A 72,089-nucleotide genomic window follows, 5' to 3' on the forward strand; every position below is an offset into this window, starting at 1 on the left:
ATTATTCGAGGCAATAAGCTAAAGCTGTGCGAAACATGGAGAAATCAAGCAAATCAATCTTCTCTGCTGTAACTTTCTTTAATTCCTTGAAACCAATTATAAACTTTAGAATCGTCTGCAGTCCATTGGACCTATTATCATATCGTGTCATTACGGTTTGTCTCAACCCTCTTATGGAATATAACCATCGTCAATTTTCCAAAATCCTGTAGAATCTCTAAATGATATAAATAAAGCAGTAGGTAATGCATCAGTTATGGTTGTCGTTGCATAGCGACGTTGGCCACGTTTAGTGTTTGTAGCAGTTGGGCTAGTGAGAAAGCTGGCTGGTTTCGAAGATAGGGTCAATATCACGTGGCTGGAATATGAGAGATGGCTATTCCTAAAGTCAATAGGTTATTTTCATGAAAGGAGCGTAATCTCTCGGTGCACCATATGTATACTCTTATCTTTTGCTGTTTCTAAACCACTACATTCATAATTACGGGGCTAAAATTTGTAAAACTAATTGCTGGTTTGGTGCCAACCATTGAGAGGGGGATCTCAACCACCTCATTTTCATCCCCTCTTGCATCAGGATTTCTTAATGCCACAAAGAATGCAACTTCCCAACTCCTGCCAACAGCTTCCCAATGCCAACCTTTGTACTTGTAGGAAAGCAATCACCAGCTAGAGGCAGAGGTGATGCTTCCAACCAAGGATCGGCGAACTGGTATCGATAGATGTACTAGTCGGCTATCGGAGCGATTCGGCACCAGTTTGATACCGGCTGGTTCGACCTCTAAAAGTCTAAAAAAAAATTAGCTTAGCCCATACGGGCCAGGTCGGGTCGGCAAGCATTTTTTGCTTCCAGCCCAATTATACAACAAAGAAGACAATCCACAAAGGATAAATAACTGGACTTTGTTGAAGGTTTTTAAGCTACCAAACGTTCATCTTAAAGCAGAACATATCAAATATTCCAGAACAGATGCAACAAACAGCGAAAGAAATGAAGGGGGGGGGGGGGGGGGGGGGGGGGGGGGGGGCGGGGACACTCTAAATCAACTTATCAACAAAAAATATATTTATTTTATATTATCTAAGGTATTTTTGTAAAGAAAATTTATTTTATTTTATTTTTACTTGGAGATCATTGCTCGGTCATACTAGCTTATTGTTTCAGGCGTCAATCAAGGCGAGTGACTCCTCTGGAAGGTCTGGAGATTCAAACTCCAGGATACTGTGGGGAGGATCCCATGAGAGCATGGTACGCATCAAAGATTGATGTGGCAGAGAGAGAATTTTGTCCGCCCCTTTGTGCCGAATAGAGAATCAAACACCAGGTTACAATTGGTACGAACACCTGAGAGCATACTACCCATCAGAGATTGATGTGCCACAGAGAGAATTTTGCCCATTCTTTTGTGCCAGAGAGATTGATGCGCGAGACACGATACAATGGGACGATCAGGATGGATCTCCGGATATCCCTGAATCCAGCAAAACAGTTTTAAACAAAAAATAAATATTAAAAATAATTTTGATGATAATTTTAAAGATTAAAAATTATTCGATTTTGGATTTAATTTCGATTTTGGTGAATTTTTCGTACTTGACATTAAATCCGAAATCAAACCTAAAACCAAATGTGAAACTGGATCCGAAACCGAAAATACCTAATTGTTAATACTCTTAATACATTTTGTATACAATATGAAGTCAAATTCGGAACTTCATGAAAGAATCTGGATCATCTCTATTCTACTCAATAATCAATCCGGACCATATATTATTTTTAAATATATTTATTATAAAAAATAAATATATTATAAAGATATATTATAAAAAATATGGTATCCTTCACACGAGAGTCTAGCATCTATTAGAGACTGGGGACGTGCGGGAGAGAGAATTTTATCCTAGCCTTCATCGCTTGGACGCTTTGATGCAACTTGTTTGCTTGTGCTATCCGACTATTCAAAGTAATGTTACAAATTTTTATCCACAAAAAAAGATTAATGTTACAAACCGGTCTTGAATGAGTCCAATTAGGACTGCTTAATTGAAGCTCGGACTATCTATGATGCTGCCGGCCTGGGAAGTCAAAGGAAGAAACTATTCAATGGAAATATCAATGACAAGAAATGCTTTTGTATTCTAAACAAGAGATGACTTGGACGTCTAAATTTCATTAAAATTTATCAGCCAAAAAAGCGGAGCGACGAATAACGTGGTTACGAGACAATTAGCTGAAGGCATCCGAAACGTGGAAAAAGTAAACGAATCAATCTTCTCCGCTTTAACTTTTTTTAATGCCTTGAAACCAATTGTAATCTTTAGGCTCGTCTCCACTTCCTTGGACCTAGTAACATATCATGGCGTTGCCGTCTCTCTCGACCATCTTTTGCAACGTAACCATCATCCATTTTTCAAAATTTTGAAGAATCTCTCTAATTAAAATAGACAAAGGAATAGATAGTGCATAAATTATGGTTGTCGTTGGCTCGTTGCCCATTGGAAAGGGCCACCACCTTTGGTCATTTGTTTACGGCAATTGGGCTAGCCAATAAGCTGGATGGTTCGGAAGATAGGATCAGTGTCACGTGGTTCGAATTAGAGGTCACAAGTACAAAAGCATGCACATACGATGGAGCGCAAAATTGTTCATTTGTCAATTGAACCGTTTAGCTAAAAAATAAAAATAAAAATCCTAGTTCACGCTTCCTAACTAGATCATTGGACAGGTGTAATCTAAAGAATTTTTAGAACTCTACTCCATTGTTCCTGATTTGGCTTTGCTGGAGTGAACTAAACGGAAGCATAACGAAACGTAGCAGGAACTCAGAAATTTATTTCCATACCAGCTGCTTATTAAGTGCCAAATAGCCGGTTCAATCCCGAGAAACGATCTTCTATGCCAAAATAGAAGAAAAACCATATCGAACTTTGAGAACATCTCCTTACTTAGAGGTTCACATAGTTAGCAGCAATCAACAACTATAGAAAAAAATAGTCTTTTCCAGCGCTTTTTAGAGTCTTTACTGACACTTATAAGCGTCGATAATTTTTGCGCCAACGCTTCCAAAAGTGTCGGACAGGTGAGGATGGAAAATTTTTTTTCCGATGCTTTTTCAAAGCATTGGTATAAACCTATGCTATTTCGACGCTTATAAGCATCGACAGAAACCAGAGATAAGCAGACGCTTAGGCTTAGGCTGATGCTTATTAGCGTCAGCCCATTTTGGAGTCCACCGACGCTAATAAGCGTCGGCAGAAACTGAACGTAGGCGTGGCCTAGTTGGGCTTCCGCCGATGCTTATTAGCATCGGCCAATCTAGGGCCTTTGCCCATGCTTGTAAGCGTCGGCAAAGGCATCCTATGTAGTGCCAATTTTTGAAAGTTATTCCTTGGTTTTTCGGTGTTTAGCATGCTGAAATTTTTTTTTTTTTTTGAAAACCATGGCTGAACCTGATCGGGTTGCCTACGTACCCCTTCACAAGGGGAATCAAGCCATACATAGTTCTTTTAAAGCTTCAAAAATACAGCAAAAAAATGAATCAAACAATTTAATTCATGCATGCTTACAAGATCAAATTTAGAAATCAGCACATTAAGAACACATAGGATTATGCCGGAATCGTTTAAACAATTATGCTAAAACTTTTATGCATGATTAACTATCAGATCTTAAACTTAAGAACTCTATTCCAATTAATCTCTGAATATCCATCGAATGGATTCTGGAGATATCTCCGTGAGGAGCCCCAAAAGAGGGTAAAACCTCGGAGAATCGGACCTAGACCTTGACACCATAATAAATGATTAATGCTAGATTAATACCTTTTATGATGGATGAAAGTTGTGAATCTGATTCTTGACTTCGCAGCCACGCACACAAATGGCCTCTACGAGAAGTACACGCGAAGTCCTGAAGGATCTTCTTCCGCAACAGTGCTAGCAGCTGCAGAACACTTGAAAGCTAAAATATGCCCGCCGGGATTCAATCAACTCTTGATCAATCGTCTTGAAGCAGATAGAGATGAGGTTTGTAAGGGAAGTAGAGGACTCAGATCTGATCTTGAATCTTCTAGATATTCACCCTGAAAATCCTATCTAAAATGGAGAAGAAGAGGAGGAGGAGGCAGGTGAGGAAGAAGGCTGCAATGGATGTGTTTTCGGTGCCCATGTTTGACCCCTTTTAATGGCCTCTGAATTTTCATTCAAAATTCAAAATTTATTTTCAGAAAACCTCCTTTAGTTGGCACATGTAAAGGAATAGGAACAACCCAAATCAGATCTCAACTAAATCTGATTTAAATTCAAATTTTAAACACATGTGCAAGAGGGGAGAAATTTGAAATCCATGCAGCAGAATTTTTCTACCTCTTGTCGCATATATTTCATTTGAAATTCGAATTTAAATGATTCAGAGGTTCACACGCCAGCTAGGAAAGTTATTTGATGTATGAAATTATTTAATATATTGCTTAATGTTTGAATTCAAATTCAAACAACAAACAATATCGCCATGTGTCAAGCAATGGGTCCATGCGCCATGCAATAATTTTGGTTTATTTAAAATTCATGAAATCCAATTCCATGTCACCACTAATTGCCACATCATCTGAGCCTAATCCTCTTGGGTTGCACCTAATCAAATTTGGTCAAACCTGAATTAAAACAAAGCAATTTGGTTGAACCCAATCTAATCAGGTCAGACCCTGATTGAGCTCAAATTGAATCCAATTCAATTTTTGGCTCATCCAAACTCAATCAAATTGAATTAATTACTTTGTGTTGGACCTAATCCAATTAGGTCAATCCCCAATTAAGAACAAATTAATTTAAAATTAATTTGATCAGCTTAAGTCCTTTTTGGTTCTGACCTAATCCAATCAGGTCAAAATCCTGATTGAGCCCAAACTTGAATCCAATTCAATTTGGCTCATCCTTAGCACAATTACTCAATCAAATTGAGTTTATTAGTAATTTAATTACTAATTAATCCTTCAATAATTACTTTAATTATTTTATAAGATAATTTGCCAATCAAATTGACCAAATTACTCCTGAATAATTCTTAATCATTCATCAGCTTTCTTGATCAATCAGGAATCTTCTATGCGTGTAACCTCATAGGTTCGAACCTAAGCCGGTAGTATAGGAATAATTTCCTGCACTAATCGATGTGACCATCTAGCAATGGTATCCGACGTCCGGATAGGCCGAATATATGCGAAGCAAATATTCTAGAACCCTGAACTATGGTTACTGTATAATTCAATCTTTTTGACTCCTAATGCCAGGATGACTTAGAGCTCACTGTCAATCCTATAATTAGTACATCCATTATGTGATTAACTTTAGGTATCCCATGACTCCTCACTGGGATTACCCTGGCCAAGGTTTTGCTAAATTAATCACAAGACATTCTCTCCTATTTTTAGGAGGGGTCAATTCCATCTTGACTCACAACTGACTACGCAAGTACTTGACTGCACCCAGTGACCTTCCGTCACTGAATTAGAATTTCAGATAGTCCGGTACCAAAATACAGTGAGTTGCTTGCTAGTCACAGGTTGCGGTCTCAGGTCAGAGGGCCAAACTTATACCCATATCCACTCGGAACATCTCTCGACAGTAGAGCGTTCCGGAATTAGTCACGTTCAGTGAAATGTACTCCTACATTTCACCTGTGTGGCATACCAGTGTCTCCACACTCCTTGGTTAAGAGGACAACCAACGTATATGTCACACAACGATCTAATCTTGATAATGCTGTCATCCTAGTAACAACATATCATTTGGTCGCGAATAAGTTTAAGGACTCAAAGATAAATCCTCCTTTATCATAACATAAGTCCTAAGGACTTCATCATATAAGAGTTCATTTGAAGATGAAATGATGAATAATACCAAATAATACTTTATTAATTTATCAATTCATTTACAAAATTCAATCATCAATATGCTGACGATTGACATTTAGGATACAAATCCCAACAGTTTTGTTATTTAAAAAAAATTAGTATAAATAATTTCTAAATTATTTATACATTATTTACTAAAACGACAAATATATAACAAAAATCACATAGATAACAAAAGTCACGTCACAAACAAGAACTTTTCTTTCGAAATATTCATATTGTCATATATGATTATGTTTACAATGTGTTTTGAAAATATTAAACATATATATATTGAATTTTTAAATAAACAGTCTACGAGGTATCAGGGTCGATGGCTTATTGCCCAAAGAGACAACCCAAGAGGGAGGGTGAATTGGGTTTGGATTAATTCTTGACCAATTAAAAACTTGATTAGTGAATAATTGAATCTAATGCAAGCAAGTTAATTAAGCTTCTTGATGAGGAGATTGGAAGAGACAAATAGCCAATGCAAACACAAGGAGATTTTATAGTGGTTCGGAGCCAACCCTCGCTCCTACGTCCACTCCCCAAGCTTCACTTGGGAGTTCACTATAATTCCTTGGATTACAGTCGGTTGTTTTACAAGTTCACAACCCAACTTGTTGTTTTCGCGAGATCACAACGAACTCGGTCGGTTTTCACAGGCTTACCGACTAGAACCAGCCGTTTGTTTTTCCGGGATCACAATCAAACCCTTACACCGTTGGTTTTAACGTTGGCTCACCAACAAACCTTACAACCCTTGATTTAATCCCCTGATTGAATCGAGTAAGAAAAGTAGTGTTTGGGATTTCACAGAGAAAGCTTCTAAACAAGCAGATGTGAAAACAATAAATGCAAAGTAAAGGTTAGAAGCCCTCAAACAGATTTTGGAATGGGAAGTAGGGACTTCTCGATTTCTGGGTCTCCTCTGGAAAGTACTGAAGATTTGAGGATAGTAGAAGAGCCTTGAAAGCGAAGGAAGTGCTTGTCGGATGGGGTTGAATGCACCTCTTCCTTCTTTTACTTGTATTTACTCTTGAGAACTCTTGGTAGGTGGAAATGTCTTTTTACTTGAATGGAATAGCTCTCTTCTTTCTACTACTGTTTACTCTGGCTATTTAAACAGTTCCTTTTGAGAAATAGCCGTTAGACACTGATTTATGGCCGTTCTGCACAGTCTGCACCTCCTGACTATGTATCCGTTGGGGTCGGAGTCGACTCGCTCGATCTGGAGTCGACTCGGCTGTTGCTGGAGTCGACTCATGCTTTACTGGAGACGACTCACCTACTGTTTAGGATTTGAATTAAAGTGCTGTCCCATCCTCGAGTCGACTCGGACCAAACCTGGAGTCGACTCGCCAACATCTGGAGATGACTCGGCATTTTGGAGATGGCTCGTTCTCAGGATTCCAAAGATCTATTTTTCTGCATTTCTCTCTCGAGTCGACTCGGATCCTCTTGGAGTCGACTCGGCTCTCAGAGCTCGAAAAACCGATCCTCTGTCTGTTGATCTAAGCTGTCTCGGAGTCGACTCGCACTTTGTTGGGGTCGACTCGGCTAAGTTGGGGTCGACTCTGGAATTCTCGGAGTCGACTCGTTCACAGGGTCACTGAGTTTGGTTCTTTGCCTTTCAGTCCGCTTTCCTTTGAGAGTTGACTCTAGCATGACTAGGAGTCGACTCGCCAAACGTTGGAGTCGACTCGTATCCTTCTGAAGTCGACTCGGTAATAGGGTCTAGAAGACACTTCTCTATCTTTCTGTCTGTTACTTCTTGGAGTCGACTCGAAACCGTCGGGAGTTGACTCGGCAAGCATCGGAGTCAACTCGAGATCTTCGGAGTCGACTCGGTGACAAGGTCTAAAATTCATCTTTCTATCCTTCCGTCTGTTCTCAGTCGGAGTCGACTCGTAGTGTACCGGAGTCGACTCGAGCTTGTGCCAGAACCTCTGAAACACTTGGAGTCGACTCATAATTTTCCGGAGTCGACTCGAGAGTCAGCCCTTGGTTCAAATGGAGTTCAAAACTTGTCCAACTTATTTTGAACCAAAGCTTGAGGCACTTAATCATAAATTCACATATATTCACCTGAAACACTAGATTGAATTCATAAGTACCATATGAAATATACTCAAATACTTTGAGCTCATCAAAATCAAATTGGGGTATAATCAATCACTCCACAATCTCCCCTTTTTGATGATGACAAAACATTGAGTATTTGTAAAGTGAATTGCTCAACCAAGAGATGATTTTTGAAATAAATTCAAATGTCTAGTCATTTAATTTATCCAAAATTGAAAGGTATGAATCGGTAAATCCTGAAATTAAAGCTCCCGCTTTCATTTGGAATTATATAAGCCTTCAAATCATGCAATCAATTGTTTGGCTTATATGTATTTAATGAATTTGCTTTCTTAAGATTTCAGATCCTCCCCCTCAACATGTGCATTCAATTTTGTTTAAGTTTTCTGAATTTACTTTAAATGTTTTGAAACTTTTGAGCTTAATTTCTTACTTTCAGATGAAAAATCTGACAATTTATTCTTGAGTATGATTCAACTAATCTTCGAATATTCCTTGAATAGATTCTGGAGATTACTCCTTGAGGAGCCCCAACAGAGAGATAATGAGCCTCGAGGTATTGAATCCACTAAGAACAAATTACATTTTGTTTTAAGAATTTCTTTTGTTTAGTGATTCCCTTTACATTTCAATTCATCATATTTTCTCCCCCTTTTTGTCATCATAGCAAAAAGGCACATAACACAGAAAAAGATAAAAAGTCAAATTGCACAGTTTTGAAAGGAAATTTCTATTCATTGTATTAAAGTCAAATTGAGTACAAATGTGAATACATATCAGAAAAGTCCTCAAGGGACTGTACATCATAAAATCAAAAATACACTAGGGTCGTTTAGTAGTGGAGGATGTGGCTTCCGTACTCAATCTAGTGTGTTTCATGACCAAGCTTATCCCCTCAGATACGTTCCTTAGTTGTTCGATGATCTCTGAGGTGGCCTTTGATTGTATCTCAGTGAGTTGGGTCACACTTTTCTGAATAGTGTCAAGCTTGAGCATCAAGGCATTTGCAAGCCTTTCCGCTCCTTGACTCTGGCTACCCAGCTCTTCTTTGATGCTATGTCGCATCTTCCTCGTGTCATCCTTTATGTCGCTAATGCTCCAATATTGACCTTGGATTAGGCTCCTTATGTTGTACATTTCCTCCTTAAGATCTGCTACCATCTTGGACACGGCTGCTAAGGAGGGAACGACGTCAGTGGAGTGAGCACTCAGTGGACCTCGCAGCTCTCTCAATATATCATCTCTCAGCTCCCTTACTATCTCCTGTCTCATCTTCCGGAGCTGCTCAGTGTTGATCCGGACTTCTAGAGGTTGCTGAGGTGGTGGAGCTGTAGATGGTCCGGCTGAAGTATATGGGAATGAAGGACCAGAAGTGGAAGGAAAAGTGGGAGGAGCTGTGTAGTGGTCCTGGTCATGGTCAGGACTAGGTGAATGGTGAGTAGCAGGGTCAAATGGTGTGGATGAAGATGTTCTCCTAACCCAGACTCCCTCCATCTTGTGGAAACCCATTCGGTGGAGAGTCCCCTCACCCATGTGGTCAGTGTGTCTGAGGGAGCGAGAGGGTTCTTCCTCAGGGATAGGAACTTCTAGCTCCCTAAAAATGAGTGTGAAAAGCATACCATACGGGAGACTCAACCTAGATTTGTCTAGGGGTTCACAGATATATCTATAAATGAGTTTGGGGAAGTTTAGGGGGATGTCCTGTACAATGTGGAACATCAATCCTAGGTCTCTCTCAGAAATGAAGTCAAACCTCCCAGTCTTAGGAAAGAGAGTCCTAGAGATGATACTTAGGAGGAGTCACATTTCAGCTAAAAGCTGATTTGCAAACACCTCCTCTATGGGGGATTGAGGTGGACTCCCTAAGATGACCGTAAGGGCCTCAGTCCTATCGGATGGATGTGTGGGAGCAATCCCCTCTCGGGAGAGATGGAGGACTCGAGCAAAGTCCTCCGAAATGAAAATAGGGACTCCTGCCACAGTCCCTTGGATACCACCGCCACCCCGTGTGACGGTCCCGTAAAATTTCCTAACTAACCCTGGGTATGTAGGGAGGTCAAGGGAACAAAAGAACTCTAAGCCCTGGGCCCTAAGATGGTGCCCTAGGGTGAACCCTTTCCGGGAGAGAAAGTCAACGTTGACTTTCCTCCTGGTAGAGACAACCCTCCCGGCGCACGGACGTGAGGGAACCGGCTTAGGCGGGGAAGGAACCGGAGGTGGTGGCCTCACGGGTTCGTTCCGTGCCTTGGACCGTCGCTCGGCGCCGCTCGCGGAGAGAGGTCTCTTCCGGCTCGGGACAACGGTTTTCCTAGGCATTTTGACCTAAAAACCGAGGGATGGACAAGAAAAATGGAAGAAGACTCGAGGGAAAGAACCTAAAATGGGTCGGAGACGACTCTAGAATTTTGGAACAGTGTCGGCCGAAAATAGGAGTGAAGAGAAAAACATTCTGCTTAGGGTTAAAAGTTGGATTTCCGATCTCGAGTCGACTCCGGTAAGTCGCGAGTCGACTCGACCTCGAGTCGGCTCCTAAATATGCGTGAGTAGACTCGCCTATGAGCTGACTCTAAAATCTATTCGAGTCGACTCAAACTCTGGCACATAACCAAAAAACTCAGTTAATTCCGTGCCAAAGGAGAGAGATATAGAAATCTTTAGGACTTAAGGAATGATTTGATGACCATAGACGAGAAATCCATTATTCAATATAAGCTAATTATCAAAATCAATGAATTATAGGGGAGTATCACAAGAATGGATCAATCACTCCTAACCCTCTTCTAAGAATACAAAATCGATCTTCACTCAAGAGTTTTGTGAAGATATTGATAGTCAACTTTAAAGACCACGCAATAGCACGTATCTGGTATGATAGTGATTACGGGTATCGATCCACAGGGATTGGGGTATAGTTGTTTTCTTTAAAAATAAAAATATTTAAAAGAAAAAGTTTGTGAAGAAAATTAAGCTAAAAAATTTAATAAAAGAAAATGCAATTAAAAGGATATCAGTTTGGGGGAACCTAGGGCAAGGAATTCACCACTAACATCAGAACAAGGGTTATTTATAATTTATTTCGTTCTTGGATTAACATGCAAATTGGCTACAAGCCTAATAAGCATTCGAATAGAAATTCACAAAAGTAATTTAGGCATAATCCATCTTCAGTTGGCATGAAATGTCTACCCTAATCTAAGGTGGCAGCACATCGCATCTTCCCTAAGCATGGACTATCTTATATTTACCTAGTGATAATGAAGAACAGTTGTATAAACTTCACATTTAAAATCATAGAAATTAAACATGAAATAAAAGAAGATATTCATTAAAAATAATAAGTTCATACAACTCCAAGAATATAAAATAGAATATAAAACCCATGTCCTTGTGTTAGGGCTACATCCAGCCCTGGAGAGGAGATCAGCCTTCCATGGAGTGGTGGATGGCAGCAGCAGCGATGTAGAAGGCCTTCATCACGACTGGGTTCTCCTTCTTTTCTCCCGTCGGCTTCCTCTCCCTCTTGAACTTCATTATTTTTTTCTTTGGAAAATCATTCCCGAAATATCCAAACTACTATCTCTCCCTCTTATTTTCTTCTTCCCGTGGGATTTGGCCTCCCCGGGAATGCTTCATGGGGTCCGTCTCCTCCCCTTTTATAGCTTCACCAGCCCTCTCTCCTCTGTTTTCGTGGCTCTTCCGAATGGGCAGATAAGGCATGAGCTGATCCGGGCGTTGAGTTTAGAGCTTATCCATACTCTATTTTGAAGCAGGGAATGTTTGGATTTGCTGGTGACGTGGATGTAGTGGGAGAGAAGAAGCTGCTGGGATAAGGATGATCGCAAGCTAGGAGATGTGATCTAATCCGGAACGTGGAGGAGAAGCTGGATGAAGCTGAGAGGGAGAGTTTATCCGTGGGTGAAGATAAGGTGAACTGGGAGTTTGTTCCGAAGCAGGGGAAGATGTGGAGAGCGTTGGATGAACTGAAATGCTTCGGCTGAAAGGCTGAGATCCGTTCGTGATGCTCATCCCGGCTGGACACGAGATATCCGGATGCGAGAGAGGTTGGAGCTAGGGCGGAAAAATCCTTGAGACGCGTGGAGTGCATCGTGGAAAGCAGGAAATGTTGGGAGGAATCCCGATTGATCCTAGGATGCAGAAGATCCCGTCTTTGTTCCGAAACAGGGGAAGAGGATGAATCTTTGATTTGCGGTTGTGGATAAGCTCAATCCGGAACACTGACTGGTTCGGAGCTAGGATCTGGGGTGAATACGTGGATGAGGCTGAATACAAGCGGCTGTTGGCTTGGTTCGTGGACGTGGAAGGTGAACACGGGCGCGAGGGAAATCTGGGAAGGTTCACTGGTTTGATCCACGGGTGATGGAATTCCGTTCTGAATGGGATAAGATCTAGGAAGATGATGCGGATGCTGGGGAGTTTGGAAGTGCTGCCGTTGGCTGGATAAGGATGCAAGGCTTGGTTTTTGTTCATGGGATATGGGAAGAGATGGGATCTGTTTCAACAGAGGGGAAAACCGTGGTTATTGTGAACGGCTGATGCTCTGTCCCAAGGAAGAAGAGATCGGAAGCTGGGAGGAGTTGGTTGGGAGATTTGGGATGCTACGGGATGAGGATGATAGATTCGCTGGGAGCAGGGGATAAGGAGAAAGAGCTCTCCCGTGATGCTCGGGAAGACTGGCTTGGGTGTATGTGGAAGAAGTTGAAGGAGAGATAAGCTGTTGGGAGGAAATGACCCGTGGTAACTTGGATGCAAGATGAATGGCTGAGATGGGATGAGGCTTTGGGATCCGTGCAATTAAGATGGTATGCTTTGAGATCTGGGAGACAAATAATTGAAGGAATTTTATTGTTTTTGAGATTAAAATTGGATCATGTGGAGAAAGAGTTGGAACGAGTGGAAAGAAAATTAGGTGACTGAATCAGAGGGTCTTGATTTGCAGGGTGCATGTGATTTGGGTTCAGAGATCATCCTAAATCAATTCGACTTGACCTGCATCCATTAGACTCAACCATTAAATAATTAAATCAACTCGAATTACCTCTGATAATTATTAAAATGCAATGATGATGGTAACACATATTTTATGGTTAAATTTACGAAATATGCGAATTAAAATAATGATAAGTGCTATGTAAATTAGATAAATTTATTCATTATTTAGCACTTATCAGATATCAGCAAGTTGATTATCAGTACAAACAAATTCAAGCATCACATCACCATTTAACACATGATCTCTTAGGAAGTGATGTCTTATCTCAATATGTTTAGTTCTTGAGTGTTGAATTGGATTTTTAGTTAGATTTATGGCACTTGTATTATCACAATTTATGAGAATCTTATCTTGTTTAATGTCATAATTTTCAAGTTGTTGTTTGATCCATAAAATTTGAGCACAACAACTTCCGGCAGCAACATATTCGGCTTCGGCTGTAGATAGTGCAACCGAGTTTTTGTTTCTTGTATGGAAGTCAACCATTCGAATGTCAGTTTCAACAGCAACAACTGCAGCTAAACGCTCTAGAAAGTCGAACAACATTCAATTACTCCTTTCTTCAAATGAAGGTATTACAAATATGTGATCTTCACTGAAATATGTTTCAATTTCATAATCAGGCTTGGAACGACTGATTGATCGATAAAATCCGGGGCTGAGGACCTAACTTGTTGAGCAAAGCCCATCTTTTGAGACTACGTCTTTCATCTTGGTCTGCTCCTCGGAGAATGCGGTCCAAATCTGTTTTCAGATGTTTGAGAAGGCGACGCCTCCTCATTGTCAGCCTTAAGGTATATTCCTGCCTATGAAATTAAGTTTTCTCCTAAAAATTGATAAGACCCGCTGGTGCTTTTTCTATCAAGTTTACAACCAACGAAGTCTGAATCAGTGTACCATATTAAGTTTATGCTTGATTCTTTAGAGTATCATAGACCTATATTTTTTGTTCCTATGAGATATTTAAAAATTCTCTTAACTGCAATTAGGTGTGATTCCTTAGGATTAGATTGATATCTGGTATACATGCATACACTAAACATGATATCAGTTCTACTTGCTGTAAGATATAGTAAAGATCCTATCATACCTCTATATAGCTTTTGATCTACTGATTTACCTGATTCATCTTTGTCTAGTTTGCATGATGAGCTCATGGGAGTGCCAATTGACTTGTTTCCATCCATATCAAACTTCTTTAGTATTTTCTTGATGTATTTAGCTTGATTGATGAAAATTCCTTTCTTGGATTATTTGATTTGAAGTTCGAGGAAGTAGTTCAATTCTCCCATCATACTCATCTCAAATTCACTCTACATTAATTCAGCAAATTCTTCGCAAAGACGATTGTTAGTAGCACCGAAAATAATATCATCTACATAAATCTGCACTACCAACATATTTTTGTTTTTCTTTTTCAAAAATATTCATGGTCTAATAGAAATTTGCTAAGTCTTTCATACCATGCTCTAGGGGCTTGTTTTAGGCCATAAAGTGCTTTATTTAGTTTCTAAACATGATTGGGGTATTGATGATTCTGAAAACCAGGAGGTTGTTCTACATAAACCTCCTCATTAATATACCCATTCAAGAAGGAACTTTTTATATCCATTTGGAATAATTTGAAGTCTTTATTACATGCAAATGCTAGTAACAATCTAATTGTCTCAAGTCTAGCTACAGGAGCAAAAATCTCATCAAAGTCTATACCTTTTTCTTGATTATAGTCCTTTGCTACTAGTCTAGCCTTGTTTCTAACCACAACTCCATTTTCATCAAGTTTATTTTTGTATATCCATTTAGTTCCTATTATTGAGTATTCAGTGGGTCTTTCAACTAAATTCCATACTTTATTTCTTGTAAATTGGTTAAGTTCCTCTTGCATAGCATTTATCCAATTTACATCATTTTCAGCTTCTTCAATGTTTTTAGGTTCTAAATGTGAAACAAATGCAAGATAATTATTTAAGTTTCTAAGAGAGGCTCTAGTTCTAACAGGTTGAGATGGATCATCTAAGATTAATTCTTTAGGATGACCGTGAGCATACCTCCAAGCCTTTGTAAGCCCATGTTCGGCAATTACGTACATCTTGGCTTGTTGTAGTTTTTTCAACTTGCTTGGGTTCATCCTCTTGTAGAGTCGTGTGATCCATCTTTTCTTCAATTATTCCTGCTCATCATCAAATACTACTCTCTTGCTGGAGGAAGCATCATTAGAATCATCAAAAACAATATGGATGGATTCTTCAATTACAAGGGTTCTTTTGTTGAAGATTCTATAAGCCTTACTTGATGTAGAATATTCCAAAAAGATACCTTTATCAGATTTGGAATCAAATTTACCTAAGTTATCTTTGCCATTATTATGAATGAAATACCTACATCCAAACACATGAAAGTAGTTTACTTTGGGCTTTCTATCTCTCCAAAGTTCGTAAGGTGTTTTCTTTATAATTGGTCTTAATAGAACTCTATTTAATATATGACATGATGTGTTAATGGCTTCTTTCCAAAAATACTTTGGAAGGTTACTTTCATACAACATGGTTCTAGCCATTTTCTCTAGGGTTCTATTCTTTCTTTCCACAACTCCATTTTGTTGTGGTGTCCTAGGTGCAGAGAAATTATGAGTTATTCCCTTTTTACTACAGAATTCATCAAATAGATGATTTTCAAATTCCGTTCCATGATCACTCCTAATAGCTATAACTGAAGCATTTCTTGAGTTAGTTACTTCCTTATGAAATTTCTTAAATACTGAAAATACTTCATCTTTATGAGCTAAAAATATGACCCATGTGTATCTAGAAAAATCATCTACAATGACAAGGCCATACTTGTTTCCACCAAGGCTTGTGATTCTAGTTGGTCCAAAAAAATCCATGTGAAGTAGTTCAAGGGATCTAGTAGTAGAGACACAATTTATGGATTTAAAGGAGCTTTTAGATTGTTTGCCATATTGACATACTTCACAAATTTTATTTTTCTCATACTTTAGTTTTGGCAAATCAATCACAGAATCTCTTTTAACTAATTTTGATATTGTATCCATACTTGCATGACCCAATTTACAGTGCCATAACTAACTTGCATCATTGACTTTAGAATCACTAGCTACTAAGCAACGGCTATTTTTGGCGAGATCTTCAAGATCTACTATATAAACATTGCCACGTCTTATTCCTTTGAATACTAAGCTACTGTCAATTGAGTTGGTTATAATGCATAAGGATGGCTTAAACAGAACATCAAAACCTTTATCACATAATTGACTAACGCTAAGTAAGTTATGCTTAAGACCATCTACAAACCGTACATTATCAACGAAGGTTGAAGGGGTGATTTGTATTTTACCTATACCAATGATGTGACCTTGGTTGTTGTCTCCAAAAGTCACCGCACCTCCCTCTTTAGGCTCTAGGGTGAAGAATTGTTCCTTGTCACCCGTCATGTGTCTTGAGCAGCCACTATCCAAGTACCAACAGTGTTTGTTGACCTTGGCTGCAAGACACTGCTGCACAAGAAAATCATACAATTTTAGGTACCCAAGTTTTCTTAGGTCCTTCAAGGTTAGTAATGTTGGTTCCTTTTGGAACCCAAATCTTTTTAATCATTCTTTTAAATTCAGTTTTTTTGTGGTTACATACATTTGCTATATGTCCTACTTTTCCACAACAAAAATAAGTTATATTTTTGGTTTTACTTTCCTCGGCTTTTACAAAAAAGTTTTTAAGAAATTTTTGCTTGTTGTTAGGCTTATACCCTAAACCGGCTTTATTAAATACAGCTCTTTGACTATTAAAAATCATTTCTAGTTTTTCAGAACTAAAGGTAAACTTCTCAACTATAGGTTATATTTTTCAAGTTCTTTTGTTAAGTTCAGTTTTTCTATTTTTAGTAAATTTAGATCTTTTGTAAAGTTATCTTTTAGAGTTCGGTTACTGTTTTTAAGTTCTGAAACTTCCTTAGTTAGTCTTTCATTATCTTTAATTAAAGCATTAGTTTTTTGAGTTAGCAATTAGTCCGGTACCAAAGTACAGTGAGTTGCTTGCTAGTCACAGGTTGCTTGTTTTAAGTTCTAAGTTTTCTTTTATGATAGAGTCCTTGTCCTTAATTAATTTATTGATTAGTTAGTTTCAATTCTTTATTTTAAGGTTTATTGTCTTATATTCATCCATTAGTTCATTAAAAGCATCATACAATTCATCAAAGGTAAAATCTAAATGTGTTTCAGATATTACCTCATTTTCGTTCGCCATAAAACAAAAATTTGCTTTTTTCTTTTTGTTTCTCATCCGATGATGATGATGATTGATTGGAGTCTGTCAAAGTGGAGACAAGAGCTTTCTTCTTCTTGTATTTGCTGCCATTCTTCAGCAAAGGACAGTCGATTCTGAAATGTCTCGGCTTCTTGCATTCATAGCATCCGATTCCCTCACTTTTCCTGTTCTTACCTTTATGCTTGTTGTAGGAACTTGAGGAACCTCTCTTCTGATGAAAGGACTTCTTCCGTTTGATGAATCTTCTGAACTTTCGCATGAGAAGAGCCTCATCTTTATCTCCCTCATTGTCTTCTTCTTCACTGCTGCTACTGCAAGAGGGATCCTTGTTAGAAGAAGTGGACTTAAGGGCAATTACATTTTTTCTTGTGGGAGGACTCTTCTTCATTGTGAGCTCATGTGTCATCAAGGATCCAAGGAGCTCCTCGGGTGGCAGCTTGTTTAAGTCTTTAGCTTTTTGGATTGCCATTACTTTGGCTTCCCATGACTTTGGTAAAGATCGAAGATTTTTCTGACAAGGTCACTGTTAGTATAACTTTTGCCAAGGCTTTTTAGGCCGTTAACAATATCAGTAAATCGAGTAAACATGCAAGAAATGGTTTCATTAGTGTTCATTTTAAATAGTTCATATTTATGAATTAGCATGTTAATTTTAGTTTCTTTAACTTGATTTGTGCCCTCGTGGGTCACTTCAAGTCTATCCCATATATCTTTTGCAGAATTGTAAGTAGAGATTCTATTGAATTCATTATGGTCTAAGGCACAATAAAGAACATTCATTGCTTTAGCATTTAGTTGTGCCTTCCTTCTATCATTATCATCCCAATCTTTCGCAAACTTAGGTATAGCAATGTTATCAACATAGATAGAAGGAATATGTGGTCCATTCATTATGATGTCCCAAACATCATAATCTTGAGCTTGGACAAATATCCTGATCCTAGCCTTCCAATAGATGTAGTTAGTTCCATTGAAGAATGGAGGCCTATTGGTTGATTGCCCCTCACTAAGAGAAGATCCAAAAGGGGTTGTCATTTTAATCTTTTACTCTTTTAATATAAGAGCTCCGGCTCTGATACCACTTGTTGCCCAAAGAGACAACCCAAGAGGGGGGTGAATTGGGTTTCGATTAATTCTTGACCAATTAAAAACTTGATTAGTAAATAATTGAATCTAATGCAAGCAAGTTAATTAAGCTTCTTGATGAGGAGATTGGAAGAGACAAATAGCCAATGCAAACACAAGGAGATTTTATAGTGGTTCGGAGCCAACCCTCGCTCCTACATCCACTCCCTAAGCTTCACTTGGGAGTTCACTATAATTTCTTGGATTACAGTTGGTTATTTTACAAGTTCACAACCCAACTTGTTGTTTTCGCGAGATCACAACAAACTCGGTCGATTTTTACAGGCTCATCGACTAGAACCACCCGATTGTTTTTTCGGGATCACAATCAAACCCTTATACCATTGGTTTTAACCTTGGCTCACCAACAAACCTTACAACCTTTGATTCAATCTCCTGATTGAATCAAGTAAGAAAAGTAGTGTTTGGGATTTCATAGAGAAAGCTTCTAAACAAGCAGATGTGAAAACAATAAATGCAAAGTAAAGGTTAGAAGCCCTCAAACAGATTTTGGAATGGAAAGTAGGGACTTCTTGATTTCTGGGTCTCCTCTGAAAAGTACTGAAGATTTGAGAATAGTAGGAGAGCCTTGAAAGCGAAGGAAGTGCTTGTCGGATGGAGTTGAATGCACCTCTTCCTTCTTTTGCTTGTATTTACTCTTGAGAACTCTTGGTAGGTGGAAATGCATTTTTACTTGAATGGAATAGCTCTCTTCTTTCTACTACTGTTTACTCTAGCTATTTAAACAATCCCTTTTGAAAAATAGCTGTTAGACACTGATTTGTGGCTGTTTTGCACGGTCTGCACCTCCTGACAATGTATCCGTTGGGGTCGGAGTCGACTCGGCTGTTGCTGGAGTCGACTCCTGCTTTACTGGAGACGACTCGCCTACTGTTCAGGATTTGAATTAAAGTGCTGTTCCGTCCTCGAGTCGACTCGGACCAAACCTGGAGTCGACTGGCCAACATTTGGAGATGACTCGGCATTTTGGAGATGGCTCGTTCTCAGGATTTCAGAGATCTATTTTTCTGCATTTCTCTCTCGAGTCGACTCGGATCCTCTTGGAGTCGACTCGGCTCTCAGAGCCCGAAAAACCGATCCTCTGTTTGTTGATCTAAGCTGCCTCGAAGTCGACTCGCACTTTGTTGGGGTCGACTCGGCTAAGTTGGGATCGACTCTGTAATTCTTGGAGTCGATTTGTTCACAGGGTCACTGAGTTTGGTTCTCTGCCTTTCAGTCCGCTTTCCTCTAAGAGTCGACTCTGGCATGACTTGTCGACTCGCCAAACATTGGAGTCGACTCGGTAACAGGGTCTAGAAGACACTTCTCTGTCTTTCTGTCTGTTACTCCTTGGAGTCGACTCGGAACCGTCGGGAGTCGACTCGGCAAGCATCGGCGTTGACTCGAGATCTTCGGAGTCGACTCGGTGACAGGGTCTGAAATTCATCTTTCTGTCCTTCTGTCTGTTCTTAGTCGGAGTCGACTCGTAGTGTACCAGAGTCGACTCGAGCTTGTGCCAGAACCTCTAAAACACTTGGAGTTGACTCGTAATCTTCCGAAGTCAACTCGAGAGTCAGCCCTTGGTTCAAATGGAGTTCAAAACTTGTCCAACTTATTTTGAACCAAAGCTTGAGACACTTAATCATAAATTCACATATATTCACCTGAAACACTAGATTGAATTCATTAATACCACATGAAATATACTCAAATGCTTTGAGCTCATCAAAATTAAATAGGGGTATAATCAATCACTGCACATGGCTACATCATCATCATCTCTACGAGTAGATGAGTATCAGCAAGCTACAAGAAAAAATAAAAACTTTAGAAGTTAAGAATACGAAAGTCATTACACTCGTACAAAAATACGTTATAGTTATGTAAATCTCTACAATAAAGTTATTTACCCGAGGGGCAAATCTCTACAATAAAGTTGAAATCTGGTCAAGCTGAGCCGTCAAAGATTGTATCTTTATCTCACAGCTCGCTTCAACTCCACAATATCGGTCTTATGGCTCTGCCTTATCTGCTTTATATCTGTCTTATAACTCTGCCTTATCTCCTATGTCGCTACCTCCATCATTGCCTTCAGGCTAGCCCACCCAAGGTGTTTAACCCTAAAAATGTTTATTTGGATCTTTTAGAAGGTGGGCTTTGGAGGTTTAAAAAGACATAATACAGTTGTCAAGAGCTTAATCAATGACAATACCTAATATTTGTCATATATGCACAGATGTTATAAAGATTAAAGGGTTGAAGTTCCAGAATATGACCATTTCATTTGGATAATATTGCACATGAACGTAACTGTAAAGTAGAATAGTTGAATGAGGTTGCTTGGGTCACACTTGGCCTGTGGACAGGGATTGCATTATCGAAGGAGTTCGGAGTGCTTTGGGATTAATGCAGAGTGCAATCTAATGATTGAATTGATGAGTACATGGACTTAAAAAATAGCAACTCCATGTTTTGTTCTTTTCTGAGAAAAAAACGTAATTTATTTTTACTTTTGAGCATCTTATGCCAGATGTAACATATCCACTTGCGACCAATAGCAGCATCCCAGATGCTATACATATGTCGATAATAACTATCACTTCTTTCTCGTTCAAGTTGCCTCCAGTCGAGCCAGTGTCTGCATACTTTATAAGGGCATGAGACAATTTTTGACTCGGTTTAATCTATTTATAAGGGCATTAATCTTGAAAAACCAGCTCAGTTATTTTGTGACAACCAAGCTGCAATTCATATTGCATCTAATCTAATTTACCATGAAAGAACAAAGCATATAGAACTGGATTGTCATATCATTAAAAAATTCAAGAGGAATTATTGGAACCCTCTCATGTGGCTTCAAATTTACAAGTTGCAGATATTTTTACAAAACCACTGGGTGTTGTACAGTTTAACAAGTTGTTGGACAAGATAGGAGTTCGTTCTATTTACTCTTATCTTGAGGGGGAGTATTGAAAAGTACACGACAAGTCAACAACATATGTGGAAGCACCAAGTTGATTAAATGATGAAAAAATGTTGACTTGTATAATTGATGATACGTGCATATCTAGAATATGCTTTTCTGTATAGCTATAGAGTTAATTAGTTTGTTCTGCATTTATTCTTATCCTATGCTTGATGTATTGATTGTACTGGCTAGATTCTTTTATTCTTTTCATTATTTTTAGCATCTCAAGTTCATGTATATATAGAAGCTTTATAATCAATATACAAAATAGAGGAATATAGAAGGAATATCCTTTCATATCCAAAATTCTGCCTTCTTTTGATAATGACAAAACTACACAAAGAAATTTAGGTGAGGGAGAATACGGGTACTTTCGTGCATTGTCCACGACATGGCTCAATTTGAGAGCAAAAGTAGTTAGGTGTGACGTTACTTGTAAGTTGCAACTGTCATTAGCAAAAAAAAGCCTTTCACTCATAGGACCACTTACACTTCAGCGCAAAAAAAAAAAAGACCACTTACATGTTTCTTACCCGGTTTCAAGACTGGCTTCAGACTGCTCTTACCCAACAAGATGGGCAATGTTGCTTGAGGACTATATCCGATTACGCGGCATACTTGCTTCTATGTTTCTTAATGAAAGTAGTATGTCCTGCTCAGAATTTCCCAGGTGCTGGCATTCAATGAATATCCCGGTCCGATGACAGTATGCTACAAAGCAGTATTTGATTTATTACTGATTATGAGTATTTATGGTACATAAATTTCGTCAACTTTGCTATCAAAAATGTAAGTAGAAATTTAAACTCAAGTCCTAAAGGCTGTAACTGTGGTACCTCAAGACAGAAGTTTTTTACCTTCTTAACAGTCCAAATTGCACTTGGGCCAAGGGACTAACTTATACCATTACTCTCAGGACTACAACAACAAAGCGAAGGAAAAATTAAAAAAAACATTCTATAAAAAGGATTATGAAGCCATGTGAAGACCAAAAGTACTTGTTCAGCACTTTAGTGATTTATACCATAGTTAGCAGAGACACCAACACCGCAGAACCAAGGGAGAGAAATGTGACAGTGAGGGGTAAGCTGCCTTTATCCTTTCGTATGAAAAGAGCTTCATAAATGGGCAAATGGATGGCCACCACCAGCCCGCAGAGAAGAATTTGAATGAATAATGGCTCAAGACCCATAATTCCTCCATCTACCACCAGCCTTTGGAGTCCTCCCACCAAGCAAAGAAGATTCAGCATTGCGACTGCTCCTATGATAACAAACATTGAGGACGATGACCCAAATTCCAAGACATCCTGCTCGTATCTTTTAGAGGCATCGCCATCAGAAACCTTTGCTGTGATTGCGAACCCCATCTTAGAAATCCGCAGCAAATTTAAGATGGTAGAAGTGAAGCCATAGAGGAATGAGGTGGTCCTGCTCAATATCCACATCCTCTGAAAGTTCCACCACCCAGCCAATGTGTTACCACATTGCAGTGATTCGACGAGCCCATACACATGCTTCCCAATGGTGACATAGGCAAAGGACAGGAACCAAGGGCTCGTGATCTAATTTTGACATCAGTATATTTGTGTTAGGATTCGTTCAAACATGCATGCTTGATGGAAGGGAAAAAGAGAGGCATGTCCGTACCTTTGGAAATAAGGATATGCCTTTGAGGAGGCAAAGGGAAGGAATCACAAGGTAATAGAGTGTAGGGAGTGAGCTTGGAGCCCACAAGCCATAAACGCAATAGGCCATCTGAAGTCCAAGCTTGATTTTGCCACGACCAAGTATGAAGGGGCAGTACTTGGAAAGAAAGATTTGGAAATTCCCCTCGCTCCCTCTTTTCCACTGCACCAGCGATTGTGCCAGTGTCGTGGGAGCAACACCTAAAAAGGCTTTTCTTGAAGGACTGAAATAGACGGACTTCCACCCCCTACATTGAATTAATAGGCCTGTGATGACATCCTCCACAGGACAGTCATACTTCAGCCCAATCTGCATTAAATGATAGATAGATAGATAAATACATACACATTCAGACAGATAGATAGATACACAGATAGACAAAAAGAAGAACCTCCTGTCCCCATTGGGTGTTGTGCTCATAGGTGCAGGTAATAAGAGACTTTGCTCTCTCTTCCAGTATGCAAGCACTTTTAGCCGTTTTTCTCTCAATGCCTCTCTTCCAATCTTCCTTGTAATCCTTGCTATACTTCCTCCCGCAAAGGATCTCTCTTCTGTGGAAGCATCCAGTGCCGGCATACCATGGCCCTCCCCAATTATCAAAGCCAGGGAACACCACCTTACGAGACATTAAAAATGATTTTGTTATTAGCTCCTCGTATGATTTGATAACAAAATCCATAAAATTACTTGATTGGTCATATACTCCATACTGGATATAGCTGTGATCACAGCTAGTACAAGACTAGAGAAACATAACTGAAACCTCGATAGTGATGAGCCTTTGCTAGTACTAACCTTAGTGGCCACATTGAAGGAATAGCCATAAAGATCATTCTTGGTGACATTATCAAAGAGCTGGGGATATTGAACAAAGCCAATGTCCTGACCCTTCTCTTCATCTAGGAAGAAGCATAATGCATGTCTGATGGATTCCGAGTTATTCGAGTACATGTCGCAGTCCAAATTGAGGATGATAGGGCTGTTGCTTATCTCTGATGACGCCCTTATCTGTACAAGATCAGGTTGCATTGTTTAAAGGCATTTTTTTCATAAATTAAATTTTGAAATCATAATAGGGTTGGGTTATTTAAAATATCTTTTCATAAATATAATTTCAAAATACTAACAATACTAACAGTACCAAATACTTACAGGCTGCTCCGAAAGCAAAACCTTAAGATTTCAAGCATGATAAGTTAGGTCAGCTGGTCGAGTCTCAGACCATATGCAATATTCAATACTTGTTTATAGTCGATTCTAGATTTATCATGTTATTTCTCCTAAAATATGATTAATTGTGTTGTTAAATCTACTATAGAAGTCAGTTGTCTAGAAAGGATGCCAATTCCATATTGTGGACTACCTAAAGAGAGAATATTAATCGAACATCTGATTCTGCTACCTGCTTTCATTTAACCCTGCATCTGCAAACTAAGCCCAGGACTATTTACAGCGCTCAACTAACTACAACAGGTCTGAAAGCTCATACAAATGAGGAAAGAAAAAGGAAAGAAAGAAAAAAGAAAGCAAGCCTATCTCCCAAAAATTGCGAGAAAAATCTAACATAGTTATATTACCAATGCGTTCATAGCCCCTGCTTTGAAGTAATGATGATGTTGAGGTCTCTTCTCTCGTGCCATGTACACCAAGGTTGGTAATGCATTTCCATCGCTGTCTATTGAATATTGGTCTCTCTCATCAATTAAGATCTGGAAAAAGCAACAAAGAAAAACAATATAATTAGCTCTAGTTGGACAGCTCTAATCGCCCCACATTTGAAGGATGGGCGCAACCTCTAAACTATAGCTTAGTTCAATTCGTCCATAACTTATGCTATACAGATCAACCACACATTTTATGATTTCACCAATTACATTTCCTATAGACATGAACCTAAAGTCTCTTCCTACAATCTGGCAAAGAGTTCAAACAACTAGTTTAATTTTCATATGAAAACTTTAGACCTTGAAGTCATGTCCCAATTATACCACTCTAAAATAATCCAAAATTCTACGCAGTAACAGTTTTCTCCCAATAAGGTTTTGTTTTGTTCTTCCAGTACCAAGTGTAGCAGTACCTGAACGATGGGTGGATGGTTTCGTGAAGTCATCCCTGAGCTCCATTCAGAAAATCCTTTATTTTCTTTGAGTTCTTTAGGGATCTTGCCTAGCATTACCACTGAATCGATGCGATCTGCCATCTCTTCATATAGATTCTGCGAAATGGAAAATTGTGATGACAAATTAAATAGAAATAAGTTGTTGCCTTGTTTTATACTAATTTACTACAAGCGTTCCTTTCACTGAACAAAGCTTTTTTTTAAACAGCGAATCAGACATTAAGGTTGAGCATGGGCCAGCTAACATGCCAATATTTATAAAAATTGAGCCGTACCACTTATTCATACTATTACCTTCATCGAAGACCATTCATTTGGGATGCATGCATTGCGGGGGTTGCCTAATTTGGAAAAATAGGCGGCTGGTGACCGTGGCTGCACATTATATTTCTTGCAAAATGGAAGCCAATGCTTTGCAAAGCGAGATGCTTCCCAAAGGGCATAGAAAGTCAGAACAGACCCAGCATCATCAGAGAGATAGACACTTAGCTTCTCATGAGGGTAATTGTATGCCATGGCTGAGAGAACAGTGGAGATGACCAGGATGGGTGGCTCTACAATAGTGTCCGCAGTGCACACGAATATATCCACATTTGGCAACTCGGCTTCATCTCTATTTCAAATGATAAAAGTAAGGAAATTATGCATCAATACAACCTGTCATGCATGTCAATGCACAATTTATGTCGATCATGATTTCTTTTTAGAATGCATGGATGATATAGTGTGGAAATGACAAAGCAGAATATTTTTTTCCTTAAAAAATAAGAATGCGATAAAATCAAGCCAAAATCAAGTAAGGACTACATCCAAATGTAGATCCCTAGTACCATTTTCATATAATTTTACTAGCTAAGTAAGCTAGCACCATTATGATATGGCATGAAATTGCATTTCCATTATAGGATCTTATTTCGTCCTTCTCTCTGAGTTGTTTTTTTTCTTTTTTTGAATCGAGGGAAAAAATATTTTTCGTCCTGTTCAAATAAGATTTTGGGATGAAACATTTTTGGCTAAGGACCATCCTTTTTTACACCCTGCTATAGTGCATTTTTAAAATTTCTAGCCCAAAATATAGTGCTCCAACATTTGTGAGGAGTGTTATATGCTTATAGATTCAAACATAGCTTTGAAATAAAGAAATAATTTCAGAATTGAGTTTCAAAGCTCTCTTATTTGAAATGTTTTGGGAAGACAGGTTTTAACCTAGTTGGCCTCCTCTCCTTATTTGACAAATGAAAGGTATGGAGTTCAATCTTGGAACTTAGGTAGTGGTATTCGTATTCTACAAGTAAAATGTAAAAATAATTAAGGTGGTAAAACCATTAATTTTTGTCGCCAATGTTCTGGATATAATTGTGCTTTCATCATAATATTGTCAGGCTTTCTCTTATTCTACTTTTAAAAGAATGAAAAGGTTTTGGTTATGCAAAGCTCGACTTCAAAGTATAAACAAAGGGAAAACTACAAGATAGGTTAAGTCTTATCAATTCTTGTCCTCACCTTCACTTTGACCGAACTTGTTAAGAGAGAATTTCTTGGATAGAAAATTTCTGTTATAAACAAAGATAAAATAAAATAAAGACAAATTTAGGTTAGTACAATAGTATTAGTAGACCATAATCCAACCAGAGCAGACCTTAAATTTTATTTTGATCTGGATACACAATAACAACACAATGCCTAACTCATTGGACTTCCATGATACTTGATCCTACCCTTTAATAATAATAACTTTAGTAGGATGTCACACTCTTTTGCTTCCTCCTCTCCATAAAAAAAAATATTATGATCCTTTATCAAAAAATAAAAGTAAAATGAGTTCTACGCTAAGATTGAATTATTACTAACCTCATATTTAAAAAATAATTTCAATAAAAAAATTAATGGTAAGAAAAAGTTCTTCGCAACTTGAATGCCGCATAATCGAAAAAAGAAAAAAACAAGAAGAAAAAGAATAAATTGATGCCATTTAAACATATCATCACAATACACGGAGTGGTTCGCATATATGGTAACAAGAAAAAAATCTTATGGCACGTGGCCTGAAGCTTCTTATTGATGCTAGTTTCAATAAGAAAAAGAAGCCCTGATGATCGTTCTCAAAACAATAAAAAATTATATGCACATCGGCATGTAGTTCAACTGGTTTGCATCCCTGAAAAATTGTAATTTGGCTGGTTCACGTCACAACATTGAGAACTCGTCGCTGAAATTGATATCTAATGAAAAACTTAAAAAGAAATTACGGATCCACGAATTCTTGTTTCACAGAAAATATATTTCATCAAATCAAGTCTTATAAAACTTTGGAAACTGAAACAGTATCCCCTTAGAAAACCAATCCATGGCCGCATAGCTTTGAATTCTCCGGTTCTTTTGCTTATCAGAAAAAAAAAAAAAGAGTCGGTTTAAATGTTTGTAAATGATTCCCTCCAACATAAACTCTTTACGGAGGCGGCTTAATACATTTGAAAGCCTAAAACGAATTCCGTGAATAAGGCCTTTTTTTATAATAATTTTTTTTAATAATTATAAAATATTTTAAAAAAAGATATGATAATAAATAGCTGTCAGGTATACTATTTCAACAAGGATGCATGAATCTAACAAAGATAGACAAAAAGTCTCTCCAATTCAACGGAAAAGTATTTACTCCAAAAGAAGGGCCATGAAACTGATTAAATAACTGAGATGAGGCTTGGCAATACTGTTTACCATGTCAAGCATGAGCAGAATAGGAAAAGGTTATCCGGAGGCACTTTGTCCATGGGACCACTCTATCAGAGAAAGTAGGGGCATTATGGGAAATTCACTCCATCTAATTAATAAAAGTCCCATCCCACCATCTCCCCCTTCAAGAGAGCACCCAAGCAGCGACTGCGACATCACAGCACAGCAGCCATTCAACCCCCTCGCTCCTTTTCTCTCTCTACCACCCAAGAGGAGAGAAGAAACAGAGAGGAAAAAATTAAAAGAATCTCCACCCTCCAAAAAGTCCATCTCCAATCCCCCCTTTCTTTCTTCCTGATGGCCCAGCTGGATCAGGAGTAATATGAGGGAAGGAAACCAAGACCAAAACCAAAAAGGAGAAGGGATGAAAGATAAAGAGTGGCTTCAGACGTATATCAAGCCAACCAAATCCCCCCTCTCTTTCTCTCCACCCAAAACAAAACTACGGTCCCAACTTCCCAAATTGCCCCTCCGCAGGCCAGGAAACTCTCCACCTCCCTTCCATCAAGGGGGAAGACTCGTAGCCAGCTCCTGTTCCCGTTTTATATGAGGCCTTTGATTCCTTTTGGTCATGGTCAGTCACAGAAAACAGGGCAAGGAACCTCTGCCCCTCACCCCCTCTTCTCTCTCCCTCTCTCTCTCTCTCTCTCTCTCTCTCTCTCAATCTCTTTCTCTCCTCTTCTTTCTTTATTTCTTCCTTTTTGCCTTTTCCCTTCCTTCTGTGGTTATCTTCTCTTTGCCTCCCGGAGGCTTTTCTTTGGGCCGAGGCTTAGGCGACCGGCTCCGCCTAAGGCTCGGGCCGGCTCTGACTCTTTAGCAGCAAAGATTACTTCAGTGAGAACGCTAAATTATATGTGGGTAAAAGACTAATTAAATGTAGACCGTGTATGATATGTGGGCATGTTCTTTCCTTTTCCTCAAAAGAAAAAAAAGAGAAGCTGAGAAATATGTGGGCATGTCAATTAGGAATGAGAATTTTACCTCTGAGAGAGCTTTTCGGTGTGAGTGAAACGATAGATGGGGTTCCAGCGCACCGACTGAGTGATGATCCAGTAGAAGCCGAACCAAAGCTCGGCTGCAAATATCCCCATCCATGCCCATCTCCCTTGTTCTCCCCATCCCGGAGCATGAGTCGCTCTATAGAACCAAATCGAACAAATGCCCGCCAACATCGAGAATGCAAACAACCTGTAAGCAAACCTACCTTTGGCTTGCTTTGTTTCAAAGAGAGCTTCATAACTCTCTCCCATCTCTCTCTCTTTGTGTGTCTCTCGCTCTCTTGTTTGTAGCCAAGAGATGAGTTGGTTATATATATAGCGTGGTAAGAGACAAAATTGAATATGGCCACAGGTCAGATTAATAAACACTTATTCAACATGGATAATAAATAAATAATTTCCTTCACGAGAGTGTGGATAAAAATTCTCTGGTAAGGCCATCAGAGGAAATCGTTTCGGATAACCTGTTAGCCCGCCACGTACCCCTTCTTGTGGAACCGAAAGTACTCAGGAAATAAGTCAAAAATCATCCAACAGGGACCGATGGAAAAATAGAATGCGTTGTCCTTTTTTCCTCCGTCTTTTTTATTATTTTGATCTAATAAATCGGAGGAAGTTTGAATGCTATGGTGTTTCTTTAGGTGTCTCCAACTTGCTGCCCAAGTTTCGTGCGCCACTAGGTCCATAGGCTGCGTCGACTGGCTGACTGCTTTTCTTTTAGTTGCGCTGTCCCTTTTTCCGCCGTCCTTTTTATTATTTTGATCTAAGAAATTGGAGAAAGTTTGAATGCTATGGTGCTTCTTTAAGTGTGTCCGACTTGCTGCCCAAGTTTCGTGCGCCACTAGGTCCATAGGCTGCGTCGACTGGCTGACTGCTTTTCTTTTAGTTGCGTTGTCCCTTTTCCGCCGTCTTTTTTATTATTTTGATCTAATAAATCAGAAAAAAATAGAGGTCAGAGCATGGCTAAAACAACTCTGAGGACAGTTGTAGATGAGTTGAACAGATTAACCGGGATACAAGAGATGGATATTCTCCGTGTATGGCCTGCAAAAAATTCACTCGTCGTAGAATTTTCGACAAAAAATCCTTCGATGCTTAAATCAGAATCGAAAGACAAAAGTGTGGAAAAAAGAGAATTTTAGCAAAATATAGGCTCTTTGAGCAATATTGCATCCACACTTGAGGTCTCTCAGGCTGGCCATTTTGTCGTTACCTAGCCTAACGTGGCATGCAATAATGGTCAGGTAACGGCCGGTAGTATACTCGAAGCATGGATGCCATTTTGCGTAGGCGACATGCAACATTGGTGGGCCGCAGGCCATGATGCTGCCCGGCTGCGGGCCGTTAGAGCTGTTGGTTATTAGGACTGTCAATACTTGCTGACACATGTTGATTATTCTCCTCGACTGATGGCCCCTCGATTGGGATCGAGGTCACTCTCTTCGGTTGGTCGGCTTCTCGGTGAAGGCCGAAGTTGTTCTCTTCGGTTTACATCCGGAGTTGAAGTAGCAAGTTTGGCCCGAGGTCAAGGTGTCCAACATTTTCTCCCAACACTTATCCCCCGCTTCCAAGGCCTAACTACCTTCCATTTCGAGTGATGGAAGTCAAATGGCCACTTCGATCAAGGGCGAAACTTTCGTTATAGGCAATAAATATGCCGATCTGTCTTCTCGAGGCATCGTCATATTCGAGTTGTCCCAAAGTATCATCATCACCAAGTCTCCCTCAAGGCGACATACTCCGAGTTGATGCGTGGTGTGGTCTAGCGGAGTAGCCGAATCGACACTTTGATTAGGACCGTCCGCACCTCTATATAAAGGCGACACTTTGGAGGTAGGCTGCTGCATCTTGGAGTTCCATTGAATCGAGAAATCCCTGGTCTGCTGGACAAAGAAAGTCAGATGGAAAAAAAAGGTTGTTCCTTTTCGAGCAGTGCAAATGGGTCAGATCAAACCGGGTCATAAGTGACCCCGATCTAACTTGGATCTTTATTCAGGTTCTATTGTTGGACCCTGCCCAACCCAATAGAAGATTGGGTCGGATTGGATCCGTGGCTAAAATTTTTGATCCCATGGGTCATTCAGGTCGGATCAAGTCCATGAATAATCCTTCCTTAACCCAAAAAATTTGAGTCCGGATCGGGTCTAGATTGGGTTGGGTCGAGCCTAGATCAGGATTGGGTTGGATCTGGCTGTCGTACTACTCCAGAAGGTCAGGATCAAAGCGCTGCAACTCAGCTCATGAAATCTATGTCACATCCGATTCGGGTCGACCTTTCCACCGAACAAGTAACGCCAGTAACTTCCTCTTCTGGTAGATATAATCTGCTCATATAATATATATTTTATGTGTTCTCTGCGGTCATAAAATATGGAAAGTGAAGGCTCAACAAGAGGTAATGGGTCAGTGTGATCAACAAAGGCAGGTGTATCAATAAAAGGGTCAGAAGAAATCAATGTTGTCTTTTTGTATGATACTAAATCTTCAATATTAAATGTCGCACTAATCCCATAGTCTTCAGGAAGATCTACAACATAACCAATCGAACTGATTTTCTTTAGGACTTTGAACAGTCTCGCTTTACGAGCTTGCAACTTTTTGAACGTTCTCGAAGAAAATCATTCAGGTCAAATTCTTATCATGACATAATCTCCTACATTCAACTCTTTATAACGTCCGTGCAAATCAGTAAGGAATTTATATTTTAAGTTATTAGAGGGAATACATTTGCTGATTTTCTAATGCAATGAATGCATGTGTGATACAAATGATTGTATAGACTCAGAGACTCTATGTTGATGAGACATAAGTCTATAGGCTACCTAGGTTTATAACCGTTCACCACTTCGAAGGGACTCATGCCTAAGGACCTATTGACTGAACTATTATATGTAAACTTGGCTATCAGTAACATTAAATCTCAGGTCTTAGCATGTTTACCTTCCAGACATTTTAATAGGTTTCTAAGGCTACTGTTGACAACTTCAGTCTGGCTGTCGGTTTGAGGATGATAGGCATAAGAAATTTTAGTTTGGTGCCTATCATGTGCCAAAGAATTTTTCTAAAGTAGCTCACGAATCTAACATCCCTATTAGATATAATAAATTTTGGAAAATCAGGAGGTTTAACGACTTCATTGAAATAAAGTTTGGCAACTCTAGAAGCATCAGAAGTCTTAGAACAGAGGAGAAAGTGAGCCATATTGAAGAAACGGTCCACAACCATAAAAATGGAATCGTGCTTAATAGAGGTACGAGGAAGTCCTAACATGAAGTCCGTACTGACATCTTGCCATGGATATTTGAGACGAATCTAAATCTGGTGGTACCCGCTCTTCAGATCAATCTTAAAAAAGATCGTGGCACCAGACATAAAATCTAAGAGGCCGTCCAGTCTAGGGATGGAAAAACGATACTTAACCGTGATTTTATTAATAGCACAGTTATCAACGCACATCCTCCAAGAGCCATCTTTCTTGGGGGTGAGGAGTGCGGGTACAGCATAGGGGCTCAGACTCTCACGAACATACCCTCGTGTGAAGAGTTCGTCAACTTGACGTTTTATTTCAGAATGCTCGTTTAGGTTGAGCCTATGATGGGGAAGATTAGGTAAGGATGCTTTAGGAACGAGATCAATTGCGTGCTGGATATCACGCATCGAAGAAAGTGTGTCCGAAATATCCTTAGAAAAAATAGAATGAAACTTCTCTAGCAGGGGAACTACTGCCGGTGGATGCTCAGGGTTCGACTCCACATTGATGACTCTAGCTACAAGGGCAAACATATATGATTGGCTTTCAATATCTTTTATTACCTCTTTCGGAGTAATGATGTGAAGTGATTCATCTTTTCGCAGAGTGGCACTCTTCTTTTCAGGGGCGGGCTCTCTAGGAGGCAATGAATTCAGTATAATTTTCCGACCCTAGAACATAAAGCTACACGAATTCGAACGTCCCTGAAGTGTAACGTCCATATCGTACAACCATGGTTTTTCTAGAATAACTTGACCTACGTCCATCGGAATGCAGTCACACCAGATTTCATCTTTATAAGATAGAAATTGAATTAGGACGAGGTATCTTTCCGACACCAAAATGGATGTTTTATCCACCCAAGCTACCTTATATGGGTTTGGATGACGGGTAGATTTCAGGCCGAGGCGGGAGACAACTTCAGAAACAATGGCGTTGATGCAACTCCGCTATCAAATAGGATTTTGCACGTTTTACCATTGATCTTAACGAGAGTGTCAAACAAAGAGGTCCTACGCCAATCTTGTTCAGTCTTTGTCTGAGCTAGAGTACACCTAACCATATGAAGCCTAGGGTTTTGATTATTTGGGTCAGTGGGCTCCTTTTGGAGCTCAGCCTAGCTAAACTCTAACCCGGTCTGTTCGTCTCCAAAGTCTTCTACAAAATTTTCAATATTTGGTTCGTAGACTTCATCGACACATTCATTCTCTTGGGTCCCAACTTCTAGTTCAGTCATTAGGTAGGTCTTCGCATTACATTGGGATGCTATATGGCCAAATTTTTGGCACCTGAAATATTTGGTTTGGCTTCTAGGAGGAGGGTTGGGACCTAGTATGCCCTTTTCTTTATCATTTGAAGGATTCTGGACAGGCATCGAGGACGTCCTAGTCGGTGCTTGGCTAGGGCCAGGCTGGTTAGAAGGATTGGGAAGCGGTCTGGATTGCGAAAGATAATTTTGATTAGGTCGAGCTCCTAGGGCCATAGGTCAAGGGTCGGTACGCCTCATTATTGGGGCCGGTAAGAAACTATCCACATCTTGAGCCAACTGGTATGTTTGGTCAATGGTGGTAATCTCTCGGAGAATTAGTTCTTTCTAGATCTCCTGGTGGAGTCCTGTTCGAAATCTAGAAAGAGTAACAGTCTCCTCTTCGATTACACCGCACCTCATATGCAACTCCTCAAATCATGCAATGTAATCAGCAACGATTGATGTCCCTTGAGTTAATTTCTGCCATCTATCCATAAGGCATTGTCGGTAAGAGAATGGCAGATACTTTTTATTCAGCTTTTCCTTCATATCCTTCCATGTGGTGATACAAGGAAGCTTTTGAGTCTCACGCATATGTTCAACATTATGCCAGTATCAATGAGCTTGTCCAATAAGCTTTATTTTGGCAAATCGTACTTTTCTATCGTCAGTCATTTCATACCACTCAAAATAATTATCTATGGCTGCTCTCCAATCAAGATACATGCTTGGCTCTAGTTAACTAGCAAAGATGGGGGCATCTACTCTTATGGTACGCAATATCCATTCATCAAGATTGTGCTAGTAATCAGAAGGATGTTGGTTCCTAGGAGGATAGGGAAGACCTATAGGTGGTGCAGCCAAATCGAACTCAGGATAGTCTGCGATTGGGGTTGGCGGTTCAGGAGTCCTAATGTATTGCACTAGTGCACAGATCTCTCGTTTGAATTCTTCGTGATTAGCTTGCAAGGCAGCGAACTCTTCCATGAGATTTTGTAGAGCCTTGGAATCCATGGTAGCTAAAGAGGTTTTAGGTTGAACAAAGTGGTACTCCTTACCGCTGCAGGTTGACATGCAATGACAACACTAGTTGATAACGTGAAATGCAATTTTACTAATGAACCCTAACTGACCAAATATAATGCAAAACAACCTACTAATGAAACCTACTATGAATTCGGAAATCAGGCAAATTTTTACAAAAGTAACTTAAAATTAAATGTTACCGATTTGTACTTCGGTTACTTCAGAATTAAAGTATGAAATTAATTACTATAAGAAGTTATATTGCAAGCACGTATTACAGTCGTTCTGAACCTGATCGACGGATGTTGAAAAATACCCTGTCACTAGGGTGTGCTAATTTAATATGCAGATTTAAATGGTGAATAGGATGGGTTTGGTAGTAGATGTTCTAGATTTTGAAGTTTGACAGTAAAGTAAATTTTCAAAATGGGGCTATCATGCAGAGAAATTATTCCATAATTTGAAATCCATACTCTCAGATAGTAGTATAGCTATGGCTGCTCTTAACTCCTACGGCAAGGATCAGTATGCCTAGTTATTGTTACCCACTGGCGGGGGCCCATGTTGCTCAATTATTCTTACCCACTAGCGGGGGCCATATGCGCCTGCCAAGTTATTATACCCACTGGCGGGGGCCCATGTATAGCACCTGAGAGTTCATAAATCATAACTTTCATAAATCATACTTTATAAGTCATTTGAAAACTGATTAACGGCACCTCAAATCATTAATTTCATGATCATGCTACAAATATCATTTTAATGCATTTATAACACCATATTTTATGGAATACATAATATAACTGAACCATGCTATTTTTGGTAAATCATGCACACTTACTAGCATATGCTTGATCCTGTAATTGAAAGTATAAATAACACTTTATAATTTTTATAAACAAAGTATTTTTATGATTTATAAAACGATAAGATTAGTGCAAGATTTCTTACTTTTTAATTGGCTTAGAGCTTTCTCCTTTTCTTTATTAATCAGTTCTTGATTACCTAATCATGGTAATTAATTCCGTTGCTAGGACCCTACCCAGAGGCCCTGTTTGAGTCCCAGCTCCAGTTAACTCACTATTGGAATGCTTGAGCTTGGGTTAATAAATAAATCGAGTCCACATAGACTAATTTGGTCATTAATTACAGGATTGGGCCTGATTTAGGATTAGGTCTAGTCCTTTCGGATCAAATTGGCCTTCAGATTGGGTCATTGTGCTCAGTCCAAGATCTAATTGAATCTAACCTTGGTCCAGGGTCAATTTAAATTATTTAGACTTGAATCAGGATCGGCCCGTGGCTAATTTGATCCCTAAACAGTTGACTTGAGCTTGGATTAGGGTCGGCCCGAGCCTACTGAATCCAATTTGGTCCATTATTTAAAAAAATACTTTGGGCTCGGCCCAAGTCCAGCCAAAGTCCAATCAATGCATAGTTCAATTTAATTGGGTTCAGATTCAATCAAATTTAGACTCAATCTCCATTTAAATTTTATTTAGCTTAATCAATTTAAATCCCAATCTGATTGACCCTAGTTGGATTTAGATCAGACCCAACCCAAGCTAACCCAAATTAATTTAATTTCTTTAAATCAAATTGGATTGGTTCGGGTTCGAACTCAACCCGTTAACCCAAACCCAACTCGTTGTCCTGCTCCCTTTCTCTTTTCTTCTTCTCTCTCTCTCTCTCTTTTTCTTCTCTTCTCCTTCCCGAAGCTTCCCTTCCCCCTCTATCTTTTCCTCTCCTCCTTTCTTCTCTGGCGAAAAAAAGAATGACGAGCGGGAGGGACCGGGCTACAATCGGACCCGTGACGCCCACAGCCACGGCTGCGGTCGACGCTCGAGCCAGCGATGCTCACGGCAGAAGCCAGTGGCTCCCACACCATTTGTGGCCGGTCCCTGCGACGCCGGCAACGGCCGCATACAGGTGAGTCCCGACCCCCTTCTTCCCCCCTCCCCCACCTTTTTAGGTTTTTTGCATAGATACCCTTCTAAATGTCAGATTTTGTGTGAATACCCTTCCAAAATTGATATTTGCATGTATACCCTCGTAAAACTCTGTTATTGTACAAATATCCCTAATATAATGGTTGTTCTAACGCTATTAAAAAAATCGTATTTATATTAATTAAACATAAAAGTAAAATTTGAATGACATTATTACCTTTACCTCTTCCACCTCCACACCCCCGCGCCTAGCTTCCCCGCGCCCCACACCCCCTTCCCCCCGCGCCCGGCTTCCCCACCCCCCGTGGGCGTCCCCCCCAGTGCCCGGCTTCCCCACCACCGGCACCCCCCCCGGCGGCTTCCCCACCCCCCGCGGGCTTCCCCCCCGGTGCTCGGCTTCCCCACCACCGGTGCCCCCCCCGCCCCGGCGGCTTCCCCACCCCCCGCGGGCTCCCCCTCCCCCCCGTCCCCCGGCACCAGCCCGCCCCCCATGTATCGGGATCCCGATCGCGGGTGTTCGTGAGATCGCGACGCTATCGCGGGCGTTCGCTAGCTTGGAGGTATTCAAGTATCTTAATGCTGAAATTATTGGCTTATGGAGTCGATCTCAGTTTGGCATCACAGCTAAGTGCTCCTATATAATAAACAGCCTTTCGGAGTCATTCAATGCTTGGATTGCTGAGGTTAGACATAGGCCAGTTCTTGATTTATTAGATGTCGTAAGACAAAAAATTATGGTGAAAATGGAAGCAAGGAGAATGGCTGCCCGCTGGAAAGGAAATTTAGTTCCTGTGGTAATGAAGTATGTAAGAGACATTAGCCTTAAGCTAGGTGATTATAATGTTTATAGAACCAGTGATTACAGAGCAGAAGTAATTGAGACTAATGGAAGACATAAAGTAATTCTAAATGAACAAAGGTGCTCTTGTCGTCTGTGGGAGGTGTCGGGCATTCCTTGTGTGTATGCTGCAGCTTTTATTTGTAGTATGAGAGGTGCAAATTTAGAAACTTATGTCTCAGAATACTTCACTGTTGCCAAGTATAAGACTGCCTATGCATTAGAAATTGGACCATTACCTGACAAGGCCCAATGGATAAAAATTGATATTGGATACAAGGTATTGCCTCCTAAGCTCAGTCTAAGACCTCTAGGAAGGCCTAAAAAGAAGAGAATTAGGGGTACAGATGAGAATACATTGAAAAAGATGCACAAATGTAAACATTGCAGTGATCTTGGGCATCATGCAAAAACCTGCAAAAATCCAGTAGTGGAGGAATCTCAAGCTTCAATGTCCTCTTCTTTTGCACCGAAGAAGCTTGGGAGGTAACATATAGCACTACTCTAACTTAATGATGTTTGTGTTTTATCACTTGGTTATCATTGAAATATTGCAGGCCTAAGGGAAATGGTTCAAGAGGAAGAGTGTCATTTTCAGGAGGCACACATGCAGTGTTCATAGCACCAAGAGGGAAAAAAATAAAGGACGAAGCTGCAAGCAAGCTAAGAGAATGGAAACTTTAGTTAGAGAAGACAATGCCTACTCACAATCTTGATTGGTACATGTTGGATATACCTATCCTAACTTTTGCACCTTATTTGTTTAAGTTATTTGGATCACTTTAGCATTATTACTAAGTATAATTTTTTAGTTGATATAGAGTTAATTCTCATACTTATTCTTTTTCATTTTTTTTGCTAATTGCAGATTTGATCGCATGTTTTGCTGGAGCAGTGAAGATTATGTTGGATATAGATTTGTTTTTTTTTCTCTAGTACGGATAGGTTGGTAGAATTAATGCTATCATTTCTACTCCTACCTATTCATCATGGTTGGTGTTTAATGGCTGGAATTATTAAACCGAAATACAAATCTTGGTACAAGAATACATCTCTTCTTTACTACAACCATGGTGACCCTGTTTTGTTTTGTTTTTTTTTCTTTTTCCCTCAAATGGTGATAGTCTCCTCTTCAAGTAAATTTCTATATCATCTTGCATCATTGCATGAGAGGGTGCAAATTGTTTTGAGTTAATTGGCAGCACCAGGCCAAGTCGTCGTGCCCCTCCTCCGAAAGAAATATTTGCAAGGTTCAGAACTTTGGAGATATTCTTCTATGTATGTGGGACCCGTGTAATTCTAATAGAGGGGGCTTGGATTTTCCCAGGTGGTCGAAATAAACTTCATTCCTTTCTCTTAACAGAGACCCGAAGCTTTTAATGCAAGACATAGATTGAAGGAAAGCGAGAACACTTTGTATGCATTTGGACCCAGATCAAAAGAAAGTTCTTTTCAACTGTTTGACAATGTGGAGGTTGTTTTTTAGTTTAATGCATGGAAAAATATAACCATTTATGCTTGTGTCCTGCAAGAAAGCGATTCATATTAATTATCACGCAAAGCTACCATACCTCTTATTATGATATTACTCCATCATCAGATCAATTGCAGGAGGTAAATCTAGATACAACCAATTTGTAAATCCTATTGTATGTTTTTGTTATATTTATGATAAAGAAACAAGCCTTTGGTCATAGAACCAAATGTATTTCCTAATAAATACAGGATTATAAAGGCTATCACATTAATTAATGTATCTAAATTCTTTCCATCAACTAGGATTTTGTTTTGCGTATATACTCTTCTAAATATAGAAAATTGTATAAATATCCTTGTAAAGTTACTATTTGCTTGTATACCTTTATAAAAATTTTTATTTGCACGCATACTTATTAAAGGTATTTTAGTTATTTTAATTTGAACCGTTAATTTTTTGACGGCGGTGGATGGCATGGATACATATACAAAAATAAGAATAAAAAAGGATAAAATAGCAAAATAAGTATTTTACAAGAGTATACATGCAAATATCAATTTTAGAAGGATATTCACGCCAAATCTGATATTTAGAAGGGTATCTATGGCAAAAATCTTTTTTTTTTTTTTCCATCTTCCTTCTTCATTTTAGTCTTAGTATAGGAGGACTATAAGAGGGAGGAACAGGGTTTACCTTGTTCCGGGGTGATTGTAATGACCTGTTACCGCTTCTTGCTTCCGTTCCTCTTGTCTGTGGATTCTAAAATCCTGAGAGAGAGAGGGATGAAGTGTAAGTGGTTTAAGTAAAAAGGTTTGGCCATAAGAGGGTTTATAAGTGGGCTTAGCCATTAAAGCGGTTGGGACACCTCATGCTGGCCGGGGACACCCGAAACGGCCGCGACTCAGCAGCTGGACTCCCCTGTTCCATCTAGAGATGGGCACTGGGCCGGGCCGCCCACGGCCCGGCACGGCACGGCACGAAGCGGGCCGTGCCTGGCACGGCACGAAGCGGGCCGTGCCTGGCACGGCACGAAGCGGGCCGTGCCTGGCACGGCCCGCCAGCTACAGTGCCGGGCCGTGCCTGGCACGGCCCCTTTGATAGGGCCGTGCTGGGCTAGAGGTTCCTGGCCAGCGGGCCGCGGTCTAGGCCCGCGGGCCAAGCACGGCACGGCCCGCGGGCCAGCACGGCACGGCCCATAAGGGCCTGGGCCGGGCTGGCACGCGAGCCTGGCACGGTCCGGGCCTGGGCCCGGCTCGGCCCGATAAAATTTTTTTAATAAATTAATAAATATTGAACACTAAGAAATCTTGATTTATGAATATAAAGCCACCTTAATGGTGGGGGGTTTGGCATAGACCCCTACCAGTTTATTAATTTAAATCAAAATGGTACATGAAGGGAGGTTTGGACCTTGGTCTGACCTCTAGATTCTAGAATACAATAAGAAACTAAGAAAGGGCCGAGGTTTGGACCTTGGTCTGACCTCCAGAATACAATAAAAATGTACAATTATAAAAAATTAAGAAATCTTACTAATCATCAGTGATTCAGTGAATCAGTATTCACTCTTCAGTCTTCAGTCTTCAGTCTTCAGTCTTCAGTCTTCAGTAGTGTTTGTATCATCATCATCAGAGGATGTTGTATTATGTCCACCTTTATCTTGAAGTCTTGCCTCAGCATCCAGCCAATCCTTGAAGCAGAGAAGCATCTCCACCGTTTCGCCCGTCATCCTACTTCTCTTTTCGTCAAGAACACGCCGACCTGCACTAAAAGCGGATTCCGATGCTACCGTGGACATCGGCACAGCTAAAATATCGCGTGCAATTGCAGACATAACAGGATATTGATTTCTAACACTCTTCCACCAAGATAATACATCTAGATTCTCTATTTGATTTTCATCATATGCAGACTGAAGATCATTTCGTAAATAAAATTCTAGTTCACTACTTAAAGATGAAGAAGATGAAGAGGAACTTGAAGCATGTGTGTGTCTTCTCTGTGCAATGAATGAAAAAATAGATGACGAACGAGAACTACTAGAAGGAGGAATAGAGGTTTGTATTTGTGTTCTAGATCCACGAATTTTTTCATCATATATAGCATAAATATCATAAAGAAGTTGTCTTACCTCATCTTTAGCAGATTCAGCATCTTGATTCATATTTTCAGCGTATGCATCAAGTAAAATTAGCACGCCATTTAATTTAACTCTAGGATCAAATACAGCAGCTAAGTTATGCATAGGACATATCCTGTCCCAATACTCATTCCATTTAGATTCCATTAGGTGAATAATAGGCATTAAAACATCATCATATCTATGTTCTGCAAATTTTTGACTAATTATATATGCTTGTTGTAAAAATGAACATGAAGTAGGGTAATAAATACCAGAAAGAACATTGGTAGCATTATAAAAACTAAGCAAAAAATCTTCCAAAATTTTTCCTTTATTCCAATCAGTTTCAGTCAATGTAAATCCTAATCCACGATCATTAATATATGCACTTAATAAATTTTTATATGGGTATGCATCATGTATCATGCTATATGTGGAGTTCCAACGAGTAATTACATCAAGTTTAAATTTTTTAAAACGTTTACCATGATTTATGCATAATTCCTTAAATTCTTGAAGTCTTGATCTAGAAGCATGAATAAAAGAAACTGCATTTCTAATTTTTGAAATCACATCTTGAATCATGCCCATGCCAGCTTGAACAGAAAGATTTAAGATATGACATGCACATCTAATATGCAGTAAATTTCCATCTAATATGGGATGCAATGAGTCTTTTAATAATACAACAGCAGAATTATTATTAGATGCATTATCAAAAGTAATAGACATAATTTTATCATTAATATTATATGAACATGCAGTTTGATAAATTATATTTGAAATTTGTTGCCCAGAATGTGGAAAATCAAAAGCACGAAAAGCAAGAATACGTTTATTTAATTGCCAATCATTATCAATATAATGAGCAGTAATGGCAATAAAACAATTACTACCTACAGATGCTGACCAAATATCAGAAGTTAATGAAATTTTTACATTTAAAGTAGAAAGTGTTTCAATTAAATTTTGTTTCATTGCTAAAAAATTGGTCATAGCTACTCTTCTAAATGTACGCCTACTAGTTCTTTTGTAAGCAGGTTGTAGGTTTAATTGAACATATTCTTCAAAATTAAAAGATTCACATAAACTAAAAGGTAATTCATCCTTAACTATCCATTTTACAAGTGCTTTTCTTTGATTTTCATGATTATATGCAAAATTACCTACAAGTAATCCCCCTTGTATATTAAGGCTACTTTGAGTTTGAGCATGAGAATCATGCATCCTATGACTCTCTTGATGTCTTTTTAAATGCCCTGTTCCCCCACTACTACTACAACTATAAAGTTTGGCACATTTTTTACATTTAGCTTTCCAGACTCCCTCAACCATAACTCTATCAAATTCATTCCATACAGTACTAGTCCTCTTACGAGAAGAGGTTTGACCTTCACTCGGTTCACCAGTTCTAGAGGAACTAGGAACAGGGGGTTGGGGATTAGTTTCTTCTCCCTCAGAAACAGGAATGCCAAACTGACTTTCCTCAAAAGATGACATATCTATGATTAATTCAAAAAATAAAAACTAACCGCAAGGAGGAATTGAGTAGAGGGTCGGAGGGCAGAGGCAGAGCCGAGATTCCGAGCTTCCTCTTGTGCTCTCAACAGAAGCGACCTTCTCTTCTCAACAGGAACCTCCTCTTGTGTAGCACTTGAACAAACTAAAAATTAAATTGCTAGAAGAGCACTTTAGAGGAGAGAAATAATAGCAGTAGAGAAGGAGAGAATGAGAGGTTTGGTGTGGTGAGAATGAGGGAGGAATGGGCTATTTATAGAAGCCCAAAATTTTTTTTTCCCAAAATACCCCTCCATTCAGCCGTTATTGGACTGTTGGGAGGGGTAAAATCGACTTTTTCCCGAAAATAGCCGTTGGAAACGGCTATTTTCCCTCCCCCTCTCCAGACGGGCCGTGCCAGGCACGGCCCGTCTGGAGCCGTTACGGGCCGTGCCAGGCACGGCCCGTTTAGAGACGTTGCGGGCCGTGCCTGGCACGGCCCGTTTGCGCCCGTTACGGGCCGTGCCTGGCACGGCCCGTGCCGTGCCGTGCCCGGCCCGGCCCACCTATAGAGGGGCCGGGGGCCGGGCCGGGCTGGCCTTCCGTGCCTCACGGGCCGTGCCAGGCACGGCCCGCTTCATAAGAGGGTTGGCACGGCCCGCTTAGAATTGGCACGGCCCGTTGCCCAACTCTAGTTCCATCAATTGGCATGAGGTGGCTTCCCTCAGACAGGCTGCCGACATAGAGTCAGGCTGGCCCATCTGGGGCCTGGGCCCACTCATCAAATGTTGGGCTAGGTGTTGGGTCAATTATTACACCCTGTACTCTCCATGTATGGTTGTACTGTTCCTTTTTCCTCCCTCTTCTTCTTCTTGTATAGATTATTTTGAACAAATAAATCGGGGCAAGTTTAACTTCCTTCTTATTACTTTCAAAAAAAATAATAAATTATAAAATTTTTTATGAGATTGAAAGTAAATATACTTATATTTAATAATTTGAAATATTTATATTATCCAATAGTGTAAATACCAAGCAAGAAACCGTTTAATGAAAATATTGAACACAAGGAATGCTTTTATATCTAAAGAAAAGATGACTTGGTCATCTAAAAATCATTAAAATTTTTTCAGTCCACGCAGGCAGAGCAATGAATAATTTGGTTTGAGACAACTAGCTGAAGTTGTGCGAAACATTGAGAAAACAAGCAAATCAATCTTCTCTGCATTAACTTTCTTTAATGCCTTGAAACTAATTATAATCTTTAGGCTCGTTTCCACTTCATTGGACCTATTATCATATCTAGGAACGGCCCAACCCTTAGGCGATTGAGGCAGTCGCCTAAGGCCCCGGCTCAAAGAAGGCCCATGGCAGAGAAGGCTTTAAAGATAAAATAGAAAAAAAAAAGACCCTCTTAGTGAGTTCACTTTAGGTCGGCCCACTATAGAAAAGGCCTCAAAGACAAAACATAAATAAAAAAGGCACCTCTTAGGCCCCATTTGGGGAGCTTTTGGAGGGTCAAAAAGTACTTTCTGACCCTCCAAAAGTATTTTTAGATAAAAAATGGTGTTTGGTAAAAATTTCGGAAAGCTGTTTCAGCTTTTTCGGACAGCTGAAAACAGCTTTTTGGCAGAAGCTTCGTTTTGGAGCTTTCCGAAAACGCTGTTTTGAGCTTTGTCGGAAAGCTCTATTTGGACCAAAATATCCCCATTTAGAAAAAAAATTCCTCCCAAAATGCTCATCTCACCACCTGTTCCTCTCCCCCCTCCCTCTCCCTCGCTGCCGCCCCCCATGCCTCCTCCCCCACGGTGGGGAGGTGCCGAAGAAGAGGAAGAAGAGTCGGTCTCCTCCTTCCCGCGACCACCGCTAGCCACGATGTCCCTGTCATGGATGAGGAGGTGCTGAAGAAGAAGGAGGTTGGTCGCCACAGATGTCCCCTCCCAACGGTGGGGAGGGGCCGAAGAAGAAGAAGAAGAAGAAGGGGAAGCCCTCCCGCTTTTACGACCGCCGGCGGCCACGACCCGCCGTCCTCCTGCGTCCACCACGGCACGGCCCCTTTCCGGTGCTGTCGGCCTCGCAGGAGGAGAACATTTCGCAGGGGGCCAGCCGCGGCCGCCGAGACTGCCACAGGCACTACCAGCCACAGCCCGGCCCCCTCCCGCGGCTGCTGCGGCCTGGCTCCCTTCCAGCGCCGCCGGCCGCGCCGGAGGAGAAGAAAGGAGAAGGGGGGAGAGGAAGGAAGGAGAGGAAGAGAAGAAAAAAGAAAAGGAAAAGAAAAGGAAAAAAAGGAAAGAAAGAGAAGAGAAGAGAAGAGAAGAGAAAATAAAAGAATAAATAAATGCATAAATAAATATGTATATAAATAAATGAATGAGTGAATAAATAAATATATTTCAATTAATAAAATAATAAATAAATAAATAAATAAATGCATAAATATATATATATACACGAATGAACGTATAAATAAATAAATAAATAAAAAATAATAAGTGAGTGGTAAATAATCTGATCTTTATGATATTGATAGGTATAGTGAATATGTCACCATTGTAAATAGTTAAATAAAAATATATCTATTAAACAAATAAATGATCATTAGAAGGGTGAAAAATTAATTTACTTTAATATTTTATACATTTATTATTATATTATACTATAAATATAATATTATATTACATTATATCATAATACATTAATATGTTATATTAAATAATTTAATATTATGCTATATTATAATAAAAATTAATTTACTTTAATAATTATATTACTATTATGCTATGCTATACAATGTCATATTACTATATTATAATAATATTATTTTACATTACAGTAATATTATACTATATTTTATATTATGTATTAATATATGTTATGTTTTATTATGCTCTGTTGTATAATACTATGCAATATCCATTATAGTAATTTTGTCATACAAAAGTACTTTCTTAGTTTGTTTACCAAATACATGTTAAGTGCTACCACACTTTAGAAATTTAGTTACTAAACAGCAAACAACAAATAGCAAACAACTTTTTATAAAAGTTCGACTTCAGACAGCTCTACTTCAGACAGCTCTCCCAAACAGGGCCTTAGTGAGCTTGCCTTCGGTTCCCAAATGTATTGAGCTGCTCTTGATCTTATCATGTCATTACCGTCTCTCTCAACCCTCTTATTGAATATAACCATCGTCCATTTTCCAAAATCTTGTAGAATATCTAATTCATATAAATAAAGCAGTAGGTAATGCATGAGTTATAATTGTGGTTGCATACTGACGTGGGCCTCGTTCAGTGTTTGTAGCAGTTGGACTAGTCAATAAGCTGGTTGGTTTGGAAGATAGGGTCAATATCACGCGGCTGAAATGTGAGAGATGGCTATTCCTAAAGCCAATAGGTTATTTTAATGAAAGGACCGTAATCTCTGGGCGCACCATATTCATACTCTCATCTTTTGTTGTTTTCTCAACCACCTGTTTTCTCAACCACCGCATTCGTAACAACGGGCTAAAATTTGCAAACCTAATTGTTGTTTTGTGGCCAACCATTAGGAAAGGAATCTCAACCACCTCATTTTCAACCCCTCTTGCATCAGGATTTCTTTATGCCACGAAGAATGCAACTTCCCAACTCCTGCCAACAAGTGTAAATTCAGACCAGTCCTGCAAAACCAGACCTTTGTAGGGAAGTAGTCATCAGCCAGAAACAGAAATTAATGATGCTTCCAAGCCATTCATACAACAAAGAAGACAATCCACGAGAAGCAATAACCGGAGTTTGTTGAAGGTCTTTAAGCTACTGAACTTTCATCTCAAACCACAACATATCAAATATTCGAGAACTAATACAACAAACAGCGAAAAGAATGGGAGGGGGAATATATACAGCATAAACCATGCGTAGAATAGAGCATACAACACTACGTAAAACTTCAATTAGCAGACTGAACCATGGTTTGCCAAGTTCCGTAGTTACGGGCCGTTAGTAAAAGCTTTCCAAAGGGAACAGCATCGATGTTGTATCTAAAACATCATCAACGATCCTCTACATTATTGAAATCAACACTTTCAGTTTGAAATATTCGGAAGCTTTATAACATACTTGTCCCGCCCCGAGCCCGAGGCGCGGCAGACGCCGCACGCCCGCACGGCGGGCCGCGTAGACGTGCAAGGCATCAGATTACATCAAAGCAAATACAGATGTTCAAGACTTTATTTAAGGATTAATAGCAGATGCTTAAAATTGATAAAATACTTAAAATCATTCAAAAGCAGTCTTACAAAACTCCAAAATGACATATGCCAACATAATTCAAATGTCCAAACTAAACTAACTAAAATGCCAATAACTGAAGAATCATCGGAAACTCTAACGCACTCCCCAATCCCGTGCGATCAAACCTCTGGATCTGAAAAATGAAAAAAAAGAATAATGAGCTACACTAGCCCAGTAAGCAACAAAATATCCCAAAGTGGGGTCAGAGCATAACAGATCAAAATACAGGATAATGTCTGGAATCAATCACAAATATCATTGTTTTGCTGTTTTCAAAACTTATTATCATTTTTCCGAAAACTCTGATACCAGAATCTCAACATGATAGGCTACGGCCACGTAACCCAGTGGCATGGGTTGCACAGAGTGCCAAAAACCACTATTGTTAGTCACCGGTGGCAACGGTGTCCAGAAACTACTATTCTAATCAGTGGTGGCACGGTGTCGAAATCGGTTCCTCACAGATTATAAGTCGACAGGTCCAACATATAATCCCCATTGGCGGGGCCAGAATAGAACAGAACAGATCATAGCCATGCTGAGAATGCATAAATATAAAAATAGATTTCATAAACTGTACAGACATGTTTCACGGAATTCAGAGCATATAATATAATTTTCAAATAAAATTTAATATGCCAGACCCATTTTACTAAACGCAAAACATATTTCAAAATTTAATTAATTTGGAGAAATGCATTTTGAAGCATTAAGTTACTTACCTCTTCTCGCTTGATTCCTACTTCAGGTAGACGGATCAGGTTTACCTGTTAAATTTAATTAATTCCTTGTTAATTTTAAAACTAAGCAAAATCTAGAAATAATTCTATTGGACACAGCCCAACAGGGCCTAGAATTGGCCCATAATGGGCATGGCCCTATAGGGCCCATATCGGATACGGCCCAATGGGCCCACATAGACTCAGCTAACTAGGGCCCCCAATGTTGGCTTCTAATTGTACCTGTATACAATCAAATTTATTGCAGGGACTAATACTTAATTATAGGGTACTGTTCTATAATAAAACTTGAGTGAGGGGACTAAATAAATATTGTTGGGGACCTTTACGTAATAAGTCTTTTCTATAAGGATCAAATACAAAATACAGAATATCCTTTTTGTGAAATAATAATATACTGTCAAGGGCTTATCTGCAAAATTTCATTTATTGGCTAAACGGGTTCGGGTTTCGGGTTCCGAATTTCAGGTTCGGGTTCGGATCTGAACTAAACCCAAGTTGGGCCAACAAGGGTACTGCCCAACTGGGCCCAACCGAACTGGACTGGGCCCAAGTTGGGCCTGCAGTGGACAGGGCCCAACGGCCCATCACAGTGTTCACGGCCCACAGTGGGCCTTCCTCCTTCCCGATCTCCCCATGGACAGAGGTGATGGGAAAACGGGGAAGGAAGGGGGGCGGCAGGGTGGTCGGTCTAGGTGGCCGGACGGTGGTCCGGCCGGCGGCTTGTGGGGGCGCGACTGTCGGTAGGGCGGTCGTGGCCGGCGGCAGATTGCTGCGGCGACCGACGTCGAGGAAGAACCGAGAAGGGTCTCGGTGTGGGCCGATGCAAAGGGGAAAAATATGCTAATTGGCATGGAATCAAGGCAAGAGAGGGCTTACCGGCGGTGGCAGAGGCAGTAGGAGGAAGATCTCGGCCGCTGGTGCTCGATTCGGTGGTCAAGCGGTGGTGGCGGCGGTGCTTTCCGAAGAGGAAGAAAGTCTCGAAATAGGGGAGGCTCGGGTGGTGGTGGTGGTTGGCCAAGGCGGCCCGCCGGCGGCTTGGGAAGAGGGAACCGAGGGAGGAGAGGGAGAAGAGAGGGCTCGGTGGTGCTCTAGGGCAAGAAAGGGTGGGGTTTTTATCGTCCCCTCCGTAACGGCCCTCCGCCGCAAAAATCGCGGCGGTCGGGCGAGATCCGCGGCCGTGAATTGGCCGCGGATTGGCTGGGGGGCGCCGCAGAATACCCGCGGCGTCCTTGCCCTATTTGTTCCCCCGAAGGAGCCGGAGAGGACCGCCAACGCGATCCTCTATTCCGGCTCCTCCCCTAATTGAATCGGGGCTGAAGTCGGCGAGGGCTGCCGACTTCAGCCCCGTGTCTCACATTCTTCCCTCCTAAAAAAAATTTCGTCCTCGAAATTTAACATACCTTAGCTTGCAAAAAGGTCCGGATATTTTTCCTTCATCTCGTCCTCCAGCTCCCATGTGGCCTCTCGTTCTGAGTGATTGCTCCACTAGATCTTAACATAAGGAATCGCGCGCCTCCTCAACACTTGCTCTTTTCTATCAACCACACGTACAGGCTGCTCAGGATATGTTAAATCTTCTCTAAGCTGCAAGGGAGCCACTTCTACCACATGGCTCATATCTGGAATATACTTTCTTAGCATGGAAACATGAAAAACATTGTGAACTCCAGACAGTGAAGGTGGAAGTGCCAATTTGTAAGCCACTGCTCCTACTCTTTCCAGAATCTCAAAGGGGCCGACATAGCGTGGACTGAGTTTTCCGCGTATTCCAAATCGCATCACCCCTTTAGTAGGAGACACTTTCAGAAACACATAATCTCCGACCTGAAATTCCAATTCCCTTCTTCTATTATCTGCATAACTTTTCTGTCTGCTCTGAGCTATCCGGAGGCGTTCCCTGATCAGCTGGATCTTCTCTACTGTTTGTTGCACAATCTCGGGGCTCATAATTTTTCTTTCACCAACATCATCCCAACAGATAGGTGATCTACACTTTCTTCCATATAGAGCCTCATAAGGTGCCATTTGAATACTTGCCTGGTAATTGTTATTATATGCAAACTCAACCAAAGGCAAGTGACGGTCCCAAGAACCTTTCATATCCATTACACAAGCTCTTAGCATATCTTCCAAGGTCTGAATGGTTCTTTCTGATTGGCCATCAGTCTGAGGGTGGAAAGCTGTGCTGAAGCTCAGAGTGGTCCCCAAGGCTTTATGCAAACTACTCCAAAAGTGAGATACAAACCGCGAGTCCCTATCGGAAACAATGGATACGGGTACTCCATGTAACCTCACTATTTGTTCAATGTAGAGCTCTGCAAACTTTTCCAAGGTCACTCCTACTTTGAATGCCAAAAAGTGTGCCGACTTTGTCAATCTGTCCACAATCACCCATATAGCATCATAACCTTTAAGAGTGCGAGGCAACCCGGAGACGAAGTCCATAGTGATGTGTTCCCACTTCCATTCAGAAAGTGGTAGGGGCTGCAACAACCCTACCGGTCTTTGATGCTCTGCTTTAACTTGCTGACATGTCAAACACCGAGCCACAAATTGTGCAATTTCTCTCTTCATATTATTCCACCAAAATGTACCTTTCAAATCCTTATACATCTTAGTACCCCCAGGATGCACTGTATATCCAGTATTATGAGCTTCCTTCATAATTTCATTCTTTAAATTGGAGTCATTTGGAATACACATTCTGTTCCTGTATCTCAATGATCCATCCTCATGAAGTCTGAATTCTGATTAAGAACCTGATTCAATATCACTTCTAAGCTTTTGCAACTGAGGGTCATCTGCTTGAGCAATCCTGATCCTCTCTATCAAGGTAGGTTGGACACGTAAGTTTGCCAATTGTGCATCAGTGTCATGCCAACATACCTCAATTTCTGCTCTCCTCAGATCTTCCAGAATTTTCCTCTGAGAGGTGAGTAAGGCAGCAATACTACCAGTGGATTTTCTGCTTAGTGCATCTGCGACTACATTAGCTTTTCTTGGATGGTAATGAATAGTCAAATCATAATCCTTCAGTAACTCCAACCATCTTCTCTGTCTCATGTTTAGTTCCTTCTGGGTAAAAAGGTATTTCAAACTTTTGTGATCAGTGTACACCTTACAAGATTCACCATATAAATAATGTCTCCAAATTTTTAATGCAAACACAACAGTAGCAAGTTCCAGATCATGAACGGGGTAGTTCTCCTCATATGACTTTAATTGTCGGGAAGCATATGCAATAACCTTATCATTCTGCATCAGTACACAACCCAATCCTTTCTTTGAGGCATCACTGTAGATGGTATAACCTTCGCCACTAGAGGGAAGGATAAGGATGGGAGCGGACACCAAACGTTGCTTAAGCTCCTGGAAGCTCTGTTCATATTTATCTGACCACTCAAACTTAACTCCTTTACGAGTTAGTCGAGTCAAAGATGCAGCAATAGAGGAAAAATCCTCAACAAATCGTCTATAATATCCTGCTAGGCCCAAGAAGCTGCGAATCTCAGTAACACTATTGGGTCTGCTCCAGTTGACCACTGCCTCGATCTTCTTTGGATCCACATAGATACCCTCTTTAGATATTACATGCCCTAGGAACATCACACTGTCTAGCTAGAATTCACTTTTCTTCAACTTACCATACAACTGCTCTTGTCTTAGGGTTTCCAGTACTAACCTCAAATGTTGCTCGTGCTCGGCCTGGCTCCCAGAATAGATCAAGATATCATCACTAAAGACTACTACAAATTTGTCCATAAAGGGTCTGAACTCCCTGTTCATCAGATCCATAAAAGTTGCAGGGGCATTTGTCAGTCCAAAAGGCATGACCAAAAATTCATAGTGCCCATAACGAGTACGAAAAGCAATTTTAGGCACATCTTCAGCCCTTATCTTTAATTGATGGTACCCAGAACGAAGATCAATTTTAGAGAATATCTGAGCACCCTTTAACTGATCAAATAAGTCATCAATTCTTGGTAGAGGATACTTATTCTTTATTGTTGCTTTATTTATCTCTCGATAATCAATACATAATCTCATACTACCATCCTTCTTCTTTACAAATAAGACTGGAGCTCCCAAGGTGAAACACTAGGTCTGATGAAACCCTTATTAAGAAGATCCTGCAACTGCCCCTTTAATTCTTTCATTTCAGCTGGAGCCATTCTATAGGGGGTCTTAGAGATTGGTGTGGTACCGGGAATTAAATTAATTGCAAATTCAATTTCTCTATCTGGTGGCAAGCCAGGAAGGTCTTCCGGAAAGACATCAGGGTATTCATTCACTACTCGAATATCTTCCAATCTTTGATCTAATTGTCTGGTATCAACCACTGTGGCAATATACGCCATACTCCCCTTTCTAAGCAGCCGCTTAATTTGCATAGCGGAGACAACTCAAGGGGAGGTATAAGCACCACTCCCTACGAAGCTGAATTCGGTATCTCCGGAGATCTGAAAGTTTACCCGTTTCTCATGGCAATTAATGGTGGCAAATTGTGATGCTAACCAGTCCATACCGAGGATTATGTCAAAGTCATGCATATCTATAACTATCAAATCAGCAGGCAAGTCTCTACCTACTATCTGAATCGGACAAGTCTTGTAGACCTGGTTACCAATCATCCCGCTCCCGGCAGGAGTGCTAATATGCAGATCATACTCTAATTGCACATAAGGCAGGTCATGTTTTTGCACAAATGTAGATGATACAAAAGAATGCGTAGCACCAGAATCAAATAATGTATGAGGATAAACAGAAGCAACTGGCAATGTACCTGACACCACAGTGTTGGATGCCTGAGCATCTTGCTGAGTCAGTGCATAAATACGACCCTGTGTGTGCGGTCTCCCCCCTTTCTGCTGCTTAGGAGAAGAAGGCTGAGCTGACTGAGCCGGAGCATGATAAGTTTGCACTTGCTGGGTTCTTGTAGTTTGAGGCCTCTGAACTGATCGAAGGTCCTGTTGAGGACACTCAGCTACCTTATGACCCTGCTGGCCGCATCTGAAACAAGCACCGGATAATCGTCTACAGTGTTCAGTCTTATGCATACCACCACATGCATCACACTTATGCTTCTCTTGCTGAATAGTTTTTCCATAAGATCCTTGCTTCCCTGATTGTCAAGATTGATTATGAGATTTTGCAGTCTTGCTAGAATTCTGTCCACTACGAGCGTCATAATCTCTGCTTCTCTTCTTTTGTTTCCTATCTTTGGCATCATATGTTTCTTTCCAGACAATTTCCAGATTCTTAGCCCTGTCTACCAGATCATCATAGTTCATCGAGTGTATTGCGGCCAAACTCCGACGTAAGTGAGGCTTCAATCCTTCTTCAAATCTTCTCATCCGGGACTCTGCATCCATGACGAGGGTGGGAGCAAACCGAGATAGCCTGTCAAACTCTGCCTCATACTCATCCACAGTCATAGTTCCTTGATTCAGATTGAGAAATTCCCTCTCTAGCTCCCTCAGGCGACTGGAGGGAAAATACTTGGAGTAGAATGCGGTGCGGAATCTTTGCCAGGTAAGTACCTCCTGCTCCGGTGCCAATGTGCGCTCCAAAGACATCCACCAATGATGAGCTCGGTCCTGAAGCATATAGGTGGCAAATCTGACCTTTTCTTCATCGGTGCACTTCATTGCCCTGAAGGCTTTCTCCATTTCATCTATCCAGGTTTCGGCCTCTTGAGGACTAGTAGTGCCTTTAAAAACCGAAGGTGCCATTCTCTTGAATTCTGCAATACTCCTTCTTTGCTCAGGAGGAGCAACATCCTGCTGGACTGGTTGCTGAGGTTGTTGCCTCTGTTGGCGTACTAACCCGACGACCTCCTCGATCAGTTCGAGCACCCGAGTTTGATTTCCGGCAGCAGCTTTTGGAGTTGATTGACCCTGGGGCCCTGAGTTATGCGATGCCTCGCCCGTTTGGTTAGTAGGGGCTCTTCTCCAAAAGCGCCCAACCATCCGATTCAAGCTACGGACACGGCGAGGCGGCATTCTGATTCAGTGAAAATATATAAATTTTAAAAATATTTATCCAAACAGAATAATACAAAATAATTAACAAAGCAAATGAACATTATCCCTTTGTCTAGTTACTACCCCATCTCTCAACTTTCCAACGAATCCTAAGGATATTAAAACTTAGGCTCAAATATGACTGTTTCAAACATAATCCCTATGAATCTGAAACCTAAGCTCTGATACCACCAAATCTGTCACGCCTCGAGCCCGAGGTGCGGCAGATGCCGCACGCCCGCACGGCGGGCCGTGTAGACGTGCAAGGCATCGGATTACATCAAAGCAAATACATATGTTCAAGACTTTATTTAAGGATTAATAGCAGATGCTTAAAATTGATAAAATACTTAAAATCATTCAAAAGCAGTCTTACAAAACTCCAAAATGACATATGCCAACATAATTCAAATGTCCAAACTAAACTAACTAAAATGCCAATAACTGAAGAATCATCGGAAACTCTAACGCACTCCCCAATCCCGTGCGATCAAGCCTCTGGATCTGAAAAATGAAGAAAACAGAATAATGAGCTACACTAGCCCAGTAAGCAACAAAATATCCCAAAGTGGGGTCAGAGCATAACAGATCAAAATACAGGATAATGTCTGGAATCAATCACAAATATCATTGTTTTGCTGTTTTCAAAACTTATTATCATTTTTTCGAAAACTCTGATACCAGAATCTCAACATGATAGGCTACGGCCACGTAACCCAGTGGCATGGGTTGCACAGAGTGCCAGAAACCACTATTGTTAGTCACCGGTGGCAACGGTGTCCAGAAACCAATATTCTAATCACCGGTGGCACGGTGTCGAAACCGGTTCCTCACAGATTACAAGTCGACAGGTCCAACGTATAATCCCCATTGGCGGGGCCAGAACAGAACAGAACAGATCATAGCCATGCTGAGAATGCATAAATATAAAAATAGATTTCATAAACTGTACAGACATGTTTCACGGAATTCAGAGCATATAATATAATTTTCAAATAAAATTTAATATGCCAGACCCATTTTACTAAACGCAAAACATATTTCAAAATTTAATTAATTTGGAGAATGCACTTTGAAGCGTTAAGTTACTTACCTCTTCTCGCTTGATTCCTACTTCAGGTAGACGGATCAGGTTCATCTGTTAAATTTAATTAGTTCCTTGTTAATTTCAGAACTAAGCAAAATTCAGAAATAATTCTATTGGACACAGCCAACAGGGCCTAGAATTGGCCCATAATGGGCATGGCCCTATAGGGCCCATATCGGATACGGCCCAATGGGCCCACATAGACTCAGCTAACTAGGGCCTCCAATGTTGGCTTCTAATTGTACCTGTATACAATAAAATTTATTGCAGGGACTAATACTTAATTACAGGGTACTGTTCTATAATAAAACTTGAGTGAGGGGACTAAATAAATACTGTTGGAGACCTTTACGTAATAAGTCTTTTCTATAGGGATCAAATACAAAATACAGAAGATCCTTTTTGTGAAATAATAATATACTGTCAAGGGCTTATCTGCAAAATTTCATTTATTGGCTAAACGGGTTCGGGTTTCGGGTTCCGAGTTTCAGGTTCGGGTTCGGATCTGAACTGAACCCAAGTTGGGCCCACAAGGGTACTGCCCAATTGGGCCCAACCGAACTGGACTGGGCCCAAGTTGGGCCTGCAGTGGACAGGGCCCAACGGCCCATCACAGTGTTCACGGCCCACAGTGGGCCTTCCTCCTTCCCGATCTCCCCATGGACAGAGGTGATGGGAAAATGGGGAAGGAAGGGGGGCGGCAGGGTGGTCGTTCTAGGTGGCCGGACGGTGGTCCGGCCGGCGACTCATGGGGGCGCGACTGTCGGTAAGGCGGTCGTGGCCGGCGGCAGATTGCTGCGGCGACCGGCGTCGAGGAAGAACCGAGAAGGGTCTCGGTGTGTGCCGATGCAAAGGGGAAAAATATGCTAGTTGGCATGGAATCAAGGCAAGAGAGGGCTTACCGGCGGTGGCAGAGGCAGTAGGAGGAAGATCTCGGCCGCTGGTGCTCGATTCGGTGGTCAAGCGGCGGTGGCGGCGGTGCTTTCCGAAGAGAAAGAAAGTCTCGAAATAGGGGAGGCTCGGGTGGTGGTGGTGGTTGGCCAAGGTGGCCCGCCGGCGGCTTGGAAAGAGGGAACCGAGGGAGGAGAGGGAGAAGAGAGGGCTCGGTGGTGCTCTAGGGCAAGAAAGGGTGGGGTTTTTATCGTCCCCTCCGTAACGGCCCTCCGCCGCGAAAATCGCGACGGTCGGGCGTGATCCGCGGCCGTGAATTGGCCGCGGATTGGCTGGGGGGCGCCACGGAATACCCGCGGTGTCCTTGCCCTGTTTGTTCCCCCGAAGGAGCCGGAGAGGATCGCCAACGCGATCCTCTATTCCGGCTCCTCCCCTAATTGAATCGGGGCTGAAGTCGGCGAGGGCTGCCGACTTCAGCCCCGTGTCTCACAATACTCCTGTAAAACTTTCTTCCTAAAGCCAGCTGTTAAAGTATCCAGTTATTCTAGGAACGGAAATAGACGGTTCAAACTCATTGGTACAGGACAACAGCATTATGACATAACTAAGATAGTATAAAGAGTAATCCATATATGTATGTATTCAGTTCAACTATTAGTGATGCACTATTGGATAAATCTTATAAACGTATACAGAATTAAGAAATCTAAATAATATCTCCTAGCTAGCTTTTTGAATGGGGCACAAGATCGTTAGATTGACAGAGAAAAGGGAGGACACTTGTAGCAAGCAAGCAAGATTTGTGTTATGACCTGCATTTAATTGTTATAGTTTATTATATTCACTATTCTCTATTATTTCTCTATGGGTGCAAAAAAAATCATCTTTTCTTATACATGACATAGGCATGATTTTCTCAAACTATGTCCAATTTTATTTTTCTTGTATGTGAAATTTATTTTCATTTCATTATTAAATCTCAAAGTAATGTGCGCTCACAGGCTCCATAAAGCATTCTATAGAGATCCCAAACATGCAAGAAAGAGATGCCTGCAACAAGGATTTGAGCTGTAGATGAAACTAAATGGATGAAGTCGAATCTTGTCATTATTAGAGATACTAGATTACATGTATTATGTACAGTTGTTACACACCATTATTTATATACATACTGTGGTGCCGGGCTGCATCCTGATGCCTTCATCTTGGTTTGGTTCCACTTGTTGCAGAGTATCAGAGCCATGGAAAGTCACAAATCATCAAATTAAAGCATGAATTTCCCAATGCCATTGGCGTTTGGTCTTGCCACTCTCCTTAAGCTCAGGTGCTCCACCATCAGCCTCTCAACCATCATGAACTAGTCTTCACCAAACAGCTCTTGGATCCTGCTGTTGACAAACCCTCAAGGAATTTCTCTTTCAGTCCCATTATTGAGTTATGTCACGCCCCCGCCTACGCAGGGCACATGAGGCACCCAGTGCCCACGTGGGAGCTACATGAGAGGGGAACATGGAGCTCCCCTGTCAGATATTGTTCGGTTCTGGGGTCTGCATGCGCACCGCATGCACCGCTCAGACCCCTCTTCAATTTTGTTTTCTACTCAAAACGCATCTGTAGGATTTGGAGACACCCGCCTCATATGCCCAGACTCTGGAACGAACTTTTCCGATGTGGGACTATTGGGCCTCACACCCTTCCCATCATCGGACAAGAGCCGTCCTCTGCTCTGATACCAAATGTCATGCTTCCGCCCCTGCGGGGCACATGTGGCACCCAGTGCCCACGTGGGGGCACATGTGGCACCCAGTGCCCATAAGGGGAGACCACGGGGCTCCCCTGCCAGATATTGTTCGATTTCGGAGCCCGCATGCGCATCGCACGTACCGCTCAGACCCCTTCTCGATTTCGTTTTCCAATTAAAACGTATCTAGAGGATTTGGAGACACCCGCCTCATATGCCCAGGCTCTGGAAAGAGTCTTTCCAATGTGCACTAGGTGCCGCACGTGCCCCACAGAGGTGGAGGCGTGACATTTGGTATCAGAGTCGAGGATGGCTCTTGTTCGATAGTGAGAAGGATGTGAGGCCCAATAGTCAATCATCGAAAAGACTCGTTCCAGCGTCTAGGCATATGAGGCGGATGTCTCCAAATCCTGCATACGCATTTTAAATGGAAAACAAAACTGGAGAGGGGTCTGAACGGTGCGTGTGACACACGTCAGGACCCCAGACCAGACAATATCTGGCAGGGGAGCCTCGTGTTCCCCCTCATATGGCCCCCATGTGGGCACTAGGTGTCGCACGTGCCCCGTGGAGATAGGGGCGTGACAAATTACGTCCTTTGCAAATTGTTCTCAGCACCAACAAGCTGATGCCTATCAATTTTGAATCGTCTCAATTCTCAGCCATGATTGGACTCGCAGCTTCTCTCTTGAGTGGATGCCCACAACTTTGCACCTTCCCTCACCAAGGCTAAGAGATCAACCGTAAATCTCTTGTTTCTCTTGCAATCATAAATTAGGTTGTCTTCCTCTAAAAGATTCCTTGCTGTTTGGGAGTTGCCATAACCACCCTGCTCCTTTACTTCAATGGTGAGAATGTTTTGCCCTGGAGAGCCGCTAAGCGTTTGACAGATTAACTCGAAGACATCTTCATTGTCCGAGTGTCCAGTGTGGTGCTTATTGCTCCCTTGTCTTAGGCCATCTACCACTACAGAAAAATAGGTTTCCCCGACTGTGATCTGCCGACGCTAGAAAGAAGCATCGGTAATTTAGTCGCCACGCCAAAATTTGTTGACTCTTTTTACTAGTGTCGGTATATTATGACACTTAAAAGTATCAGAAGTAAAATAAAATTTTTCTTCCGGCGCTTTTTGGTAAGCATCATCTGGAATAAACTAAGAAAGCATTGTCGGAAGCCACAGGTTCCCTAAATTCCTAATCCCTCGCTCGACCCAGCATCAATCATCCTCATTTCAGCCCCCTTTTCTCTCCAGCGCCCAAATCGACCAACCGACCCACCGAGCTCCGCTTCCGCTTGTCTATGCAGGTCTCCTTCTCCTCCTCCCCCTCCCGGTAGCTCCTTTTCCCTTGCCAACTTTCTCATCCTTCTCCTCCTCCTTGGTACACGTACCCACCACCAATTTGCAGTGTTCTTCGAAAATCTGGCCGACCGCCCTCCTCTGGTCAACTGCATCCTCCATTGCGGATCTCATCCAACCTTCCTCCATGCTGGTAAGTTTCTATTTCTAAAATATTTTTCTTTTGAGTTGTTACTTAGATCTTGGCCTAGAATTTTAAAAACCCTAGGAATTTCTAAAATTTCTACATGGTTTCCCTGTCTTGCTCGTCCTACTTGATTTTCTAATATGGCTCTTTCTATGAATTTGAATAAGCTCTATGATGACCTGTGCGGGAGAAATTAAAACACTTTAGATGGCACTCGGATGTCAACAACAGGCCAAAAAAAGTTGAATAAATGATTCTCGGTCTCCCAGTAGCTTGGAAATAGATTATGTTTGATATGGTTTAATATGTTGGGAAATGGAATTTGCTGGTTTGTCATCCAACTCTATATTGTGCCAGATTTAACTAGAAACTTCAGCAATTAAGGATGAATAGAAAAACATGTTGGTTTATATATTTCTAGAGAATGAGGGAAACGGTGTTAGCAGAAGCTCTAGCTAAAAGGTTGAGTATTTAGATGATTTGAGGGATCAGTATTGGGGTCTGCAATCAAATGTTTTCATCGGATCTTCCCAACTCTGATGTAGACAGAAGCTATAAATGAAGTAAAATCAGTGGAATAAGAAGAAAAATAAAAAAGTAATAATAATTTTTATATTCTTAACTTTTAAAATTTCTACCTTTTTCTTATAGATTTCTGATACTTTCTCTACTCATAGAAACGATGATGATGGTAATGCTCTTAAAGTATTTATTTAGAAGTTATATATATATATATATATATATATATATATATATATATATATATATATATATATATATAATGTTTTTTGAAGCATATTATAATATAAATTGATAATGTAAATGTAATCATATTGGATAATATGAATATTTTGAATGATCAATTTGATTATGACATGTGTTATTATATAAATTTTATTGTGTATGTGTTTGGTAAAAATAGACAGAGTTTTAATTTTTTTAAAAATATTTTTTTTCATTTGTCAATTGAACCGTTTTTTTTAAATTTAATTTTTTAAAAATAGACAGAGCACATAATTGTTCATTTGTCAATTGAACCGTTTTAGCTAGAAAAATAAAAATAAAAATTCTAGTTCACGCTTCCTAACTAGATCATTGGACAGGTGTAATCTAAAGAATTTTCAGAACTCTACTCCATTGTTCCTGATTTGGCTTTGCTCGAGTGAACTAAACAGAAGCATAACGAAAGGTAGCAGGAACTCAGAAATTTATTTCCATACCAGCTGCTTATTAAGTGCCAAATAGCCAGTTCAATGCCGAGAAAGGATCTTCTATGCCAAAAGAGAAGAAAAACCATATCGAACTTTGAGAACAACTCCTTACCTAGAGGTTCACATAGTTAGCAGCAATCAACAACTATAGAAAAAATAATCTTTTCCGGCGCTCTTTAGAGCTTTTACTGACACTTATAAGCGTTGGTAATTTTCGCGCCGACGCTTCCAAAAGCGTCGGATAGGTGAGGATGAAAAAAAATTTCCGATGCTTTTTCAAAGCGTCGGCATAAACCCAAGCTATGTCAACGCTTATAAGCATCGACAAAAACCAGAGATAGGCCGACGCTTAGGCTTAGGCCGATGCTTATTAGCGTCGGCCCATTTTGGAGTCTGCCGATGCTAATAAGCGTCGGCAGAAACCGAACGTAGGCGTGGCCTAGTTGGGCTTCCGCTGACGCTTGTTAGCGTCGGCCAATCTAGGGTCTTTGCCCATGCTTGTAAGCATCGGCAAAGGCATTCCATGCCGTGCCAGTTTTGTTATTGCCGACCCTTTTAAGCATCGGCAATAGTGATTATTTTTTTAAAAAAATAGTAAAAATATTTTCTAAATTATGTATACATTATTTACTACAACAACAAATACATAACAAAAATCACATAGATAACAAAAGTCACGTCACGAACAAGAACTTTTCATTCGAAATATTCATATTGTCATATATGATTATGTTTACAAAGTGTTTTGAAAACATTAAAAATATATATATCGTATTCTTAAATAAATAGTCTATGAGGTATCAGGGGTCGATGGCGGCATCATCATTATCTTTACGAGTAGATGAAGTATCAGCAACCTACAAGAAAAAAAGTAGAAACTTTAGAAGTTAAGAATACAGAAGTCATTATGCTCGTACAAAAATATGTTATAATTATATAAAATATTCAAATAAATTTAGTTATTTATATGAGGGGCAAATCTCTACAATAAAGATGAAATCTGGTCAAGCTGAGCTTGCAAAGATTGTATCTTTATCTCATAGCTTTGCTTCAACTCTGCAATATTGGTCTTGTGGCTCTGCCTTAATTATCTACTTTTATCTCTGTCTTATGGCTCTGCCTTATCTCCTATATCACTTCCTCCATCATTGCCTTCAAACTAGCCCATCCAAGGTGTTTGACCCTGAAAAGGTTTATTTGGATCTTTTAGAAGGTGGGCTTTGGAGGTTTAAAAAGACATAATACAATTGTCAAAAGCTTAATCAATGACACTACCTAATATTTGTCATATATGCACAAATGTTATAAAGACTAAGGTCCTGTTTGGGGGAGCTGTTAGTAGTAGAGCTTTTGAAAGTAGAGCTGTCTGAAGTAGAGCATTTATAAAAAGCTGTTTGCTGTTTGGTAACTACATTTCTAAAGTGCTGTGGCACTTTAACATGTATTTGGTAAACAAACTGAGAAAGTACTTTTGTGTGACAAAATGACCATAAAGGATATTACCGGTATTATACAACAGAGCATAATAAAATATAATACATATTAATACATAAATATATGATATAATATAATATTAATATAATGTAATATAATATTATTGTAATATAGTACTATAACATTATGTATTATAGAATAATAATTTAATATAATATTAAATTATTTAACATAACATATCAATGTATTATGATATAATGTAAGATAATATTATATTTATAGTATAATACAATAATAAATATATAAAATATTATAATTATTAGTGTAAATTAATTTTTCATCCTTCTAATGACTATTTATCTCTCTAACAAATTTTTTAGCTAGGTAATAAAATTGGTTAAATAATTACTAATATATTTTTATTTATTTATTTATTTATTTATTTAGATCAGATTATTTGCCACTCACTCATTATTTTTTTATTTATTTATTTATTATTATTTATTTTATTTCATTGAAATATAAATGGGTCGCCGGCTATGGGTGGTGGCCGGCATGGTGGCTGCCACCATGGGCAGCCACGAGCTCCCAAAAAAAAAAAAAAAAAAAAGAGAAAGAAGAAACAGAGGCGGCGACGTTGAGAGGAAGAAGAAGATAGAGAGGGAGAGGGAGAGGATGGGTGAGAGAGGAAGAGGTGGGATGATGGTTTTAGGAAAAAAAGTGAGATTTAAATGGAGGTATTCTGGTTCAAAAAGAGCTTCTCGACAAAGCTGAAAACAACATTTTCGGAAAGCTCCAAATTGGAGCTTCTCTCCTAAAATTGTTTTCAGCTTCCCGCAAAAGCTGAAATAGCTTTCCGAAAATTTTACCAAACACCATTTTTTATCTAAAAGTACTTTTGGAGGGCCAGAAAGTGGTTTTTAGCCCTCCAAAAGCTCCCCCAAACAGGGTCTAAAGGGTTGAAGTTCTAGAATATGACCATTTCATTTGGATAAGGTTGCTTCGGTCAGACTTGGCATGTGGATAGGGATTGCATCATCGAAGGAGTTCGGCGTGCTTTGGGATTAATGCAGAGTGCGATCTAATGATTGAATTGCTGAGTACATAGATTTAGAAAATAGCAACTCCTTGTTCTGTTCTTTCCTGAGAAAAAAATTGTAATTTATTATTACTTTTGAACATCTTATGCCAGATGTAACATCCACTTGACACCAATAGCAGCAGCCCAGATGCTATAGATATGACGATAATAACTATCACTTCTTTCTCGTTCAAAGTTGCCTCCAGTTGAGCCTGTGTCTGCATTACTTCAATGGAATCATGAGACAATTTTGGACTCGGTCTAATCTATTTATAAGGGCATTAATCTTGATAAATCAGCTCAGTTATTTTGTAACAACCAAGCTGCAATTCATATTGCATCTAATCCAGTTTACCATGAAAGAACAAAGCACATAGAAATGGATTGTCATATCATTAGAAAATTCAAGAGAAATTATTGGAACCCTCTCATGTGGCTTCAAATTTACAAATTGCGGACATTTTTACAAAACCACTTGGTGACGTACAGTTTAACAAGTTGTTGGACAAGATAGGAGTTCATTCTATTTACTCTTATTTTGAGGGAGAGTATTGGAAAGCACACGACAAGTCAACAACATATGTTGAAGCACCAAGTAGATTAAATGATGAAAAGATGCTGACTTGTATAATTGTTGATATTTACATATCTAGAATATGCTTTTCTGTACAGCTTTGGAGTTAGTTAGTTTGTTCTACATTCATCCTTATCCTACGCTTGATGTATTGATTGTACAACTGGTTATATTCTTTTATTCTTTTTGTTATTTTTAGCATCTTAAGTTCATGTATATATAGAAGCTTTGTAATCGATATACAGAATAGAGGAATACAGAAGGAATATCCTTTCATGTCCAAAATTCTGCTTGTTTTGATAATGACAAAACTGCACAAAGAAATTTAGGTGAGGGTCAATACGAGTGCTTTCATGCATCGTCCACAACATGGCTCAATTTGAGAGCAAAAGTAGTTAGGTGTGACGTTACTTGTAAGTTGCAACTGTCATTACCCAACTACATGGGCAATGATGCTTGATGACCATATCCGATTACGCAGCATACTTGCTTCCATGTTTCTTAATGAAAGTAGTATGTCCTGCTCAGAATTTCCCAAGTGCTGGCATTCAATGAATATCCTGGTCCGATGACAGCATGCTACAAAGCAGTATTTGATTTATTACTGATTACGAGTATTTATGGGTACATAAATTTCGTCAACTTTGCTATCAAAAATGTAAGTAGAAATTTAAACTCAAGTCCTAAAGGCTGTAACTGTGGTACCCCAAGACAGAATTTTTTTACCTTCTTAACCGTCCAAATTGCACTTGGGCCAAGGGACTAGCTTATACCATTACTCTCAGGACCACAACAACAAAGCGAAGGAAAAATAAAAAAACATTCTATAAAAGGGATTATGAAGCCATGTGAAGATCAAAGGTACTTGTTCAGCATTTTAGTGATTTATACCATAGTTAGCAGAGACACCAACATCGCAAAACCAAAGGAGAGAAATGTGACAGAGAAGGGCAAGCTGCCTTTATCCTTTCGTATGAAAAGAGCTTCATAAATGGGCAAATGGATGGCCACCACCAGCCCGCAAAGAAGAATTTGAATGAATAATGGCTCAAGACTCATAATTCCTCCATCTACCACCAGCCTTTGGAGTCCTCCCACCAAGCAGAAAAGATTCAGCATTGCGACTGCTCCAATGATAACAAACATTGAGGACGATGACCCGAATTCCAAAACATCCTGCTCGTATCTTTTAGAGGCATCGCCATCAGACACCTTTGCTGTGATTGCGAACCCCATCTTAGAAATCCGCAGCAACTTTAAGATGGTAGAAGTGATGCCATAGAGGAATGAGGTGGTCCTCCTCAATATCCACATCCTTTGAAAGTTCCACCACCCAGCCAATGTGTCACCACATTGCAGTGATTCGACGAGCCCATACACATGCTTCCCAATGGTGACATAGGCAAAGTACAGGAACCAAGGGCTCGTGATCTAATTTTGACATCAGTATATTTGTGTTAGGATTCGTTCAAACATGCATGCTTGATGGAAGGGAAAAAGAGAGGCATGTCCGTACCTTTGGAAATAAGGATATGCCTTTGAGGAGGCAAAGGGAAGGAATCACAAGGTAATAGAGTGTAGGGAGTGAGCTTGGAGCCCACAAGCCATAAACGCAATAAGCCATCTGAAGTCCTAGCTTGATTTTGCCACGACCAAGTATGAAGGGGCAGTACTTGGAAAGAAAGATTTGGAAATTCCCCTCGCTCCATCTTTTCCACTGCACCAGCGATTGTGCCAGTGTTGTGGGAGCAACACCTAAAAAGGCTTTTCTTGAAGGACTGAAATAGACGGACTTCCAACCCCTACATTGAATTAATAGGCCTGTGATGACATCCTCCACAGGACAGTCATACTTCAACCCAATCTGCATAAATGGTAGATAGATAAATATATACACATACAGACAGAGAGATAGATAAATAGATAGACAAAAAGGAGGACCTCCTGTCCCCATTGGGTGTTGTGCTCATAGGTGCAGGTAATAAGAGACTTTGCTCTCTCTTCCAGTATGCAAGCACTTTTAGCCGTTTTTCTCTCAATGCCTCTCTTCCAATCTTCCTTGTAATCCTTGCTATACTTCCTCCCGCAAAGGATCTCTCTTCTGTGGAAGCATCCAGTGCCGACATATGGAGGCCCTCCCCAATTATCAAAGCCAGGGAACTCCACCTTACGAGACATTAAAAATGATTTTGTTATTAGCTCCTTGTATGATTTGATATAGCTGTGATCACAGCTAGTACAAGACTAGAGAAACATAACTCAAAATTCGATAGTGATGAACCTTTGCTAGTACTAACCTCAGTGTACACATTGAAGGAATAGCCATAAAGATCATTCTTGGTGACATTATCAAAGATCTGGGGATATTGTACAAAGCCAATGTCCTGACCCTTCTCTTCATCTAGGAAAAAGCACAATGCATGTCTGATGGATTCCGAGTTATTCGAGTACATGTCGCAGTCCAAATTGAGGGTGATCGGGCTGCTGCTTATCTCTGATGACGCCCTTATCTGTGCATGATCAGGTTGCATTGTTTAAAGGCATTTTTTTCATAAATTAAATTTTGAAATCATAATAAGGTTGCATTATTTAAAATATCTTTTCATAAATATAATTTCAAAATACTAACAATATTAACAGTATCAAATACTTACAGGCTGCTCCGAAAGCAAAACCTTAAGATTTCAGGCATGATAAGTTAGGTCAGCTGGTCGAAATCTCAGACCATATGCAATATTCAAAACTTATTTACAGTCGATTCTAGATTTATCATGTTATTTCTCCTAAAATATGATTAATTGTGTTGTTAAATCTACTATAGAAGTCAGTTGTCTAGAAAGGATGCCAATTCCATATTGTGGACTACCTAAAGAGAGGATATTAATCGAACATCTGATTGTGCTACCTGCTTTCATTTAACCCTGCATCTGTAGACTAAGCCCAGGACTGCTTACAGGGCTCAGCTAACCACAACAGGTCTAAAAGCTCATGCAAATGAGGAAAAAAAAAAGGAAAGAAAAAAAAAGAAAGCAAGCCTATCTCCAAAATATTGCGAAAAAAATCTAATATAGTTATATTACCAATGCGTTCATAGCCCCTGCTTTGAAGTTATGATGATGCTGAGGTCTCTTCTCTCGTGCCATATACACCAAAGTCGGTAATGCATTTCCATTGCTGTCTATTGAACATTGGTCTCTCCCGTTAATTAAGATCTAAAAAAAGCAACAAAGACAAACAATATAATTAGCTTTAGTTGGACAGCTCTAATCGCCCCGCATTTGAAGGATGGGCGCAACCTCTAAACTATAGCTTAGTTCAGTTCGTCCATAACTCATGCTACACTGATCAACAACACATTTTATGATTTCACCAATTACATTTCCTAAAGACATGAACCTAAAGTCTCTTCCTACAGTCCAGCAAAGAGTTCAAACAACTAGTTTAATTTTCATATGAAAACTTTAGACCTTGAAGTCATGTCCCAATTATCCCACTCTAAAATAATCCAAAATTCTACACAGTAACGGTTTTCTCCTAATAAGGTTTTGTTTTGTTCTTCCAGTACCAAGTGTAGCAGTACCTGAACGATGGGTGGATGGCTCCGTGAAGTCATCCCTGAGCTCCATTCAGAAAATCCTTTATTTGCTCTAAGTTCTTCAGGGATCTTGCCTAGCATTACCACCGAATCGATGCGATCTATCATCTCTTCATATAGATTCTGCGAAATGGAAAATTGTGATGACAAATTAAATAGAAATAAGTTGTTGTCTTGTTTTACACTAATTTACTACAAGCGCTACTTTCACTGGACAAAGCTTTTTTTAAACAACGAATCAGAAATTAAGGTTGAGCATGGGCCGGCTAACATGCCAATATTTATAAAAATTGAGCCGTACCGCTTATTCATACTATTACCTTCATCGAAGACCATTCTTTTTGGATGTATGCATTGCTGGGGTCGCTTAATTTGGAAAAATAGGTGGTTGGCGACCGTGGCTCCACATTATATTTCTTGCAAAATGGAAGCCAATGCTTTGCAAAGCGAGATGCTTCCCAAAGGGCATAGAAGGTCAGAATAGATCCAGCGTCATCAGAGAGGTAGACACTTAGCTTCTCGGGAGGGTAATTGTAAGCCATGGCTGATAGAACAGTGGAAATGACCAAGATGGGTGGCTCCGCAATAGGGTCCGCAGTGCACACGAATATGTCCACATTGGGCAACTCAGCTTCATCTCTATTTCACATGATAAAAGTAAGAAAATTATGCATCAATACAACCTGTCATGCATGTCAATACACAATTTATGTCGATCATGATTTCTTTTTGGAATGCATAGATGATGTAGTGTGGGGAAATGACATAAAGCAGAATATTTTTTTCTATAAAAATAAGAATACGATAAAATCTAGCCGAAATCAAGTAAGGACTACATCCAAATTTAGATCTCTTGTACCATTGCCATATAATTTTACTGATTAAGTAAGCTAGCACCATTATGATATGGCATGAAATTGGATTTCCGTTATAGGATCTTATTTCATCCTTCTCTCTGAGATTTTTTTTTTTTGAATGGAGGGATAAAATATTTTTCGTCCTGTTCAAATAAGATTTTAGGATGAAACATTTTTGGCCAAGGACCATCCCTTTTTTACACCGTGCTACAGTGCATTTTTAAAATTTCTAGCCCAAAATATAGTGCTCCAGCATTTGTGAAGAGTGTTATCTACTTATAGATTCAAGCATAGATAAGAAAGAAAGAAATAATTTCAGATTTGAGTTTCATAGCTCTCTTATTTGAAATGTTTTAGGAAGACAGGTTTTAACCTAGTTGGCCTCCTCTCCTTATTTGACAAATAAAAGGTATAGAGTTCAATCCTGGAACTTAGGTAGTGGTATTCGTATTCTATGGGTAAAATGTAAAAATAATTAAGGTGGTAAAATCATTAATTTTTGTCACCAATGTTCTAGATATAATTGTGCTTTCATCATAATATTGGTCAGACTTTCTCTTATTCTACTTTTAAAAAGGTTTTGGTCATGCAAAGCTAAGCTTCAAAGTATAAACAAAGGGAAAACTACAAGATAGGTTAAGTCTTATCAATTCTTGTCCTCACCTTCACTTCGATTGGACTTGTTAGAAGAGAATTTCTTGGTTAGAAAATTTATGTTATAAAGAAAGATAAAATAAAATAAAGACAAATTTAGGTTAGTATGATAGTATTAGTAGACCATAATCCAACTAGAGCAGACCTTAAATTTTATTTTGATCTGGATACGCAATAACAACACAATGCCTAACTCACTGGACTTTCATGATACTTGATCCTACCCTTTAATAATAATAACTTTAGTAGGATGTCACACTCTTTTGCTTCCTCCTCTCCATAAAAAGAAAAAATATTATGATCCTTCATCAAAAAATAAAAGTAAAATGAGTTTTACGCTAAGATTGAATTATTACTAATCTCATATTTAAAAAATAATTTCAATAAAAAAATTAATGGTAAGAAAAAGTTCTTCGCAACTTGAATGCCGCATAACCAAAAAAAAGAAAAGAAAAAAACAAGATGAAAAAGAAAAATTGATGTCATTCAAAAATGTCATCACAATACACGGAGTGGTTCGCATTTTTGGTAACAAGAAAAAAATCTTGTGGCACGTCGCCTGAGGCATCTTATTGATGCTAGTTTCAATAAGAATAAGAAGCCCTGATGATCGTTCCCAGAACTATAAAAAAATTATATGCACATCGGCACGTAGTTCAACTGGTTTGCCATCCCTGAAAAATTGTAATTTGGCCGGTTCACGTCACAACATTGAGAACTCGTCACTGAAAATGATATCTAATGAAAAACTTAAAAAGAAATTACGTATCAACGAATTCTTATTTCACAGAAACTATATATTTCATCAAATCAGGTCGTATGAACTTTGGAAACTGAAGCAGTATGCCTTAGCAAACCAATCCATGGCCGGATAGCTTTGAATGCTCCAGTTTTTTTGTTTGTAAGCGATTCCCTCCAACATAAACTCTTTACCGGCAAAGATTACTTCAGTGAGAACGCTAGGTTATATGTGGGTAAAAGACTAATTAAATGTAGACCGTGCATGATATGTGGGCATGTTCTTCCCTTTTTCTTAAAAAAAAAAAGAAGATGAATGAGAATTTTACCGCTGAGAGAGCCTCTCGGTGTGAGTGAAACGATAGATGGGGTTCCAGCGCACCGACTGGGTGATTATCCAGTAGAAGCCGAACCAAATCTCGGCTGCAAATATCCCCATCCATGCCCATCTCCCTGGTTCTCCCCATCCCGGGGCATGAGTCGCTCTATAGAACCAAATCGAACAAATGCCGGCGAACATGGAGCATGCAAACAACTTGTAAGCGAACCTACCTTTTGCTTGCTTTGTTTCAAAGAGAGCTTCATGACTCTCTCCCATCTCTCTCTCTCTCTCTGTCTGTCTCTCGCTCTCCTGTTTGCAGCCATGAGATAAGTTGGTTATATATAGAGCGTGGTAAGAGGCGAAATTTAATATGGACACAGGTCAGATTAGTAAATACTTATTCAACATGGATAATAAGTAAATAAGTTCCTTCACGAGAGTGCGGATAAAAATTCGCTGGTAAGGCCATCAGAGGAAATCGTCGGGGGATAAGCTGTTGGCCCGCCACGTACCCCTTCTTGACACCGACTAATGACTAATCAGTAGAGTTCTCGATATCCCGGGAACTAGGCTGCTGCATCCGATAAGGGAAAAAAGTTGAAACGGAAGAGACGAAGGGGAGGAAACTGATAGACCAGTCCCCTATGTTTACCCGTGAAGTAGATTTCTAAAAGAGGAAAAAAAAAATATAAACACGTGGGGTAGAGATTTTTGTCCAAATAGCATGCCATGGTGTTTCTTTCAGTGTCTCCGACTTGCTGCCCAAGTTTCATGCGCCACTGGGTCCATAGGCTACGTGGACTGGCTGGCTGCTTTTCTATTAGTTGCGTTGTCCCTTTTTCCTCCGTCTTATTTTTCTACGGATTATTTTGATCTAATAAATTGAAGAAAGTTTAAGGCCGGAGCACAGCTCAAACAATTTTGAGGACAGTTAAAGATGAGCTAAACAGGCTAACCGAGATACGAGGGATGGATATTCTCCATGTGTGGCCTGCAAAAAGTTCACTTACCGAAGAATTTTTGACGGTCGATGCCTAAATCAGAATCGGAAGGCAACAGTGTGCAAGAAAGAGAATTTTAGCAGAATATAGGCTCTCTAAGCTATATTGCGTCCATACCTAAGGTTCATTCTTTGCCCGATCCTAGCCTTTTCCTATCGGGCTAGCCATTTTGTCATTACCTGGCCTAACATGGCGTATAATAATGGTCAGGTAAACAGCTGGTAATATATCCGAGGCGTGGATGCCAGTTCGTGTGAGCGACAGGCAGCGCTGGTGGGCTGCAGGCCGTGATGCTGCATGGCTGCGGACCGTTAGAACTGTCGGTTATTATGACTGTCGATACTTGTAGATACGTGTTGATTGTTCTTCTTGATTGATGGCTCCTCGATTGGGGTCGAGGTCACTCTCTTCGGTTGGTCGACTGCTCGGTGAAGGCCGAAGTTGTTCTTCTCGATTTACATTTGGAGTTGAAGTAGCAAGTTTGGCCCGAGGTCAAGGTGTCCAACATTTCCTCCAACATTTATCCCTCGCTTCCAAGGCCTAACTACCTTCCATTTCGAGCGATGGAAGTCAAATGGCCATTTCGATCGAGGGCGAAACTTTCGTTATGGGCAATAAATACGCCGATCTATCTTCTCGAGGCGTCGTCGTATTCGGGTTGTCCCAAGGTGTCATCATCGCTAGGTCTCCCTCAAGGCGCCATACTCCAAGTTGATGCGTGGTGTGACCTGGCGGAGTAGCCAAATCGACACTTTGATTAGGATCGTCCGCACCTCTATATAAGGGAAGCACTTTAGAGATAGGTTGCTGCATCTTGGAGTGCAAATGGTTCAGATCAGACCGGATCATGAGTGACCCCGACCTAACTTGGATCTTTATTCAGGTTCTATTGTTGGACGCAAACCCAACCCAATAGAAGATCGGATCGAGTCGGATCCGCGGTTAAAATTTTTGACCCAATGGGTCATTCAGGTTAGATCGGGTCCATGTATAATCCTTCCTAAACCCAAAAAATTTGGGTCTGGATTGGGTCTAGGTTGGGTTGGGTCGAGCCTAGATTAAAATTGGGTTGGATCCCTATGGTTGTCATTCTCTGTAATTGGTGTCTTTTGCAATGAGTAAAAACTACAGAAAGCAGGTTATGCAGGACCATATAAATGAAAGTGCCTAAGCAACAAGAATTGATCCCATTAAAAACTAACCTAATAATGATAGGCTCAACTTTGTTAGCTACAAGAAAAATTTTCTGTTCATGTATACAATAATTTTTTTTTTCAGTACAAACGAATTGCATTTATGCTCTTCCATTTTACTCGACAGTTACATCTCTTGAATTTCTTAGAATGCATTTATTACTATTTTTTCTAAACATACTACTAGAAAAGCATGCATGGGCCAAGATAAGAAATATAGTCTTGATAATAACATATGACAAAGTTCAACAGCCGCAAAGTCATTATGAATCCATTTTTTTTATATGGCAAAATTATACTCTATTTTGCCTTCATTAATCTGAACTTTCTTCTTAGGAGAACAGTGTTTCCATTTAATATAACCAACTTAAGTCTTAATGTAAAATTTATGCCATTCGACGGTACACAAAAGACAGTCTCTTTTATTCCTCTCGTCCTTAAACACAAGAAGAGATTAGAGGAATAGAGAGTTAGAGATCCTTAAGCATCCATGCGGGCCCTAAAAATGTACCGAGTTCGGATCGAGTCGAGTCGTAGGATAGAAAACTCAAAGTTGTCCTAAAACTCGGATGGATCTGGTCGGGTCAGGTACGTCAAAATTTAGTAAATTCAGATCCAACTCAGAAAATTTAACAGGTTTAATTTTAGAACCAGACTCGACCCCACGAGTCGTTTAAATCGGGTTGGGCCGGATCGGGCAGGGTCGAGTCGGAATTTAGTAAATCCAAATCCGACCTAGAAAAAAGAATCAGAATTTAGTCCATCTGACCCATTTGCAGCCTTAGCTATTTCGGAGAAGAGAGAAAAGTTGAAATAGGAGAGACAAAATGGTGGGGAGGAAACTAATAAAGTAGTCCCCCATTACGTAGATCTCTAA

General features: G+C 40.1%; 2 protein-coding genes across 7 annotated transcripts; both read right to left on the reverse strand.

The window, feature by feature from the left end:
- Positions 1-21,709: 21,709 nt before the first annotated feature.
- On the reverse strand, positions 21,710-29,352 carry LOC103698010 (cellulose synthase-like protein E6). Of its 6 annotated transcripts, XR_015971235.2 has the most exons (11): positions 28,885-29,199; positions 25,465-25,783; positions 25,129-25,266; positions 24,629-24,760; positions 23,847-24,059; positions 23,443-23,667; positions 23,013-23,360; positions 22,388-22,927; positions 22,221-22,281; positions 21,897-22,074; positions 21,710-21,809 (listed from the first exon to the last, which is right to left on the reverse strand). XR_015971235.2 is itself a non-coding variant. In XM_088707072.2 (9 exons), the coding sequence occupies exons 1-9, from the start codon at positions 29,151-29,153 to the stop codon at positions 21,997-21,999; spliced, it is 2,262 nt and encodes a 753-aa protein (XP_088563198.1). In that variant the 5' UTR covers positions 29,154-29,352; the 3' UTR covers positions 21,796-21,996. The 6 variants fall into 6 exon arrangements, 4 of the variants coding, with proteins under 4 accessions (XP_088563198.1, XP_088563196.1, XP_038974144.2 ...); XR_016397921.1 differs by having other exon boundaries at positions 21,796-22,074; positions 22,221-22,927; positions 28,885-29,198; XM_088707072.2 differs by lacking the exon at positions 22,221-22,281 and having other exon boundaries at positions 21,796-22,074; positions 28,885-29,352.
- Positions 29,353-63,421: 34,069 nt separating this feature from the next.
- LOC120104020 (cellulose synthase-like protein E6) lies at positions 63,422-69,354 on the reverse strand. The gene is made up of 8 exons (XM_039118215.2): positions 69,026-69,354; positions 66,768-67,086; positions 66,433-66,570; positions 65,933-66,064; positions 65,150-65,362; positions 64,794-65,018; positions 64,369-64,716; positions 63,422-64,283 (listed from the first exon to the last, which is right to left on the reverse strand). The coding sequence occupies exons 1-8, from the start codon at positions 69,292-69,294 to the stop codon at positions 63,738-63,740; spliced, it is 2,190 nt and encodes a 729-aa protein (XP_038974143.2). The 5' UTR covers positions 69,295-69,354; the 3' UTR covers positions 63,422-63,737.
- Between the last annotated feature and the right edge of the window lie 2,735 nt (positions 69,355-72,089).

Source organism: Phoenix dactylifera, chromosome 11 (assembly GCF_051530095.1).
Source record: "Phoenix dactylifera cultivar Ajwa chromosome 11, Ajwa_hap1_PhDact_Kaust_v1.1, whole genome shotgun sequence".
Lineage (NCBI taxonomy): Eukaryota > Viridiplantae > Streptophyta > Magnoliopsida > Arecales > Arecaceae > Phoenix > Phoenix dactylifera.

What these genes read in the sequence shown, in the direction of transcription:
- LOC103698010 (XM_088707072.2), bottom strand. Translation starts at nt 29,153, where the DNA reads ATGGGAGAGAGTTATGAAGCTCTCTTTGAAACAAAGCAAGCCAAAGGT. An exon ending in ATGAATGGTCTTCGATGAAG is followed by an intron (nt 25,267 to 25,464) that starts GTAATAGTATGA and finishes TCCATTTCGCAG; the next exon opens with AATCTATATGAAGAGATGGC. An exon ending in CCTTCAATGTGGCCACTAAG is followed by an intron (nt 23,668 to 23,846) that starts GTTAGTACTAGC and finishes ATGTCTCGTAAG; the next exon opens with GTGGTGTTCCCTGGCTTTGA.
- LOC120104020 (XM_039118215.2), bottom strand. Translation starts at nt 69,294, where the DNA reads ATGGGAGAGAGTCATGAAGCTCTCTTTGAAACAAAGCAAGCAAAAGGT. An exon ending in CAGGGGCTATGAACGCATTG is followed by an intron (nt 65,363 to 65,932) that starts GTAATATAACTA and finishes GATCATGCACAG; the next exon opens with ATAAGGGCGTCATCAGAGAT. An exon ending in CCTTCAATGTGTACACTGAG is followed by an intron (nt 65,019 to 65,149) that starts GTTAGTACTAGC and finishes ATGTCTCGTAAG; the next exon opens with GTGGAGTTCCCTGGCTTTGA.